Here is a 60,948-nt window from a genome sequence, read left to right as displayed (position 1 = left end):
TATTAGTTGTTGGGTTTCCAAGGTAGAAAAGGCTTTCCTCCCTGTGTCTGATCTAAAATATATCCTGATAGGAGATGTCCTTGTTTGGGATTTTAGAAAGAGATGTCTCCAGGCAAGAGATAAGAAAAAGCAAGATGATACACAGGGAATAGACAGAAGTAGCCATTTGGAGTAGCCCTTTGTGGAATGCCCTTTGATAGATGATTAGGTCTCCTAGTGGGTATTTGGATAGGATAGGGGCTGGTTTGGATGAGCATCTGGATGCACTGGGCTGGGTCCTGATGCAAACAGAATTCCCTGTGGGAAAGTCTGTAGTGGTGTAATTGAAATTGACAGAACTAACGGCCTGAACCTGGCCAGAACACAGATTGGGACTTGAACCCAACCAAAACCCAGACTGGGACTTGAACCCAGTCAAAACTCAGACTGGGACTTAAACCCACGGGTTTTAAATTAGAATCACTCACCCTGTGTCTGGACTCACTGAGGTTCAGGTTCTTTACGCCTCTGCACAGAAGGAATTCAATGAGAGACAAAGTGATAGGCAAGAAACAGATTTATTAGGAGAGGATGCTTGTGAGAGATGCAAGTGGACAGCCAAGGAAGCTCTGCCTTAAGGATCTGGAGGGCTATAGTTTTATCATCCAAGGGGAGTGGTGGTTGTAAAGGCCCACCTCTTCCTTCCCAGGAGTAATAGCTCCTCCTTGGTATCTGGTAAGGCCTCTATTCAACCTCAAACTCTTGCCCCAGGTCTGAATCTGAAGGCAGGCCTCATCCACCCTCCACCTAATGACCTGAGGCAATTCTCACACCTCCACTAGTCAAGCAAGCCTGCCTTGTTCTGATGGCTTTCTTGAACTTACAGTGGTCTCCCAACATCCCCCAGGTTTCCCTCTTTATCTATGATCCCCTACTGGGACTTCTACAACCATCTGTGCCTGCTCCATCCCTATCATAATGACACCATCCCTTCCTTCTGGTGGAACCTGCCTCTGCCCCGTTGGTGGGGCCACAGTCTCACTCCTGTGATCCAGTAGTCTGTTCCCCAGGCTCTGGGAGGCCCTGGGCAGAGCACAGACTACCAGGCACTGGCTACAAACAGATACCCTTTGGGCTGAGAGCCAGATCCATGCAGGAGCAGCTCTGAGAGGCTCAAGGGGAGGGGGTCTGCGTGTACTCCCAGAGCTGCTGGTTTATATGTTCTGACCAGGAGGCCCACACATATGTGTTCAGCCTGTGCATCGCTAGCCTGCTCAAACATTAGAGGACTCACTGGGCCTGCTTGTTGACTTCATACTGAAATAAGGCCCCAAACCTCTCTCATTTGGGGCATCTCTCTTCAAACTTCAAAAGAGTCCATCCCTCTAAAGACCTCAGTGCTCCATGATTAATGGCTCTGAATGGTGGAAAGTTCTCCTGCACCTTCTTACCCTTTGGTTCTGCCCTGAGGTGTCCCTAATTATGGCAAATTCCTCTTCCACAGGTGGACTCTCACATATGTAAGCCCAGGTGCCCCAGACTTCTTTCTCCCTGCCAAGCTCCCTAAATCACCCACTGGCCAGTTTTCCAGATCCTTGAGCTGGTCCTGGACACCATCTTCAGGCCTAGGCACAGGAGGCCTTACTTAACATGTACTCTGCCAGCAAAGGCGGCCTGCACGGTGCTGTTACTCCTGCTACCCTGCCCACGAGATCTGGCATTTAGTCTTCGGTCTTCAAGAGCTGGGGGTTGAGGTTCCCCTCCAGTTGCCCCCAAGCTCATCTGGGCAGTGGTTCAGCCAGCCCTGTCCTTGAGATGCCTGCTGCACAGGGTGGTCCCTTCAAGCTCCCCAAGCCCCCAAACTGAGTATAGGTGAGGACTGGGTCCTGCTGCCTTTGTCCTTGGTCCTTCATATGCCAGGAAGCCCACACTGTAGGGCCTGGTCCAGAGGCAGAAAAGGCTGTGCTGTCAGACTTCTGCTCCTGCTGTTTGTCCATCGCCCACGATTGGAGCCTAGAGTCGTGACAGGCTTTGTGCAGCTCTGCAAAGGCGGGTTGTATTTCCTGGGCCATGGGAGGGATGGGGGATGTGGAAAAGGGTTGTGTGGGTTGTGCCAGGAGCCACAGGGAAGTCAAGTGCTTTCTGTGCCTCCAACTCAGGCACCTTCCACCCTCCAGGGCTGAGAAAAGAGCCTGGAGGTGGAAGAGGCCTGGGAGAGATGGGGGCTTCAATTTTTAGCTGGAAACAGGCTGCAGCTGCAATTGGCCCCATTTTCCTGGGAATCATGGGGGGATAGGGTTTACGGGGGGGGGGTTGTTATCAGAGGCTCTTATAGGAGCTGTAATCTGCATTTCATTTAATGGATTTATATGGCTTTGTTTACTTCCCTTTCTTTGTTTCCCCAGAGTTGCTTTTGGTATAAATGTTTCTTTTGAATATTTTTCAATAACACAAAAGAGAGAAGGCGGCATCCCCCCACTTCTGCTCTATTCTGATGACTCCTAAAGTGGGGAGACAGGCAGCCACAGCTCCCCGCAAGCAGAGGGTGGGGGCCAGGGAGGGCTGCAGGCGGAGGCGAGGGGAAGACGGGACAGTTGAGCCCCTTTAAGTGCCAGGCGCTCCCAGTGTGTAATTAGATTTCATTCTCCCCACAGCCCTGCAGGTAAACTTAATTACTCCCATTTGTTTTTCTCAGATGAAGAAACTCAGAAGCTCAGAGGAGTCACTTGGATCACCCCCAGATCACCCCCAGCTGGTAAGTGGCAGAGTTGGGATTGGAACTTTGGTCTGCCCCTCTCTCACCTCCATGGAGTCTCTGGGCTCAGGGGAGAGGCAGGACCAAGGCTCCATCTCTGGTCCATAGTTGACTCCCCCAGGGCCCCCTTTCTTCTCCCCTTGGAGGGTGTGTTTTGTATCTCTGGGCTCATCCCCTCCTACGTGCATGAGGAGGAAACCAGATGCCACAGTCTGGAGGACCTGACCCATCTGGACATTTGCGCCCCTTGGCCAGGCTCTGTTCTCGGGGCCTCTGGGAACTGCATACACACTGGGAAGTTGTGTAGCCTGGGATCATCCGACCCGGCCAGGGACTCATCTCCAGGTTCATCTGCAGGAGACAGTATTGCCCAAGGAGCCCTGAGCAGGTGGATTTGGGAGAGGCTATGCCCCGAGGCCCTCTGCGTGTGTCCGTCACAAGGGTCTGGCCCAAGCTGGGATGTCAGAACTGGGGGGTCCTCTAGGGTTATCCCACCCTCCCTCCCCACTGAACAACACACTTTGCTATACAGCAGAAGTTGACGGAACACTGTCAATCATCCATAACAGAAAAAATAAAAATCTTAAAAAGACCAGAAAAAAAAAAACCAACACCACACGGGGTAGTGAAATCACACAGCTGGTTCTCAGTCAGTTCCAGATTCCCCGTCTCCCCATGGCCAGCCCAGTGTTCTGTCCCCTCCTCAGTGGCTTTCACCAGCCTTTGTCACTGAGCCAGGGTCAAGTTGCCCAAGCTCAGCAACTAAGCACTGAAAGGCCAAGGTCTGTCGAAGAACTGGGCTCTGGGCCTGGCCCTGACACTGTGGAAGCCTGGAGAAGTAAGGCGGCCAAGCAAGGAGGCGGGAGGAAAAGTCGCAAATCCGTCTCCTGAAGGCAAGGAGCGGGGTATTTATGAGGTTAGGAATAAAGCAGCAGCAAAGTCTTAGGTGTTGGGGGATGGGGCCAGCACCCAGAAAGGTAATAGGAAAAAGGTGTGGAATCAAGGTTCTATGCAGGCGTAACTAGGTTATAGTTCTGAGGGTGGAGATTTCAGCTCTCTGAGGTCAAAAGGTCACCGAATGGACCCTTGCACATGCTCAGTTGGAGGGGCGGTGGTCCTATCCAGCTGGTGGTCTTAACCAGCTCTGCTCAAACTAGACACACACAATTGACCCTCTTCTCAGCTGAACTGAACACAGCTGACTCCAAGTTCCTAAAAAATAACTTGGGCAAACATCTAATGGTTTAGGCTACCTACTGCTCAGAGGACATGCAAGTCTTGGAAGGACCTTGATTAGTGAAAGTGAGTGAAAATGATTTGACTAATTATTACCCACAGATTCACCTGGGTATCAGCCGCTGCAGAATCATTGGTTCTGGTGTTCCCGTTGTTGCTCAGTGGTTAGCGAACCCGATGAACATCCAAGAGGACACGGGTTCAATTCCTGGCCTCACTCAGTGGGTTAAGGATTTGGCATTGCTCTGAGCTGTGCAGGTCACAGATGCAGCTCAGATCCCGTGTTGCTGTGGCTCTAGTGTAGACTGGCAGCTATAAGCTCCGATTGGACCCCTAGCCTGGGAACTCCCATATGCCTCGAGTGCGGCAATAAAAAGGCCAAAAAAAAAAAAAAAAAGGAAAAAAAAAAAGAATCATTGGTTCCTGCTCAGCATCTCAGCATCTCACTCGGACACCCCCCTAGGTGATTCTTCTGCACATTAAACTGAGCCCTTTGGCTAGATCTCATAAGTGAGGTTAAGCAAACAAAGCGTTTTTATTTTGCTTTGTTTTGTTTTTTGCTTTTTGGGTTACACCTGCAGCAAATGGAAGTTCCCAGGTTAGGGGTCAAATCGGAGATACAGCTACCAGCCAATGCCACAGCCATAGCAAGGCAGGATCGGAGCCTCGTCTGTGACCTACACCACAGCTCACGGCAACACGGGATCTTTAACCCACTGACACTGACTAAGGCCAGGGATGGAACCAGCATCCTCATGGATACTAGTCAGATTTGTTTCCACAATGGAAACTCCTCAATGATTAGGGTTTTAAGCAAGCATAGCTAAGGGATGGACTTGGCTTGACTTTATCCTCTGGCCCATCTGCAGAGTTATATCTTGGGGGGAGGGTCCTGCCTGGTGGATAAGGAATCTGGATGAGGTAGTAAAGGTTGAGACCCCTTTAGAGGGATCCCAATTCAGCCCACTTCTCTCCTTTATGCCACCGGCATGGAAACCTCAAGTTTGCCCCTTCCCGATTGAATGGCAAATACCTAGTCAAAGAGTTAGAAGAACTGGGCTCCAGGCCTGGCTCTGACACTAACTGCGGAGAAATAAGACACATCCCCACATAATGAAAGGTTGCACCCCATGGTCTTGGGCCCTTTCTCACTTAAATGCTGGAGCCCTGTGACCCATTGATGGTAAACACATCTTAATCAGCTGGTGTTCATCACACTCACATAGGACCTAGAATGTGGTACATGCTGAGTAGAGGTTTATTTTCAGATGAAATTAATTGGGAGGCTTAAGCAGGACTTGTGGAGTGTGTTTTAGTTAGAGATTGATCCAAGGGCTGTTGACATGTAGGAAAGAAACAATGTTCTCCTGGGAGATCTGTTGCATGAGCAGCTTTTATTCATTTATTTATTTATTTTAGGGCCACACCCATGGCATATGTAAGTACCCAGGCTAGGAGTCGAATCAGAGGTACAGCTGCTGGCCTACATCACAGCCACAGCAACGCCAGATCTGAGCCGGGTCTGCGACCTACACCACAGCTCATGGCAACACCGGATCCTTAACCCGCTGAGCGAAGCCAGGATAGAACCTGCATCCTCGTGATACAATCAGGTTCATTACTGCTGAGCCACAATGGGAACTCTCACCTGAGCAGCTTATTTAAAGCAAGGTCTCAGAACTTGTTTTATGTGATGCATGGCCCTATACGAATATGTGCTGAATTGGCCGACCTGAAACAAGCTGTTGGAGGGAGTCCAGGGAGTGTGGGGACACATACCAGGTGGACATGTGAGCTGGGAGGGAGGCAGAGGCCTTCCAGACACAGACCTGGACATGGTGAGCTGGCTTGGAGACATGTACTGAGGCCATTCTTGTTTAAAAAGAGCCATTGGCTTTGGGGGTATATTGTGTGTGACAACATGGCAGGAATTAATTACAGCTCCTTGTGGGTGGGTAGAGGTGTGTTTGTGGAAGGTTATGCTTGACTTAAGGCAATGTTGAAAGGAATTCAGAGATTTATCTGGCTGCTGGGACAGTTCTGTAGTTTTCTAAGTGAAGGTAATTATTGTCTCCAGGAATGGGGGCTATTGTTCCAGAGCTCAGAGCAGACCCTGGCACGTGATGGGTGCTACTGGGTGTTCCTGGGCTAACCTGAGTCCATGGACTTTGTAGCTGGCTCCACAGGGGAAAGAACTCACGATGAGTTTCACCTAACCCTGAACCATGTCCCTCGCTTGGAAACTGCTTTATACCACATAACATTAATATTTACGTTCTTCTTTATTCTTTTGTGTCTTGTCCAAATTCTCTACTTTGAAAGTCATTTTGAATTTTAAAAACTTATTTTCAAATGAGAGAGACCCAACCAGGTCCATAAGGTGGTTTACCATTCATTAGATCATGGACAATGTCAAGAAAACTACCCTGTTTTCCTCCTTGCTCAGACAGCCATGCTCCTTGCTCCTGATACTAACTGAAAACTTGACACTGAGAAGTTTTCTACTGTCAAAATGTGTCCAGGTCTCAGCATAGAGATCCTGCTTTCACCCCAGGCCCATGCTGTGGGCTGGGCCTGAATGTGTTCCGGCGATACTTGCTGCCTCTAGAAGGCAAGATAAAGACCTCACTGTGCACTGAGATTGGTGGCTCCCATCCAGAGCCCTGGGAGTCAGTGAAAGCAAAGTGCAATCCCCTGGAACTTACACGTCTCTGAACCAAAGTCCTTGCCAAAGCAGAGCTGCTGGAGATGTCCTCGCAGAGATGACACAGGAAAACTCCCAGGGCTGTGCCAGCAATAACCCATAAAGTCACCAATCCTCACTCCAAGCTAACTAGTAACAACAAGGACCCAATATCCACGATGCCTATTTCATGAATGGTTACCTTGTGGGTCAAAGCCTTTAGAGTCACAGAGTCAGCCATGCCCATGGTTAACACATTGTACACTTCCTTACTGATTGATAAGTAGCCTCTGCCCAGTGCCCCTAAAAATCTCCCACAGCCTACAGGCCCAGCTGCCTTGGGACCCCTTCCTCAGTCCAGGTGAGGTCCTCCACACCCCAGGTCCCGTGCTAATGCTAAGGCTCATGCTCATTGCTGGTGTGGGTCAGTTTCCCTGAAGTCCTTTGGCTTTCCGAGGTATCCAGAGGACCAGTCTATGTCTTGCTTACACCTGGCCCCAGGGAACTCCAGGGAGGTACCTCATGGGAGTTCCTTTGGCATTCACCAAACTCTTGGTCCATAAGCTAGCCTGCCACAGCTCTTATCCCTGTATCTCTTCTGGCGAAAGTGGGTCCAACCCTGTTTCTGGTGCCCATCTGCTCCCTGAGGTTGCAATTGCCCATCACCAGCCAGTGTTCCCTGGAGTCCTCTGTAGATAACAGCCCACTGTGCAAACTGCAGCCTCTGAGAGACTTGGGCTCTGAGAAAGCTGGGAAGAGAAAGGGAGAGTTTTCATTATTACCCTTGTATGTACGGGATTTCTGCTACCAAAAGGAACACAGACCTATTCACACTAGTTTTAGTAAAGAGGATTTATTATAAGGCTCTGTGTAAAAGATTAAAGGGAGCCTCAAGGAAATCTGGGCACAGGAACCATATCGAGGTTTAATCTGCATAATTCTGCAGGCTCTGGATTCAAAGCAACTCTGGTTTCTGAGAAGCAATTGCCTAAGGACCTGTCCTCTAATTCAGGGGTTGTAAGGAGCAGTGCCTGCATGTGCCAGGCAGGTAACATAAGCATGAGGCAGGCCAGAGAGAGCAGAGCAGCATGAGATGGGGGCTGGTTGGGAAAATACATGGCCCGTGTAGAGAGACAGCAGCCCAGCTCCAGCGGATTACAGCCATGCTCTGTTTTATAGAGTTTCTGGCTGGATTTTAATGTGAAATCTTCCAAAATTTAAAGATCAGTGACAATTTCACAAAAACATAGATCCATATGTGATCATACCCCATGACAGTCGTATTCCAGGACTCCCAGTTACGTTCCTTTTCAAAGTGCTCCATCATTGACTTGACTTGTCCTCCACCAGTCGGTGAATTCTTTCTTTAGTTCCTATTCAGGCTCCTAAGACAAGAAAATGAACTGGCCTGGATCTCCCTTTTGGATCAGATCAGGCCAGGCCATGACTGGTTGCCTTTAGGTGAGCTGCCAGCTCCTGTCTAGTGCAATCAGCTGTGGCCAGCAGGCGCCAGGGGATATGGAGGCAAAAATGGGCTCTCTTAGTCAGCAGGGCTGCATCTGGGTGGGCCCAGCAAACATATCTACATGTATATTATCTCAATCTCCAAAACAGCCTATATCTGTCAGGATTCTCCAGAAAGCTGGAACACACATAAGCAGAATATACACATATCTATACAGGCATATCACAGAGATAGTAGAATTTTGGTTTGAGACCACTGCAGCAAAGTATATTGCAATAAAGTGAGTCACACGAACTTTTTAGTTTCCTAGTAGATATAAAAGTCTTGTTTACTGTTAACCCTATACTGTAGTCTAGCAACTGTTTAATAGCATTATGTCTAAAACCAACAATGTGCCTACCTTAATCTAAGAAGACTTTATCGCTAAGAAATGCTAACTATCATCTGAACCTGAAGAGAGTCATAATATTTTTTGCTGTAGTAACATGAAAGATCACTGATCACAGATCACCATTACAAATATAATGATGATGAAAAAGTTTGAAATATCGCAAGCATTACCAAAATGTGATGTAGAGATATGAAGTAAGCAAACGCTGTTAGAAAAATGGCACCAGGAGACTTGCTTGACACGGAGTTGCCATTAAACTTCAATTTGTAAAAAACACAATATCTGTGAGGCACAATAGAGCAAAGTGTCATAAAACAAGGTATGCCTGTATATTCATATTGTATACATATGTATGTATTCATAGTATATATACATTCATATTACATAAGTATACATGTGTGTATACATGAACACACACACACACACACACATACACACACAGATTTATCTAAGGAATTGGCTTATGCAACTGTGGGGGCTGGCAAACCCAAAATCCATAAGGTAGGCTAGCAGACTGAAAGCTGAGACAGGAGTTAGTGTTGCCATCCTAGTCTGAAATCCACAGAGCAGGCTGGCAACTCAAGCAGGAGTCAATGCTGCAGTTTTGAGGGAGAATTTCTTCTCCTGGAAACCTCAGGTTTTATTATCAAGGCTTTCAACTGACTGGATGAGGCCCATGCATGTATTGACAGTAACCTATTTGACTTAATGTCAACTGATTATAGATGCTAACCATACCTACATGTTACCTTCACTGAGACACTTACATTAGTTTTTGATTCGATAAATGGATCCTATAATCTAGCTAAGTTGACACAGAAAACTAATAACCATTACAAAATCCCTATGAAGTGGATATTGCTTCTCCCATTTTACAGATGCAAAAACCAAGACTTAGAGGTGGGAAGGGTGTTGTATTGCATTTGGCCCTGATGACTCCAAAGGTTCCCCTTCCCCCCGACCCCGCCTCTCATAGCTCTCAGTTAGGTCAGAGGTCTGAATAAGTCTGAGCTGGCTGTGTGAACTTTCTGCTTTCCAAGAAGTGCTTTGGGGAAGAGGTATTTCAGCTTCCCCCTTCCCTCCCTTTTTCTGCAATTTGCATTTCTCCTCGCCTCCATACCAAACTGGTAGAACAACATCCTTGCCTACTAGTAAAATGATAAAGATGCTTTCTTCCTCTCTTGAAAAAGCTTTCTCCGCATAAGTTAGAAGCAGGAGGAAGAACAAAAGTAAACAGGTCAGCCTTTCTAGCTTCTCAGAGAAGGCCCCAGTGATGGGCATGAAATGTGCTGAAGAGATTTCCTCCAGGAGAAAAGCCGCTGCTTCCCAGAGGGGCTCATTTATCTATTTAATCAGCTTGCTGGAGCACCATCTCCAGGGAAAGGCTTTGCAATAGAGTGGCCCTGAGATGGCCGTCTATTTTCGTGACTTCTACCCTAATAATGAGGTTGATAATGATGATGCTTCCATGTGTGTGCCGGTTGCATTTTCTGATTTAAGAGGCACTGACTCATGCAGTGTGGGTGTGCTACTCCTCCTCCAGCACTTCTATCCCAAGGTCCTGTGTGAGTTCCCAAGCTCGCCAAGAGGGATCTCCAGTGCCTTTGGGAGCTGGAGGATGGTATATTCCTGATTCATAAAAATTCTTAAAACGAGCTACCCAACTCTCTTATTTTACAGCTGAGGCTCTGACATGTGACAACCAGTACATGGAACCTCAGGGAAGGCTGGCCTCTCTTTCCTGCAACACTCTCTCATCAGAGGCTGTGGGCTGACAGAGAAGAACGTGCACCCAGTCTCCAGGGGGCAGGCAGAAAGTTCTATAAAAAGGACAATTTGTCTGTCGATTCTGATTCCTGTTATCTTTGGCATGGCTTTGCATGCCAGCCCTTAACCTTTTGTGGTGTTCCACAGCGGATCAGGAAAAGGGTAAGGCCAGCCTTGAAAGAGCAGGGACTGGGAAAATTCCCAAGAGAGTAGTGTACAGAAGGAGATGAGCTTGAGACCAAGGAGAAGGAGTCAGAGGGAGAACTAGGAGGTGAAAGTCTTTTAGGCCTCCCCGCCCCCACCAGCTGAACAGCACTTTTGACAGACTTTCCTTATTTGTCTATGAAAGGGATTTCAGATCCTTCACGATGGGCTCATGTGTTGCCAGGGCAACAGTGTTCCTGTCGTCACTGCCATGGAAACTCTCTCTGTGGCATAATATAAATATTTTCCTTTAAGAATGAGACGGGGAGTCAAGTGGGTGACAAGCTATTTTCTAATGCTCACGGGCTGTGACCAGAGCCTGCGATGGAGGGGAGGGGAGAGGGGACCAAATTAGCTCAGATTCTATACAGTTCACAGAACAGGCTGTTTTTCCTTGTTTGTTTTTAGATATAAGAGCCAAAAAAAATTGGGGAGAAGGGCAAAGATGTCAACGAAAATAGTCCATAGTTCTGAAGTGGAGAGAGGTAAGAACTTGCTGTTTCTCTTGTTTTTTCTCAGGGATGGTCTGTGAGCAGAGGAAGTACTGAAAGCATCCTCAAGAGTTTCTAAAACCTCCTCTTCCTCCTCAAACTGCCTCCAGTGGAGGAGGAAGTTTTAAGAAAGTATAAGAACACCAGAGATTTCAGGGATGAGACAGTTCAGGTAGCTAAGCAGGAGAGGCAGTTTTTGGCCTCAGATACTGTTTCAGAAACGAGAGCCACAACAATGCTTCTCAGGTTTGCTATCTTGGGAATGTCCCACAGTCTCGAGGCACTGTGGCCATCCCTGGCTGCACTCAGCTTCCTTAGAAGAAACACCTGTCTCCTAGGAGGGGAGACAGGACCAGGGGACCTCCCGGTACCTTCCAGGGTAAGATTCTAAGGTTCCTGGGTTCCTGCTCGCGACAGTTTGATTCTAAGTGTCAACGGGTCTACATCCAAAGATGCCCTGATTTTAGTATTCTAAGAGCCTGTTATCTTAATTGAGTGCAAAGTGAACCCAAGGGCAGCAGCTGTGGCCGGCTGGAGGCACTGGTCACTGCTTGGCTGCTGTGCTAGTCTCTCTATCATCCTTCCCAGGGCCCGGAACTCTGATGTCAAGGCCTCTGCCTGGCACTCCTCCAGCTGGTCTCTGTTGTGGGAGTTTTGCTGGCTTAAATAACTTTTTTAGGAACTTATGATGAAACAGGCTCACGGGAAGCATAGCCAGGCAGCAGCGGTTGACTGGGCCCTCAAAGCAGCCAACATCATCACTCTAGAAAGTTTGCTGACGGGCTTGCGCTGACTTTCCATGGGCTGGTGGAGGGAAAATAATAGCGGTTCTGTGATCAGAGAGCATCCATGGAGGGGCCTGGCCCTGCAACCACTCCACTCCACTCCAGAGGGGGCGGAGGGGGTGGGGGGTTTTGCATGGATACTTAAGCAGCAGCAGGATGAAGAAGTTGATCTGGGAGACTGAGAATGTTCAGGATTGTCATTCTAGCTTATCTCCAGCTCCTGGGGGCTATGTCAATGCTCTCAATTGCGTGATGCCATGCAGGGGCTTTAATCCCCTCAACTCTTGTGTCGTGTTCTGCAGAAGGGGGATAGCACAATTGATGAAACAGACAATAACCAAACCTAGGACATAATCCCAGGGTTAGAAATGGGGCATGTATCCTCATGTAACAATTCTCAAAATGCCAAGGATTCCTTCAGAGCAAGAGGGAGCATTTGAATACATAAAGGAAATACCACCGCCTTCATCACATGGCAAGGTAAATGCTCCAGGATAGGGCTGGTTACCATTTTATTTTAAAGAAATCATCAGGTAAATTCACTGGCGATGGATACTTGGCAAATTATTTTTGGTTTTGTTGGTTTCTCATTGTGAAAACAGCTTTATTGCTGTTTTGGTTTATATAATTAGGATATGCTCTTTGGAATAATTTAAACAATGTTTAAAAGCGGAAGAAAGGATTTAAAAAAAAAATCCTTGGAGTTCCCATCGTGGTGCAGCGGAAACGAATCCGACAAGGAACCATGAGGTTTCAGGTTCGATCCCTGGCCTCGCTCAGTGGGTTAAGGATCCGGTATTGCTATGAGCTGTGGTGTAGGTCACAGATGTGGCTCAGATCTGGCATTGCTGTGGCTCTGGAGTAGGCTGGCAGCTGTAGCTCAGATTAGACCCTTAGCCTGGGAACCTCCACATGCCGCGGGTGCGGCACTGAAAAGACAAAAAAAAAAAAAAAAATCCTTAAAATCTCACCACCCTGAAATGATCCCATTAACTATTTGTTGACAGTATTTTGGATATATATATAAATGTACATATACATGTGTCATTTGACATAAATGAGTCTCTTTCAGACATGCTGTTTTTATTTTGGGAGATTATTTTTTTAGCTGTGGCCTTTTGCCCCCTGACCTCGCTGCTTCCCTTCTGCCTGTCTCTCCCTCACCTTTCTCCCACCCCATCATGCATCAAATCCCCTCCCCCTGCCATTTCTCATTCCAGGTGACCCACCATAACCACCTTGTGGCTGAGGCCCTGGGCCAGAGACTAAGAGACATCCCAAGTCTTCTTATACAAATCTAACTCTTCCTTTTATTGGCTTAGTCTCTGGTGTTTTGTGGGGGTTTTTTGTTTGTTTATTTTCTTTTTTTTTTTTTTGGATTTTAATATTGGTTTCGGTGGGCCACTTGGAAAAATTCATTAAAATATGGTCATAATATCCCCATAGATTGCAAAAAGAGGGACAATTAGGTATAAGAGCATATGGATTATTATATTTTATTTATTTATGTATTCTCTCTCTCTTTTTTTTTTTTTTTTCTTTTTAGGGCTGCACCCATGGCATATGGAGGTTCCCAGGCTAGGGGTCCAATTGGAGCTACAGCTGCCGGCCTACACCACAGCCACAGCAACACCAGATCTGAGCCGAATCTGCGAACTACACCACAGCTCACTGCAATGCCGGATCCTCAAACCACTGATGGAGGCCAGGGATTGAACCGGAAAACTCATGGTTACTAGCTGGATTTATTTTCACTGTGCCACAATGGGAATGCCTGGATTTTTTTATTTTAAAGGTAAAACAAAGCTGATCTCCAAAAAGGTTGCCATTACTTTTCTACTTATAAAAGACAGCATTTAGGGGGATTCTCTCCCCCAATATTATAAGTAGTCATTGGTTTTCTTTTCTTCAACTTTTTGCCATACTGGTGGGGCTCCTGTAACACCTCATGAACTTTAAATGTTGCATCTGATTTTTAGGGGTGCTGGGGTCCCTATGCTTATTGACCACTTTGCCTTTCTGTAAATTGTCTATTCCTAGCTTTTGCTTTTTCTTCTCTACAAGTTTTTTTTTTAACTTTTAATTTGAAATAATTTTAAATTTACAGAAAATAGTCACCTGATATCAGGGGGATATTAGCCTTGATTATTTGCTGAGGTGGTGTCTACGAGGCTTTCTCCACTGCAAGAGAAATTATTTTCCACCAAGTTATGCCTTTCTCTTGATTTCGGAGGAGCTACAATACCCAGCTCTCAAGACAAATCTAAGTATTGCAGCTGACACCAGAGAAATCCCTCCCAGTTATAGGCAAAGGCCAGGCATGGACCGGAATGATTTTGCAAAGTCTGTCGACTTCTCTACACACTGTTATAATAATAATAATAATAACTGCTGATACTTTTTGAGTATTTACTGTATGCCATAGGGAGCCTATGATGCTTTGTCGTTACCGCTTTTCATTGATTTCAAGCAAATCTGTCTCAATCCTTAGCAGTGTTCTTTTTATCAATAATTAAATTTTTTTATTTTATGATTATTTTTTCCATTATAGTTGATTTACCATGTTCCATCAATTTCTACTGTACAGCAAAGTGACCCAGTCACACACATATATATTTTTAAATCAAAGTAACATATGTTCATGACTTGAAAGTCAAATGGTACTTAAAGGCCTATATTGAAAACACCAGTCCCTTATCCATTCTTTGCAACCCTCCTATCCTCTAACCTTGCTCTCTAGAGGCTACTACCCACAACCCTTTTAGCTAGTTTTTCCGCCTCCAATTCTTCTCTAATTTCTAATCAATTTTAGCCATTTCCTATCAACTTCCTACCCATTTTTCCTGTTCTATCTCCCAAACATAGCTATATCACAGTATTTGGTTAAACTGACACCAATTTAACCAAACATCATTAAATATTTGATTAAATATTAACCATAAATATGGTTATATTTCATTATTTTGGTTATGCAAGTATTTTTCCGAGTATTGAGCCAAGTAATGAGTTAGATTATGCTTCTAATTTTGTGTGGCCCTTGTATTTCCTGGAGTTATAATTATTTTGTTTTACATTTGCCTGCTTTTCTACAATCTATTATTTTTCCCCCAAATGTTCCATCATTTGTGACTCCAATTAATTAAATTTTCCATATGTTTGATTATATCAATTCCACTGACTTTTTTCCCCTAGGGACTCCCTTGTTCTATGATTGGTCCTTTCTCATACTGTTCTTTTTTCTTTTCTTTTTCTTTTTGGCTGTACTTGTGGCACATGAAAGTTCCTGGGCGAGGGATTGAACCCATGCCTTAGCAGTGACCCAAGCCACTGCAGAGACACGCCAGATTCTTAACCCTCTGCACCATAGCAGGAACTCGACCTCGTTCTTATTTTGTAATGCAGTATCATCATTTTTTTTATAATACTTTTTTTTTTTGATTGCACCTGCAGCATGTGGAAGTTCCCAGGCCAGAGATCAAACTTGAGCCACAGCAGTAACGCAAGCCATAGTAATGACAAGGCCAATTCCTTAGTGGTTAGGCCACCAGGGAACTGTGCAATAATATTTCTTATGCTCTCTATATTGTCTGTTTTCTTCTATTGTATCTGATTTTGTCTCTTTCAGTTGTAGGCACTCTTCAACATGTCAGATCTTTGGCTATCTCTATTCACTTTAAGACTGAAGCACCGAAAACTACCAGGAAGCTCCAGAGCATGTGGATATGGGTATGTGGACAGAGCCATCAACTGACTGGCTTTTCTTTAGGATTTTCAACACTGAGCCAAAATTTTTGGAGGGATAGATGCAAATATCAATTCTCTGGTTATCTGGGATGGGGAAGAGATCTGGTTCCCTACACACTATATGCAGACTTTCACACAGTGGCTCTTGCTTTCTGATCAGAGTCTCATGCCTTTTTCTCAGTGGAGTCTCCAAATCCTAAATCTCTCAAGAGTCTGTGGTTCTACTCAATGCCAGAGTTTTCTATGACAGACCCTTAAGTTATAGTCTGCTCCTTCCTGCAAAGCTGGTGACCACTATTTCATCTGCTTTCCATCCTCCAAAAGCTCATTTAAATGTCATGTCTGTTGTTGCCCTCCTGTTCTCTATGTTCTTGGGTCCATTTTTACTCCTTTATTGTCATTTTGGCAAAATTTTGGTAGAGCCACACCTGTGGCCAATCAACACTTTAAGACTAAAACTCATCACATGAGAACTGAAAACACTGATCCTCAAGAAAGAAAGCAATTAGGGACTTGATTTCTTTCTCTCAGAAAGCTTCTTGCCACCTACACAAATGTGTCTACTTAACTTTCTCAGAGAAATAATTTCTCTAGGCCAAAAGCTCTGAGTGGGTAGACATTAACAACTAAAAGACATATCCTGTTATACTGACAAGTGGAGGGGCTTAGGAGGGGAGAGAGGGAGAAAATGAAATGTGGCAAGCATTGAAAGAAAGGGAGCCGAGGAGGCAATGAGAGATTGCATAGCCTAGAGGAGATGAGAGGAACAAAGAATTCCATGCCACTTTATGCAGCAAAGCTCTGCTACTTTCCATTCTTAATAACACATCTTAACTTACATTTATATTATTTTACACCTGGACTGTTACAAGTGTCTCCCAACAGATAGTCCTCCTGTTCCTCTTGGCTCCCATAAATCCATCACCATATGGTTACGTCACACTCTTGTTTAAAATCCTTTACTGGCTCTCATTGACCTCAGCATGAGGGCCTAGTCACGTCTGACACACAAAGTCTTCTGTTACCTGGCCTCTGTTTGCCTCTCCAGCCTCATCTTTCTCTACTTCCTGCCATGTAGTTTTTCCCTTCAATCTTCTTGTGTTCTCCCTTCAACCTGCAATTCCCCTTGCTTGCTTAGTGCCTGGTCATTCTCTAAGATGCTCAGACATTGCTCACTGACCTCAGAAAGTCCCACCACCACCTCTTCCTCTGTGTTAGGTGTTCCTCACTGGGCTTTCATAAAAACCTATGCTTCTACATCCACATTTGTTTGTGTATGTGTGTGAGTGCATAGGTGTGCACATGTGTTTAAATAGTTATCTGTTTACTATGTGCTCCCTAGTCTAACATTCTCAAGGGAAAAAAAACCCAAAAACCTGCATCTTTGATCTCTGAAACTCTATCACATAATACCTTGCACATAATAGGCACAGTACTGAATGAATTAATGAATGATTGAGCAAATGAATGAATTAATTTCAGAAGGAGTCATCTGGATGGGGTAACTTAAAAAGCTTTCAGAGTTCCCACTGTGGTTTAGTGGTAATGAACCTGACTAGTATCCATGAGGACATGAGTTCAATCCCTAGCCCCCCTCAGTGGATTGAAGATTTGGCATTGCCATGAGCTGCAGTGTAGGTCACAGACACAGCTCAGATCTGGTATTGGAATAGCTGTGGCACAGGTAGCTGCAGCTCCAATTCAACCCCTAACCTGGGAACCTCCATATGCCACAGTGCAGCCCTAAAAAGACCAAAAAAAAAGTTTCAATCAGGGGGCTGTTCTAGAGGTAGAGTTAAGCCTCAATCTGGGTCATTGCCTGCAGAGTCAATTCTGAAGGACCTCACTGAATAAATAAAAAAATATGTTGTCATACCTCCCTCCAAAATAAATTTCTGATGGATCAAAGACTTAATTTTGAAAGAGAGAAAGAGCCATGACAATACCAGAAGAAAGCCTGTGAGAATGTTATATTTTAGAGTGGAGAATGTTTTTCTAATGAGAAAATTTAAAGAACTGCGGTTTCAACTACATATTTCTTTAACTACATGAAAAAAACATCCCATGAACCAAGTCAAATGACTAGCTGCAAAGACTATTTATAACATGTATAAGAAAGGGCTAATTTCCTTATTAAATATAAAGGGTCACTATAATGAGAAGACTTATAATCCAATAGAGAAATGAGCAAAGGCCAAGAACAGAGAGCCCACATATAAGGAAATACAAAGGAAATTTAGATGATTTTAAAGGTGCCCAATTTTATTTACAGTAAGAAAAATAGACTAAATATTTGGGGATTCCATCCTCACTTGGATCAGCAAAGATTAATCTGGTTTGCAAGGATGGGATGAAACAGGCATTCTTACACATTGTTGGTAGGGGATGTAAATTGATACAAATTTTGAAAAGGACACTTTGCCAGTATGTATTAAAAGTGAAAACGCACATGCTTTTGATCTGGCATTTGTACTTCTAGGTGTACCTTACATCTAGGAGTATAAATTTAGATGTACTGGGCTATCTATTGCATTAATTAACAAATATTAAGTGCATGTTATGTGTAAAACTTTGTCTAAGGGTTAGAGGTTATAATGGTGAGCAAAACAGAGAAAGATCAAGATGGCAGGAGAGTAAGACATCACACTCACCTTCTCCCACAAACACATAAAAAAAAAACCATATTTACATGTAAAATCATAAACACAGAACATCTACTGAATGCTGGTAGAACTTAAACCTCCAAAAAGGGCAAGAAACCCTCCACATAACCGGGTAGAACAAAAGAAAAAGAGAGAGAGAAGAATCAGGACGGGACTAGCACTCTGAGAGGGAGCTGTTAAAGAGGAAAAGAACCCACAACCTGGGAAGCCACCTTATTGACAGGGAGATCAGCTGAGATGGAAGGACTTCAAAGTCACTGAGAAAAGCACAGCAGCTGGACTGAGGAGGACAAAGCAGAGTGAGAGCTGCACAGATCATCTGCACCACTGCCCCGGATATTACAGCCTGAGACGCTCGGGGGTGGGGGCTGGATGTGGAGACTCAGGCTCTGGAGGTCAGTTCCAGGGAAAGGACTATGGTTGGCTGTGTGGAGACAGCCTGAGGGTCTAGGGAGTGGTGTGCCATGGGTTAGCAAATGGAACACCACAGCCAAGGGAACCTGGGAGATGGGCTGGGCCTGTAGGAGAAGCAAGCTGCCATTGTTGGGGAGGGTGAGAGGAGGAGGGGAGGACCGCCATAGGAATCTCTTTCCCTGTGCATGTGCAGGCTCTCAGAGGGCAGGGTGCCTCTGGTGAGGCTAAGGGTGGCAAAAGGGCACTTGCTTGGGCTGCAGGAGACCTGGCACCTCTTCTTTGGGGTATGGGTGGCTGGGTACCTCTTATGTGGGCTAAGGGCAGTTGGGGAGTAAGTGTGACATGGTGCCTTTTGTGTGATCTACAGGTGGTGGGAATAAACCATAGCAGTCATCTCAGAAACTGGAGGGGGGCATGGCCTGCCACCACTAGGGGTCTGTGAACAGGCTCCACCTGCCACCCTAGTCACTTTAGAGGATGGCAAAAAGGGCACTGCAACAGAGCACCACCCAATGTTGCTCTCACTCCCCTGGGAACATACCTGCCCTGCTGCTGCCACCACCAAAAGTTCCAGGCAGTGCCCACACATGCCTGATCACTGTAACTTCCCAGGACCCTGCAACTAGGAGCAGGCTATGCAGCACCTCCTGCATGGGCTAAGTGGGACAGAGTGATTCTTCCATGGTTTCCATGGTGGTGAGGGCAAACCGCTACAGCTTTCTCTGAGTCCAGAGGTGGGCATGACCTGCCACCACTAGGGGTCCGTGAACAGGTACCACTTGTGGCCCCGGTTACCTCAGAGGGCAACAGAGATGAGGACATTGCAACCAGACACCACCCATTATTGCTCTCCCTCCCCTGGGAACTCACACACCCTTCTGCTACCACTGCCAAATGCTCTGGGCATCACCTAAATCTGCCTGAGTCTCATTACCACTTCCCAGGGCCCTGCAACTAGGAGTAGTCTGCACCACCCTACCCATTGCCTCCTTCTTCTTGGAAACACACTCAGCACCCTGGGGCCGACAGCCTGCTCACACAAAAGAAAGAGACAGCAAATATCCAAACTCCCATGCCAAAAATTAATAATAACCCCCTGCAGAATACAAAGGGCTGCTCTTGCATAGAAATAGCCCTCCAAGACTACAGTAGTTGCTTTCAGTAAACTCACAGAATAAGAAAAATATAAGCAAATGAAGAAGCTCAGGAACCATTCTCAGTTAAAAGAACAGGAGTATTCACCTGAAGCAGCAAATAATGACACAGACCTCTGCAGTCTAACAGACACTGAATTCAAAAAGGAGATAATGAAAATACTGAAGGAATTAAGGGTGCATATGAAGGAATTAGGAGCAGATGTAAACAGTAATGCAGATTACTTTAGACAGGAACTAGAAAATATAAGGAGGAGCCAAGAAAAATTGGAAAATTCATTTGCAGAGATGCAAACTGAGCTAAAGGCACCAAAGAGCAGAATGAATAATGCAGAGGAAAGAACAAGTGACTTGGAAGATAGAATAATGGAAATCACCCAATCAGGAAAGCAGACAGAAAACCAAATGAAAAAACATGAAAGGAATATAAGAGGTCTATGGGATAATATAAAGTGGTAATAAGGATTCCAGAAGGAGTAGAAAAACAAAAGGGGATTGAAAATACATTTGAGGGGAGTTCCTGTCATGGCTCAGTGTTTAACAAATCCAACTAGGAACCATGAGGTTTGGGGTTCGATCCCTGTCCTCGCTCAGTGGGTTAAGGATCTGGCGTTGCCTTGAGCTGTGGCGTAGGTTGCAGATGCGGCTCAGATCCTGTGTTGCTGTGGCTCTGGCGAAAGCCGGTGGCCTTCTGATTAGACCCCTAGCCCGGGAACCTGCATATGCCACGGAAGCGGCCCTGGAAAAGGCAAAAAAAAACCAAAACCAAAAACAAAATATATTTGAGGAAATTATGGCTGAAAACTTTCCAAATCTAAGGAAACAGATATCAAGATACAGGAAGCACAGAGGGCCCCAAACAAGTTGAACCCAAATAGGCCCACACCGAGACATATTATAATACAAATGGCAAAAGTTAAAGATAAAGAGAGGATTGTAAAGGCAGCAAGAGAAAAAGCGTTAATTATAAGGGAACCCCCATAAGGCTATCAGCTGATTTCTCTACATTAACACTATAGGGTAGAAGCGGCAAGATATATTCAAAGTTCTAAAAGGGAAAAATTTGCAGCCTAGAATAGTCTCCCAGCAAGAATATCATTTAAAATAGAAGGAGAAATAAAGAGTTTATCCAACAAACAAAAACTAAAAGAGTACAGCAATACTAAACCCATTCTAAAAGAAATACTGAAAGGGCTTTTCTAAATAAAAAAAAAGAATAGGATGGAGGAAATGACAATTGGAAAGCAATCATTTAAATAAGCCAGGATACAGATCTAAAAGGAAAAAAAAAAACCTATTGTAAAAGTGACAATAAACACAAGGAACAGTAAAAGGACATACATGAAGATGTCAAAAAAGGACTTCAAAATCATAAAATGTAGAGAAGGAAAAGTAAGAAAATCTAGACTCTTTTAGAATGTGTTTGAGCCTATATGACGATCAGGCTAAAGCAAGCAGATATAGGAAGGGGTTAACATACTTGAAAAACAGGGCAACTACAAATCAAACCAAACATTACATTCACAAAAACTAAAAACAAAAGGGCACAAGCATAAAACAAAAGGAAATCATCCAACCAAAAAAAAAGAAAGGAACAAAGGAGAAACATAGAATCACTGGAAAAATAGGTTTAAAATGGCAACAAAGACATATTTATGAGTAATTACCTTAAATGTCAATGGACTGAATGCTCCAATCAAAAGACATAGAGTGGCAGATTGGATTAAAAAAGCAAGAGCCTACATGCTGTTTACAAAAGACTCACCTTAGGGCAAAGATACATATAAATTGAAAGTGAGAGGATGGGAAAAGATACTTCATGGCAATGGAAAAGACAGGAAAGCAGGAGTTGCAATACTCATATCAGGCAAAATAGACTTTAAAACAAAGGCCATAAAAAATACAAAGAAGAACACTATTTAATTATAAAAGGATCCAGTCAAGAAAGGGGGTATTACAATTGTCAATATATATGCCCTCATATGGGAGCACCCAGATACATACAGCAAATACCAGCAGACATAAAAGAAGAAATTAATGTGAATACAATAATAGTAGGAGACTCTAACACTTCACTCACATTTACTGACAGATCCTCTAGACAGAAAATCAATAAGGCAACAGAGATCCTAAAGGACACAATAGAAAAGTTAGACTTAGTTGACATTTTCAGGACGTTATATCTAAAAAAATCAGAATATACTTTCTTTTCAAGTGCATATGGAATATTCTCGAGAATTGACCACATACTGGGGCATAAACTAATCTTTTTTTTTTTTTTTTTTTTTTTTTTTGTCTTGTCTTGTCTTTTCTAGGGCCGCACCTGCATCATATGGAGGTTCCCAGGCTAGGGGTCTAATCAGAGCTGTAGCCTCCAGCCTATGCCAGAGCCACAGCAATGCCAGATCCAAGCCAGGTCTGTGACCTACACCACAGCTCACAGCAATGCCAGATCCTTACCCCACTGAGCAAGACCAGGGACCGAACCCCAAACCTCATGGTTTAGTCGGATTCGTTAACCACTGAGCCATGACGGCAACTCCCACAAAAGTAATCTTAACAAATTTAAAAGTATAGATATTATTTCAAGTAACCACAATGGCATGAAAGTAGAAATCAACTACGGGAAAAGAAATGAGAAAAAACTGACTACATGGAGACCAAACAACATGCTACTAAAAAACCAATGAATCAATGAGGAAGTCAAAAAGGAAATTAAAAAATACCTTGAGATAAATGATAATGAAAACACAACCATTCAAAATCTATGGGATGCCACAAAAAGCAGTGCCTAGAGGGAAAGTTCATTTCAAGACAGGCCTTCCTCAAAAAAGAATAAAAATCTCAAATCGACAACTTAACACACCACCTAGAATTAGAAAAAGAAGAAAAAAAAAAAAACCCTAAAGTCAGCAAAAGAAAGGAAATCATAAAGATCAGAGAGGAAATTAATAAAATAGAGATTCAAAAAAACAATAGAAAAAAATCAATAAAACCAAGAGCTGGCTCTTTGAAAGGGTAAACAAAACTGACAAACCTCTGGCCAGACTCACCAAGAAGAGGAGAGAAAGAACCCAAATAAACAAAATAAGAAATGAAAAAAGGAGAAACCTTAATGTATACTACAGAAATACAAAACACTGGAGTTCCTGTTATGGCACAATTGTTACTGAATCCGACTAGGAACCATGAGGTTGTGGGTTCTATCCCTGGCCTTGCTCAGTGGGGTAATGATCTGGCATTGCCACGAGCTGTGGTGTAGGTCGCAGATTTGGCTCAGATCTGGCATTGCTGTGGCTGTGGCATAGGCCGGTGGCTACAGCTCCGATTAGACCCCTAGCCTGGGAACTCTATATGCTGCAGGAGTGGCCCTATAAAAGGCAAAAAGACAAAAAGAAAAAAAAAAAGAAATACAAAACACCATAAGGGAATACCTTGAACAATTATATACTAACACATTTGACAACTTAGAAGAAACGGACAACTTTCTAGAGACTTACAGCCTGCCAAAACTGAATCAATAAGAAATAGATCATCTGAACAGATGGATCACTAGAAATGAAATTGACTATGTAATAAAAACATTCTCTACAAACCAAAGTCCAGGACCAGATGGCTTCTAACAAACATGCAATGGAGAACTTATACCCATTCCTCTTCAACTATTCCAAAAGTTTGAAGAAGGAACACTTCCAAAGACATCCTATGAAGCCACCATTACCCTAATACCAAAACAAGAGAAAGATACTACCAAAAAAGAAAATTATGGGCCAATATATTTGATGAATATAGATGCAAAAATTCTGAACAAAATTTTAGCCAACCAAATCCAACAACATATAAAAAAGATCATACACCATGACCAAATGGGATCCATCCCAGGTTCACAAGGATGGTTCAACATATGCAAATCAGTCAACATCATACACCACATTAACAAAAGAAAAGTCAAAAACCATATGATCATCTCAATAGATGCAGAAAAAGCACTTGACAAAGTCCAACATCCATTCATGATGAAAACTCTTACCAAAGTGGGTGTAGAGGGAACATACCTTAACATAATCAAAGCCATTTATGACAAACCCACAGCAAATATAATACTCAATGAAGAAAAGCTGAAAGTCTTCCCACTAAAATCTGGAACAAGACAAGGATGCCCACTCTCACCACTTTTATTCAATATAGTATTGGAAGTCCTAGCTACAGCAATAAGACAAACAAAAGAAATAAAAAGAATCCAAATTGAAAGAGAACAGGTAAAACTATCACTGTATGCAGATGACATGATACTATATATGGAAAACCCTAAAGACTCAACCCAGAAACTACTCAAACTGATCAACAAATTCAGCAAAGTAATAGGATACAAGACTAACATTTAGAAATAAGTTGCATTCCTGTATACTAACAATGAAATATTAGAAAAGGAATATAAAAATACAATAACTTTTAAAATTGCACCACAAAAAATTAAGTACCTAGGAATAAATCTGACCAAGGAGGTGAAAGATTTATACGCTGAAAACTATAAAGCATTAATCAAGAGAATTAAAGAGAATTCAAAGAAATGGAAAGATATCCCAGGCTCTTGGATTGGAAGAATTAATATCATAAAAATGGCCATACTACCCACAGCAATCTACTGATTCAATGCAATCCCTATCAAATTACCCATGACATTTTTCACAGAACTAGAACAAACAATACAAAAATTCATATGGAACCACGAAAGACCCAGAATTGCAAATCTGAGGAAAAAAAACCAAGCAGGAGGCATAACTCTCCCAGACTTCAGGCAATTTTACAAAGCTGCAGTAATTAAGACAGTGTGGTACTGGTATCAAGACAGATATACAGACCAATGAAACAGAATAGAGAACCCAGAAATAAACCCAGACACCTACAGTCAGTTAGTCCTCAGCCAAGGAGACAAGAATATAAAATGGGAAAAAGACAGTCTTTTCAGCAAGTAGTGCTGGGAAAACTGGACAGCTGCATGTAAATCCATGAAACTGGAACACACCCTTACACCATACACAAAATAAACTCAAAATGGCTTAAAGACTTAAACTTAAGACAAGACACCATCAAACTCCCAGGAGAGAACATAGGCAAAACATTCTCTGACATCAATCATACAAATGTTTTCTTAGGTCTCCCAAGGCAACAGAAATGAAAGCAAAAATAAACCAATGGGACCTAATCAAATTGGGAAGCTTTTGCACAGCAAAGCAAACCATAAAAAAAACCAAAAAGACTGTCTCAGAATGGGAGAAAATAATTTCAAAAGATGCAACTAATGAAGGCTTAATCTCTAAAATATACAAACTTATAAAGCTCAACAACAAAAAAATGGGAAAAGACCTGAAGAGACATTTCTCCAAGAAGATATACAGATGGCCAACAAGCACATGAAAAAATGCTCAACATCACTAATTATTAGAGAACTGCAAATAAAAACTACAATTAGGTACCACCTCACACCAGTCAGAATGGATATCATTAACAAGTCAACAAATAACAAATGCTGGAGAGGGTGTGGAAAAAAAGGGTACCCTCCAGCACTGTTGGTGGGAATGTAAATTGGTGCAACCACTGTGGAAAATAGTATGGAGATACCTTAGAAAACTAAATATAGACTACCACATGACCCAGAAATCCCACTCTTGGGCACATACGCAGACAAAACTTTCCTTGAAAAAGATACATGCACCCGTATGTTCACTGCAGCATTATTCACAATAGCCAAGACATGGAAACAATCTAAATGTCCATCAACAGATGAATGGATTAAGAACATGTGGAACAGATACACAGCCATAAAAAAATAATGCCATTTGCAGCAACATGGATGGAACTACAGACTCTCATACTAAATGAAGTAAGTCAGAAAGAGAAAGACAAATATCATATGATATCACTTATATCTGGAATCTAATATATGGCACAAATGAACATTTCCACAGAAAAGAAACTCATGGACTTGGAGAACAGACTTGTGGTTGCCAAGGGGGAGGAGGAAGGAGTGGGATGGACTGGGAGTTTTGGGTTAATAGATGCAAACTATTGCCTTTGGAATGGATAAGCAATGGGATCCTGCTGTATAGCACTGGAAACTATATCTAGTCACTTCTGATGGAACATGATGGAGGATAATGTGAGAAAAAGAATATATATATATATATATATAGTTACATATATATACATACATGTGTATGACTGGGTCACTTTGCTGTACAGCAGAAATTGATAGACACTGTAAATCAACTGTGATGAAAAAAATAAAAATCGTATAAAAAATAACGGTGAGCAAAACAAACAAGGCTTCTGCTCTCAGGAAACATGCAACCTTTGCCGACACACAGACACTAGATAATTAGTTGTGTTACTTAGGTGAGAGCTATGAGAGCCTACGAGAATATACCTAAAAGGAAACTGACAGGAATCCTGGAAGGCTTCTTTATATGAGATATTGTGAACTGCATTCAGAGGGTTAAAACTTAGGGGAGACAAAGCAAACAACCACAACCAAATTGTCAACTGTGGTGGTTTGACATAACACAAGGGTTTTAAGTAACATGCATTCTTATTGTCTATCCTTTTCTACCTTGTCAAAAATCAATGCAATTTATGGAAGTTTCCTGATGGCCTAGTAGGTTAAAGATCCGGCATTGTCACTATTGTGGCTCCAGTTACTTCTGTGGCGCAAGTTTGATCCCTGGCCTGAGAACTTCTGCACACCATGGGCACAGCCCCCCCCAACCCCCCCAAAAAAATCAATGCAATTTTAAGAAGGAAAGAGGCACTTAACTTCTTTATGCATCAATGTCATTCTCTGTAAAATAGGAATAATAGCACACTGGTAGGATTGTTGTGAGGGTTGAATAAAATAATGAATGGGTTCCTACCAAGGAGGAGCAGTGCAAAAAGACTGACCTGTTCATTCATGTCATTTGAGGCAAAATAACTGATTAAGAACCAAGAACTCAGCAGAGTTCCCCTCGTGGCTCAGTGTAAATGAATCTGACTAGCATCCATAAGGATGTAGGTTTGGTCCCTGGCCTTGCTCAATAGGTTAAGGATCCTGCATTGCTGTGGCTGTGGTGTAGGCCAGCAGCTACAGCTCCGATTCAACCCCTAGCCTGGGAACCTCTATATGCCTCAAGTGCAGCCCCCCCTCCCCCCAAAAAAAACCCTAAGAACTCCTCCTGCCCATAGACAAAACCACATTTAACCTATTCCACACAGGGGATATCTTTTCTTTAAGATCTCAAGAAGAAAACATAACATTTTTTTTTCAGTAAACCCATCCAGGGTTAAGCAGTAAATGAATAATTCTCAGTGTGTTCAAATAATAAGAGCTTAGAGCTAAAAGCCTAGGAAATAATCAGGCGCAGGAAGCAAGTCCAGGGATGTGCCCGTGGTGCACCCACTGGTGTACGGCAGCATTCTTTCTCCATTACTGTTCATCCTCATAGTTAGCTGAGATCCTCTGGCTGAGATTTTTCTCCTTTGTGCAGAATATCTAAGGGATCCCATTGTGGCTCAGTGGTTAAGAACACAGACTTAGTGACATGAGGATGTGGGTTCAATCCCTGGCCTTGCTCAATGTGTTAAGGATCTGGTTTTTCTGTGTGCTGCAGTGTAGGTCACAGATGCAGCTCTGATCTGGTGTTGCTGTGGCTGTGGTGTAGGCCAGCAGCTGCAGCTCCAATTCGACCCCTGGCCTAGGAACTTCCATACGCCTCAGATGTGGCCAAAAAAAGAGAGTATCTAGTCATTGTTCCCATGTCCGTAATGCCTAGGCTTTGGAGGGGGCTGGATGCTAGAATAAGATCAATATTATACATGTACCCTGTCCTCAAAGGCTTTAAAACTACACACACACATACCCACAAACCTATAATGTAAAAGAATCTGAAAAAGAATATGTATGTATAACAGAATCACTTTTCCGTACACCTGAAACTAACACAACATTATAAATCAACTATATGTGAATAAAAAAATCAAAATAAAAAAATGAAATTAATGGGTACAAGATGTAGACAAAGGGCAATTAGGAATCAGTTCAGCACAGTGGGTAATAAAGTACTTTCTTATGTGGCACGGAAAATCTTCAAACAAATGTCGTCCTTTGGCGTTCTCTCTAGACAGAAAGGCAATACTTCATTGTAATTTCAGGTGTTACTTGGCTTCTGACATCAAGGTCAGACTCTTTTTCTGAAACATCCTCAGACAAATTTCTCAAATATCAGGCCATATCACAGAATACCTCAGGGAAGCTCTGGGCGTTTTTAGGGCAAAATATAAAATACAAGGTCGAGAACGCAGCAAATTCTTTTTCTTTTTTTTCTTTTTTTTTTTTCAGCCATGGGGTGGTGAGGGATCTTAGTTCCAAGACCAGGGATCGAACCCAGGCCACCGTGGTGAAAGCGCCAAGTCCTAACCACTAGACCACCCAGCAACTCCCCTGAACATAGTAAGTCCTTGATCAGTGTTTTATGATTTGTGATTGGATGAATTTAATGCCTTTTATAATTTGCTGGAGTTCCCGTTGTGGCTCAGTGGTCAGCGGTAATGAACCCGCCTAGTATCCATTGAGGATTTGGGTTCCATCCCTGGCCTCAATTGGTGGGTTAAGGATCTGGTGTTGTCATGAGCTGTGACATAGGTCGAAGATACAGCTAGAATCCCACACTGCTGTGGCTGTGGTGTAAGCCGGCAGATGTAGCTTCCATTCAGCCCCTAGCCTGAGAACTTCCATATGCCACAAGGGTTGCCCTAAAAATGAAATAAAATTAATTATAAAAAAAAGAATTTGCCTTCTTCGGGGGAACCAAGGTCTATTTTGTATTTATAATTTGGTTCCTAAGTATTTCCCAGTCAAAATCACACTACAGCCCGGGAAGCTCCCAATTCACGATCCCATTCTTGGATGACAGGAGAGGAGGATAGGAAGGAAGTGGGGGTGGGAGAGCTGCCCTGGGACTGTAGGTTAGAGGCCAGGTCCTTGGGAGTCACCCATCTCCTTGGTTCAATCCTGCTTTATGTAACGCATGGGAATCACCTGGGAAATCTTTTTAAAATGTTGATTCCTGGGTCTGCACCCAAATCCATTAAATCAAAATCTCCCACATAAGACCCAGGCAACAGTATTTTTTTAAAGTTCCCCAAGTAATTGTAATGTGCAGCCTGGGTTGAAAACCACTGGCTTTGTCCTTCACTTTCCATTCATTTATACAGCAAATATTTATTGAGTGTCTACTACATGCCAGGCATTTTTTTTTTTTTAGGTGCTGGGGACTGAGTGCTGAACTAAGCAGACAAAGACCCCAGCCTTCATGAAACTCGCTGTCTTCATGTTTCACCCACAGATGCTTGGGGTGCATCAGAGTCTTTAGAAACAAGAGGATCCCATTCTAATGCAGGTCCCAGCAAAGTGCAGGAGGGAGAAGGAGAAAACAAATGTAATAAATGCCTCCTTCCTGCCAACTGGTCAATTTTGGAAATTTGCACCTCAAAGTAGATGGTTTCACATGCCGTGCCCACCCCCCCTTCTTGCCCCCCACTGGAGCAGCAGGTGAGAACCATGGGAGTAGATCCAGGGAAAGGCAAATGGTGCAGATCTTTGATGAGGCTGGAGAGGGGTGGAGGGAGGGTGAAAAGCCCCAGGAGAACTCCAACTCCCACAGGGAGGCTTTAAAAGGCATCTTTCTCTTGAAGATCAAAAAATCATGAAGCTTGGGAGGAATCTTAGAGCTCATATCTCCCAACCCTCTGTGACAAGGACACATCGGGCTGGAGGGGAGAGGGGACCTCTCAGGTCCAGCGGCCAGCTAGTACAAAATTGGGGAACAAGGAGTCCCAGGGCTCGATGCTCTTCCTCCTCAGGGAGCCACGGACCTGGAGGAAAACGTGATGCTCCCAAAGCAGGCACAGCCCCTGACCCACCTTCACCTGATCTTACCCCCTGACTTACTGTGGCCCCTCCTGCAAGGGATGGAACATTGCAGGAGGGCCAGGCCCACCCAGTGAGCAACCTCATTCCAGGGACCTGTGGCCTTGGGCTCTCCAGGTGCCCTGGGGCAGGCACTGCTCCTCTAGCCTAAACTGGGAAAATGGAAACGTCCCCCAGTTGTTCAGAGGTGGCCCTTAGCCTGGTGTTAGGAGGCTGCCTCACTCAGACCCTCTTCTCAGCAACGAGTCTTCCTCTTTCCCACTTTGAAGATGACAACAGCATCATCTGGGTCCTTCCTATACATACTCCAGGAGGCCGTGAGACTCAGAAGGTAACTTGGTAATGGGGCCTGCATCTCACCTGTCTACCCACAGAAAGCCTGTCAGCAAAGGGGGAATCCCTCCCTCTGCTCCATTCATTTCATTCCATCCTGCGAACATTTGCTGTGACAGGTGCTGGTGGAAGAGGAAAATGAGAGACCGTCCCTATTCTCAAGAATCATAATTTAACCAGCAGGGCATACACACAGACTTCACAGAGAGTGGTTTTCCCTTCCATCCTCCAGTCCATCATCTAGTTCTCCCCTTCTCGAGCAGCAGCCCCTCCCTGCCCTGCAATTCTGTAGAGATCCCAGTCATGATATCCTGGTGTTCTGCCCTGGGGTCCATGTGGAAGCTGGAGAATGTTGGGCTCAGTGTCACCAATAGACCTGTTGTGTTTGATCCATGTGGGGTTTTATTTTTATTTTTGTTTTTGTTTTTTGGTCTTTTTGGGGCCACCCCCGAGGCATATGGAGATTCCCAGGTTAGAGATGGAATCAGAGCTGTAGCCACTGGCCTACACCACAGCCACAGCAATGTCAGATCCGAGCTCTGTCTGTGACCTACACTGCAGCTCACGGCAATGACAGATCCTTAACCCACTGAGTGAGGCCAGGAATCGAACCTGTGTCCTCATGGATGCTAGTCAGATTCCTTTCCACTGAGCCACGACGGGAACTCCCCCCCCCTTTTTTATTTGTTTATTTTTTAATTCAAGCCAACTTTTAAACATTTGGAAGTTTCATATAAAAATAATGATCACAAGTTTGTCTTAAAAATAGGGAACCCTGGCAACATTGGGCCTTTGCTGAACTGGAGCTGAAAGCATCTGCCCCCTTAATGAAGAAATCAGTTCATCCACAAAACTACAGGATTGCATGTCAAGAGGGCAAGAAAGGAAATGAGGCTCATCCAGCTGATGCGTCCTTTCCTTAACATCTGATGGGATGGACCTTGTGGCCCTTTCCAAATCTATTTTATGATTAACTATTTCATGCTCTTATAAAGTATGCCAGCTTTTGATTCCAAGGCTGTGCTTGGCTTTGCCAGCCTGAGTGTCGGGACACCCTCCCTGCTCTGATGATCACCAGGTGATTCTTGGCAGGGTCATGATTTGCCTTTGTTTATAAAATAAAACTTGTGATTTTGTTCTTTTAGGGAAATGGGGTATAGTGAGTGTCCAGCTACTGGATACATCCCCCATCTGTCCTGCAATCATACTCCTATTACACAATAAAGACTTATTTTGAATTATAAATCTTATATTCCATACTCCCCTTTAGACAAACATAGACGTTTTAGTTTGACACAATCCCTGCTAGTATTTATTGCCTCCTTAATGCTGGGGTTGACTTTTGGTTGCCTTTTATTATCATCCTCCTATTGTTAAACAATTGTGCTTTTTTTTATGATAGTGAAATATTTTTCTTTACGCATATTCTCATGTCTCCCTAAAGGTGGTAAGGCTGAAAGCTAGACAGAGGAAGCCATGTACCTAAAAAAACTAGAAGGTATTTCTTTGTGGAATAAAAGCTTTTTATATGCTTTATATGCTAAGTGGATCCAAGTCAATTTCTAAAATCTTGATTAATTAATTCATTTGCATAATCTGGCCGACCCTTACAGAAGCTTACACTTACACTTGTAGCTAATAGCATTTTACCGACCAGGCACAAGATCTGCAATTTCCTTCTTCCTCTCTGTGAGGTGGGGAGGGAGCAGGTATGACTAATAACTACCATTTCACAAAGCTCTGCTGAAGCCAGAGAGAGCAGGGGCGTTCCCGCAGGGAATCCTGGGAATAGCCCGGGATTTGAACCCGTCTTCCTTGGCTTGAATCCTCGTTCCACAATGTACTTTGGGCTTTTAAGCAGTTCTGTCTGAGCCTCAGTTTGCTCATCTGCAAATTACGGAAGATACCACCCATGTTGTTGGGTCACTGTGCAGACTAGACACAATAGAATAAAAATAGAATGAGGAGGCATTTGATGGGCAAATAGAAGTTCCCTGCTGAATCGGCAGCAGTGGCTCAGATCCAGGCTAGTCCCCCTATGTGTCCTCTTTGCAGAGGGTTTTGAATACTGTGGGGAACACTCCCTACATGTTTAAGTGAGAAGAGAGATATTAACTTTAGGAGTTCCCACTGTGGCTCAGCGGAAACGAACCCCACTAGCATCCATGAGGATGCAGGTTCTATCCCTGGCCTCTCTCAGTAGGTTAAGGATCCAGCCTTGCTATGAGCTGTGGTGTAGGTCACAGATGTGGCTCAGACAAAAACCTTTAAAGTGTTTTTGTGGGGAAAAAAAGATTTAATTCAGGTTAAAGAAATTAATAGGAAACCTACTCCTTCTCCTACTCACATTTCTAATATTTAATGTTCAGGCACAGGGGACGTGAGTGGGTTACGGACTTGTAGATTCTCTCTGCAATAGTTTTTGGTGGTGCCACAAGGGTAGGGAGAACACGCTGGGATGTAGAGCCTTCAAGTTTCACAGCTGCAAACACCTGGCTGCAGTGGTTCTCAAACCCTAGTGCACACTGAGATGGTGGGGGGCATGTGTTAAATATGCAAACACTGGAGCCACACCCAGACCTACCAAATTAGAATTTCTGGGAGGACCAGGAACCTGCATTTCAATATCTTCCCCACAAGGTGTATCTGATGCAGGTGGTCCTCCAGCAGCACTTTGAAAAATACTCCCTCCACTTCCCCCATTCCTACCCCCTCCTTACATCCTCTACACAAGGTTTTGGACCCAGAGTCACACAACCTCAGTTGGAACTGATTCAGGGCAGACCACGCCTACTCTGGACAGCTGTGACAATTAGAATGATCCTTCCTCAAGCTCAGTTAAAGTGTGTCTCCCCACAGTTTACACACTGATGTGCTTTGCAGAGCTAGTTTCTCCCCCCGCACCCCCCCGGCCCCGATTTGATGATCCTTCAAATACTCAAAACCAAGATCCCATCTGTAGCCAGTTTCCCCAGGTCTCAGCAGCTGATGGTTACAGAGTCCAGTAATGATCCAACCCAACTGTACTGGTCTTAGACCATTTAGGGTAGGACCCACTCACACAGCATCCGTCCTCCATCCCCTAGGGCTCCCGCAGGTCTCTCTTCTCCTGCCTGGGCCCTTCAGCCAAAGCAGGAAGCCCTTTGAGGTCAGTACAGCCCCATAATTACTGCCTTACTGCTGCTGGTGACTGCAATGAAGAGCTGGACCTGGTGGCCCCCGAGCTGCAGCCCCAGGGGCCAGAGCAGCTAGGTCTTCCTGGAGAAACGCAGGGCCCAGCAACTAGCTGATTCCCCTTCAGAGCTCTGGGGGGTTCTGTGCCATGCAGGCCCCTGAGCAGCTCCGTGGGCTTCTCCATAGCTCACAGAGTCCCTGAGAAAAATGCTTCCTTCAGCTCTGCCAGCAACCTCCCTCGGCAAAGGACTCAGTTGAATGCATGTCCCTAGGGCTGGGCCAGGGTCCAGGAACCGATCCTTCTTGTTCTCCCAGGCCCCTCCCTTTGAGGCACAAGCTTCTTTGTGCATTTTACACAGGAAGAACCAAACCAGTCGGGATGCAGGGCCCAATAACCACCAGTTCTGCATGGCCAGCCAGGGTTAGGTCCAGCATGGGACCCCCATCACATGCCTGACCCTCTCGCACAAGCAGGTGTGCCACCTGTGCAATCACACAGGGCTCTCCTCACAAAGGGCTCTGCACTGACTTTATGGTTCTGCCATTGCTGTCATGAATTTTTAATCATTTCATCTGAGAACTCATGCTTTGTAAATGAAATCAGATGGGACAGTGGAGCATGAGTGTGAGCAAAGAAGACATCCCAGGGTGTGGTGTGATATGCACGGTCCCATGTCTGCTGCCACAGTGGGCAGTGGGCAGCATGGGTGCCCAGCAGTTGGCAGAGCAGCTGGGCCAAGACTGGTAGCGATGACAGAGCCCGGAGCAGCAGGAGCAGCGATGGTGGCCCTGGGAAAAAGGAGGGACTCTGCATGAAAGCAGCAGCAGGACCACTGGTGGGAAGCCAGCTTGCCTGTCTGTCCCTAGAACCTACCCCTGCCGCATCTGCACAAAGAATAACCCTCTGACCTGAATGCCAAGATAGGAGCAACAAAGACTCAGACAGCTGTCAGTAAAACTTTGTCAGTAAATTATTACAAAACAAAGGATGCACATGGCAATAAAGCATTTCAGGAAGTTATAGAATTTTTCAGAGTTTGGACTGCAAAATTGCAAAGCAAATAGACACAGCCTTTGAGTAGAAATTTAAATTTAGAAACTATTACATTCAATGGAAAAAGCATACTCTTTTACGCAAAGCTTTAGATAAACCAGTTTTAAGTGAGGAAGACAACTGTAAAATTAATTTTCTTTGTAATTGAAGATACAGTGATAGAGTACATAAACAGATGTGCTGAATTATATAAAATCACAAGGCCACTTTCAATCTCATTTTATGACTTTCACAAGTTACAGGAAATACAAGAGGAAACTTTAAAATACCATTATATAAAATTTCTTTAAAATTAGACTACAAGAAACTGGTTTGTATGAAGAGAAATCTTTTTTAGAAAAATTGCTTCATGAGAATCATCGGCTCTAGCAATACATTTCAAAATTTATCAGAAATTTATCACAATGTTGTTACAGTCTATTAAGCACTCTTAATAGCTCAGTAACACTTGCATCAGCAGAAAGATTATTTTCACAATGAAAAAGATCAGTTGGCCTGCATTTACCAAGAGCGACTCATGCTGCCTTTAATTGTATTGACTGAAAATGAAATGGCTAAAAGTAAAAGTGAATTTGCAGAAAAATCTTATGATCAGTCAATATATCACATCCAAGAGGTATTATTTATTGTCTTTGATAAAATTATGGCACCAAGATGCTCTTCTTTGGCAACTTGTAAATTTTTGTTGCTACTCGTACATTGCTATTTATTACCCTTATGTTTTAGAAGTAAAAAAAAAATTTTTTAAGGAAAAAGCTTTATATTTTAGTATCTATAAGACCACTTTTTTGCCTTTTTTATTTTAGGGCACTGAGTGAAATGTATTATCTAGACCACCCTGCTCTGCCCACAGCCTTCTCTCTCCCAGGTCCTTCGGTTTTCTTTCTTTCTTTCTTTCTTTCTTTCTTTCTTTCTTTCTTTCTTTCTTTCTTTCTTTCTTTCTTTCTTTCTTCTTTCTTTCTCTCTCTCTCTCTCTCTTTCTTCCTTTCTTTCTTTTCTTTCTTTCTTTTCTTTCTTTCTTTCCGTCTCTTTGCCTTTTCTAGGGCTGTACCTGTGGCATATGGAGGTTCACAGGCTAGGGGTCCAATCGGAGCCATAGCCACCAGCCTACACCGCAGCTCACGGCAACGCCGGATCCTTAAGCCAATGAGCAAGGCCAGGGATCAAACCCGCAACCTCATGGTTCCTTGTCAGATTCGTTAACCACTGAACCATGACGGGAACTCCTCTTTTATGAGGTATAGTTTTGAATCCTGCTACAACTTTCATGCTGGCTCTCTGTCTTTTGTGCAAGTCTTCCTGACAAAACTGCTTGCAGACCCCTAGGTGTTCTGGCCAGCATGGAGAGGATGCGGTCTCCTAACTCAGGACCAAGGGAGTGGCACTTCCACTGAGGCACTGGGAGGCTGCATTAAGATGTTGGCAGCCTTCTCTCACTGCTGGCCCTGGCTCATTTGCAGTCAACTGAAAAGTCCAAATGATTTCCACCCTCCCTGCTTGCTGTCAAGCTATGCCTCACCCCTTCAGTATGTGTGAATGTGCTTCCTGGACCCCAGTGAAGATCTTATCTGCTCAAATTCCAAATTTTCTGATCTTGTTGAGATGATGTGAGACTCAAATTCTGTTCCCTAAGGCTTTAGCTTTCTGTTATAGCTCCATGGTCATTGTGCCTCCTCTGTTTTTATCTTGGCCACTGATAAACCTGGACTTGCTGGAGGGTGCTACCTAATACAGAAGAAGACAGTACCTGCCAGGCTCTAACGTGACTGAGGCCCTTGGCCTCTCTCTACTCTTTTCTCTGTCTCTTGCTCCTGCCATTAACCCAAATATGTGTGATGCCCCCAGAAGCCTAATCGTTCATTATCTTCCTCCCATTTAGGCATTCTTTTCAGGACACTTGCCCTCAGGAATAGCTCTTGGCAAAAACAGTCTGTGCGTGGATCTCTCTCTCTTCCTGCTTCCTTTGTTTTCACCCCCACCCCCAAATCATAGGGCAGGCAGAAGACATGGCTCCCCTCTGCTATTCCTCTTTGCTGGAGGCAACCTGGGTCTTCTCCAAGCCTAGGTACCACTTAACTAAGTATGTAGCTTTGCGGCAGCAGGAAGAAAAAAGGCAAGTCAAATGCTGAGGTCCTCAGGATTTAATTTCCCTCCCGCAAGAACTTTCTTCAGTCCTTTAATGTTGTGCAGAAGACATGGCTTTGAGAAGATCATCTTATCTCTCTATTTATCTCTAACAAGTTGGGTGTGTATGTCACTCAGGTAACAAAAATTATAAAAGATGAGAGCTTAGGACTGTAGAGAGGCAAGGAGGCAGCAGAGAGTAAGACTTAATTTCCTGTTTCTTTGGACACCATACCATCACCTCTTCTACATATAAACCATTACATGTGAGTCCTTGTTTCCAGCTTGACCTTGGGTCTACCTTCCAGACAAGTGATCTCATACCTCTGAGTTCAGGTTCACCTATCCCATACCTTCAGGGGCAGGGATTCCTTGGCTGGAGCTGAGGACCCCTCCAATCTTCTCATTACCTGTAACTCAGGTTTCTGAACCTTTGCCTGGCTGAAGCCTCAGAACCCAGGAACCCCCTAGTTCCTCAATCTGAGCATCAGCTTTGCTTTATTCTTTGGCATCCACAGACGCTCTGGCTCTTACTTGCCTGATTCCTGATCTCCATTCTGTCCATGCTCTGCTGATTCCTGGCCCATGCACGTCCTCTCTCCAGGCTTAAGCCTCATCTCCACTGCAACACAAGCCTGCCTCCATTGTCCTGCTTCATTCCCAGCATCTTCTGTCATCTTTGATGCTGGTATAACAAAACAGCTCTGGTTCCTTCCTCATCATTTTACTTACAAGCTGCACAACTTCCTCAGCTGTCCTGGCTATAGTCCTGAATTACGGGGACCATCTTTTCAAAACTAGGCTCTCCTGAAAATCCTAGGAAAGGTGCTTCCTTGCGTCAACTGAACATCGCCCTTGCTGCTCGCACATGAACAGTAGATCCTCCTTTCTTCTGTAGCCAAACCAACTGTTTTGCTTTTACAAACACTGCGTGTTGTGAACAAATGGGCTTTTTATAAATCAGACTATATTGTGAGTGATCCAGAATGACTCTTTATCACCAGGAATCCTGAGAAAAATCTTGCACAATAAAATAACCTACCTTCATTAATGTAACTGCTTCCCACAGCTGAATTTTCATGTATGGGTGTCCTTTTAGTGGTGCTTGGGTTCTCTGCCACCTGACTGGTCCATTGGCTGCTCTGCAAGGCTCTTGGCAGTGTGTCCATGACTCATGGATCTCATCCAAGCTGCATGCGTATCTACCTCATTTATGTATTTATGGAAAACCAGCGCTCTGGATGTTGTGTTTAAAGATTCAAGGCCCTTTCTGAAATGCAGCTTTAAAAAATGTTCAAATTAACTGTGGTTTCTGATGACGACTTTACTGTAGTTGCTTAGCACCAGCAAAATAGAAGTTACGAGTTACAGGTGAAATCTTTATGGAGAAAATGCAGTGGCTGTTCTGCTTTCAACAACAGTCCTCTTGGGGTTGGTACTAGGTACTTTTTGAAGAACAAATCCAAGTCTCAATCATGCCTGGAGGCTGCCTATTTTACAAGCCACAACTCCATTCTGTCCACGCTCTGCTGTTTGTACCTGAAGGCGGGTTGCATGGGGAGGAAGGGCCTGGCTCTGACCGAGCTGCCTCCATCTGTTTAGCTCTGACTATCTCAGGCCCTGCCCTCTTTGGGGGCCTCAGACTTAGAAGGGCCCTGGAGGCTACCCTAGGGTCAAGTCTAGCCATGAAGGCCAGTTAGAGCCTAGCCTTTGCCTCTGGCTGCAAAGGCTGATTTCTCCAGCAACTTTCTATCCAATTCAACAAGACCTCTCTGAGGCTGGCCCTTCCCCTTCCTTCTCCCTCAGTTCTGAGGCTCCCCCCGGGTGAATGTGTGGGGGGCAGGAATTCACTTGCTCCAGAGATAAAGCTTTCAACACAGAGATTCCAGTGCTGATATTCCTCTTTTGGGGTATTTATACTTGAGCTTCAGGGCAAGCAGGGACCTTTGGAGCCAATCTGGGGGCAAAGAGAGGCAGGGAGGCCACTCATTTGCATAGAATCTTGCTCACACACACACACACACACACACACACACACACACACACACACACCCTACCTCTTTCCTCCTTCCAGCACAGACAATGTGACCAGTTAAAGGAGAGGACTGGTCTACACTGATGTTGGGAAGTGGTGCTATTCTCTCTCTAAGGGGGAAAGATGAGGTTCCAGAGAAATCTAAGCCAGCAGCTGCTTCCCAGTGGGGCAGGACAGATCTGGGCTCAGTATGCACTGGCTGTGTGATCTTGGGCAAGTTACTAAACAGCAAAGGAGGGAATAATAATGGCCAGGTATTTCTCTCTTACTGTGAATTAATATACAGACTAAACAGCTTTCTGAAATTATCCCATTTAATCCTCACAATAATCCAGTGAAGAAGATATCATATCTCTTACTTTTAATGTGGAAAAGCTGAGAAATAAAAATATTTTTTCAGGAACAAAATGTATATTGATGGCTGTCTCCAAATATTACCCCACCACACATAAGAGAAGCACAAATTGTATTAATGGTCAGCAATGACAGGCCCCCATCCATCCATCCATCAAGTAATCTATCCATCTAGGACCCCACAAGCCTCATGCTACTGTCCTGCAATGTTCACCCCACCAATTAATGCTGCTCAACTCTAGAATTTCAGGTTAATGGAGAGTACTGAATGATCCAGAAATAAACCAATGGACAGGAAAATTTATGAGAACAGAAGTTCTAGGAGAGGACCAAGGAGAGGGCTAGAATGGCCATCACTTCCAGAAATCTCACCTATCATCTGCCATGGGAATGTTCCACAGCTGGGGAAGGTTACTCCTCCTGCCCTCACAATGCTAGAAGAGCTGCCTACTGAAGTCCTGGCCTCCAAATGTGTGATGAGCAGATTTAAAAATTCTTCTCTTCTTCATCTTCCCTATTCTATTCCCTAAAACTCTGATGGGAATAGAACTGTGGTAGGTTTTAGATAACAACCTCACAGCCTTAATTTTATTTATCTGACAAGTTTGACTCTAGAGACACCAGCTGTAAGCTTATGCAAAACAGCATGGAAATTATTAACTTTCCAGCCAAAGTTTCTACTACCCTCATAACAGGACTGCAGGGCTGATTTTAACAAGGCTGTCACTTTTGGGGAAAAACAAAGCAAAACAACTCTGTGCAAGCTCTGCACAAGAGGCAGCAAAAGGGACAACTGAACTTGAAATCAAATTTCCCAGGGAAGTTTTCTCCCCTGGCTTTGCAGTCTTGTTCCTGCTCCCCAAATAGTCACAGGCCATGAGGGAGTTCAGGAACAAACACTTATGGTTGTCAGGGGCATACTTGCTTCCCTATTTATCAGACTATCTATTCTGGGGATGGCAGGCTTGGAGCAAGAGAAGCAACAGAAGACTAAAGAAAGACAATAGGAGTTCCCTGCGTGGCTAGTGGAAACAAATCTATCATCCACGAGGATGCAGGTTCAATCCCTGGCCTTGCTCAGTGGGTTAAGGGTCCTGTGTTGCCATGAGCTGTGGTGTAGGTCACAGACACAGCTCGAATTCCGAGTTGCTATGGCTGTGGCTGTGACCCCTGGCTACAGCTCTAATTTGACCCCCAGCCTGGGAACCTCCATATGCCATGGGTGCAGCCCTAAAAAGACAGACAGACAGAAAGAAAGAAACATGAAAAATCTATATAAGAGGAGGAAGGGACAAAAACAGAAATAAGCACAAGACCCTCTTTCCCAGGTGGCTTGAAGTATCTGGACCTAAAGATTAATGAGCCTGTGTAGCTGGATGTTAAAGGAGCTTGGGCTTGAGGGACTCTGAGATGAACTGGGCAAGGAAGGGTTAACCACCAAGGGAAGGAAGGTGGGTCAGGCACGCTGGGGGGAGGGGATGAGGGAGAGCATCCAGGATGGGGGAACCAGAGAGCCCAAGAATGTGGGACCTGACAAGGGAAGAAGGCAGTGAATTTGAAACCTTGGGAGGACTTGATAAGAGGCAGTGAGGAGGAAGAAGAGAGTCCCACAGTAGGTACTCTCAGAGGAGGCAGGGGGACGGGTCAGTATTAGGACAGGAAAGGGAACAGACAAAAATCAAGGCAGGTCCAGGGTTATAGACACCAGGCAGACTGGCAGACAAGAGAGACTACAACACAGTAGATAATCCAACAATGAAAGTAGAATCGGATTTGTCAGAGCCAAGACCACAAGGTCAGCATGGGACTGATAGGAATGGAGCAGGATAGTTACACAGGTAGTTGTAGAAGTCCCAGTAGGGGACCAGAGCTAGAGAGGGAAACCTAGGGAACTTTGGGAGACCCTTGTAAGATAATAATCACTCAAGAAAGCCATCAGAACATTGTGGGATGAAGCAGGCTTGCTTAACTATAAAACCATAAATAGAAATTCCTATTGTGGCTCAGTGGCGACAACCTGACTAGTATCCATGAGGATGTGAGTTCGATTCCTGGCCTCACTCAGTGATTAAGGATCTGGCATTGCTGTTGCTGTGGTATAGGCCAGCAGCTGCAGCTCCAATTCAACCCAGAGCCTGGGAACCATATGCCGCGGGTGCAGCCCTAAAAATACAAATATAAAAATTAAAAAAAAAAAAAACCATAAATAAAAGCATGAGATATACCTCTGGTCATTAAGTGAAAGATAAAATGAGGCCTGCATTCAAGTTCAGCATGATAACGATTCTTAGGACCACGGACAGGAATTTAAGGAAAAGATGACATTCCAAAGTAGGAGATCCTCATTATATGGAAACCTGAGATGATTCAACACATTTTAGCCTATGTTACCACCCTTCTGCTGCCTTGAAGAAGCACCATGACAGTCCTAGTTTGATCTCATGGTTCAAATACTCTCTTACCCGATATGAAGGAGGAGCTAGTGACGCTAGCCTGACGTCTACCTGAAGAATGAGGAAGAAGGTGGTCTTTTCCTACTCCCCCACTTTCCTTGGGTTATGAAAATGTAACCCACCTCATCCTCTGGGCAGAGCCTCCTTGCTTGTATCTCTTACAATTGTCCTATCTTAATAAGTCTATTACTTGCCTATCACTTTGTCTCTCACTAAATTCCTTCTGTGCTGAGACAAAAAGAACCTGAACCTCAGTAAGTCCAGATACTAGGTGATTCTAATTTAAAAACAAAACAAAACAAAAAAAAACAAAAAAAAAAACCCATAGGTTCAAGTTCCAAGCTGGGTTCTGGCTGGGTTCAATTCCCAGCATGTGCGTTCAAGTCCAAATCTGGGTTTCAAGTCTGGGGTGTTTCAATTTCAGGACCAGCAGCCTAGGTGTGGATGCTGGCCCATCACAGCTGCCATAGAGCTCCTCAATCCAACTTTTCAGACTAAGGTCATTGGCCCAGAGCCTGGGACCCAGTGTTGAATTTGCAGGGGAGTGGTAGGATGGGACAGGTTATTGGGATTGGGTGGAGGGGCTTCAGTCCTGACATCCTGCATAATTTGAAGTGCAAAATTGTCACTGCTTAGAGCAGTAGTTCTCAGATCTCATCCCATATTAGAATCACCTGGGAGCTTTAAAAGACACTGAGACCAGGCCAAGCCCTCTCCCCCAACCCAACGGACCCGGCACCAATGAAATGAGAATCCATGATTCTCCAGGCGTGTCCTATACCAGCCAAGGTTGAAAACCACTGATGTACCAGGCAAGTGTGGCACTACTGACAACCACTAAAGGTGTCAACCTGTGACTATCGAGCATTTGAAATGAGACTAGTTTGAATTGAGATGTGCTCTAAGCCTAAAACACAGGCTTATTTGGAAAACAGCCTCAGAAAAAAGACTACAAAGTACTTTGTTAATAGCAAGATACTTGTTGAAGAGATACTTGGGATATCTTGGGTTAAATAACATTGACTATCCCGTCGTGGTGCAGTGGTTAACGAATCCGACTAGAAACCATGAGGTTGCAAGTTCGATCCCTGGCCTTGCTCAGTGGATTAAGGATCCAGCATTGCCGTGAGCTGTGGTGTAGGTTGCAGACGTGGTTCGGATCCCGTGTTGCTGTGGCTCTGGTGTAGGCTGGCGACTGCAGCTCCGATTCAACCCCCAACCTGGGAACCTCCATATGCCACTGGAGCAGCCCAAGAAAAGGCAGAAAGACACACACCAAAAAACCAACAACAACAACAAAAAATAGATTATTATTAAAATCAGCTCCACCTGTTGTGCCCGACTGTGGCTGCTAGAAAATTTACACTCAGGCGTTTAGTTTGCATTACATTTCTTTTGAGAAGTGCTGTGCTAGAACTTCTCTGTTCCAATTCACAAAGCACACAAACAAAACTGCTTTTCCAATATTGCTGCTGCAGATGGCAATGGGCTGGGAAAAGAAGCTCTTATCACAGTTTGTAATTCTGTATTTATTTGTGTGTCTACTCATTTAGTGCCTGATTTCGTCAAGGGACCCTCCATCTTGTTTACCTCTCTATTTCAGCACCTAGCTGAGTATCTGGGACAAAGTAACAGCTCAGTAAATACTTGTTAAGTGAATGGATGGAGGAATGAATGAAAGGATGAACCAACCCAGATCTTTTTCTTATTGCTGCATTCCCTAGACACAGGGGTTCCTCAGTAAGAGTCTCCTGCTAGGGCTTGTAAGGCAAAAAAAGGGGCCGTTTTTGCATAGAAGGGAAGGGCTGAAGCTGAGGTGAAGTGCAAAGATCTTTGGCAGCAGGTGTAGCTGCGGTCAAATCCAGGTTCGACCAAGGCAGTTCACTTAGCCTCTCGAACTCTGTGATCTGTCTTACCTACAACATGGCCATAAGATTATCTCACAGGGTTATTGTGTTATGAAGGTTTCGCAGGGCCTAGCACATTGTAAGGCAGGCATTGATTTAAGAGGGAAAATGAGGGGAACAGAATTAGTCTCTGGGAAGTGATAGGTTCTCCACAGGAGGTTGCAGCCCAGCTTTGCCTCCTGGGGAGCAAACGTGCTACCCTCGCCTGAACTGAGGACACTGAGTTCTTCAAAGCTGGGCTCTCTGTGCCTTTGGGCAGTTTATGACAATGCAGGAACTTGTGGAAGAAATGAAATTTCTAAAGTCTTTGTGTTACATAAAAAGATGTTTGCTTGGCTAATAGCACAGCCTTTCCCAGCTGAGCACTCCTTAGGCAGAACTTTGGGAGGAGGCTCAGATTCGGATCAGGACCCCAGGAGATGGGCAGGAGTCGTTTGCACACCTATCTTGTCTGGCACAGATAGGGTTTCCTCCTTATCTAGCTCACAAAGGCCATGACATGACTATGGGGAAAAAAGAGGAGCTGTTAGGAAACAAGAGGCTAACCAGTATGTCCAAAATGTTCTAGTTTGGCCAAACAGTATATACGAAGAGCCCTATTTATCCGGATCACAACTGAAGGGGAAAACTGGGGGTGATTGTCAAAGACATAAAGAAAGAAAGCTTATTCTTTCCTTTGGGGCTATTCATAGTTAATATTCAAGCTAAATGTATCCAGATAAAGAAAAAGCTATCTGCGTGGATATGTTTTAGTAATTTATGGTCTCTTCAAGATGGATAGATACACACGTGTGTGCCCAGCCTGACACAGTGGTGATCAGCAAAAGATTCTACACAACCTCATTCCCAGGCTTGAAATCCTCTACAGCCAGAGGGACATATGTGTAACAGGTCAGCTCTTACAGTTGTAAAGCCTGCAGAATCATTAATGCTATCAAAGCCCACATTGTTTGCCACCAACAGAGGGAGTAAAACGTCAAAATAGGATGGAAAATAATAAACTGGCCAAGATGTGTGCAGAAAATGGATAGAACAGGCCAGATGCACTGCCTATGGCCCTTAGGTTGTTAGGTCTACAGCACACAGATTCCTGAGAATCTACTCTCATGAAATATTAATGAGTGAGACTCTGGTTTCCTCCTCAGTAGTTAGACCAACAGAATATTCCTGAGCCAGATAACATTGTTATATTGCAGGGCATTAACAAGGGTGTCGAGGAACCACTTACAGGCTCCAGAAACCCTACCACCCACCTGGACCGACAGGGCCGTGGCATAAAGCCTCATGCCTGGTCAAGTTTCATCAGCAGAAACCATTGCTTAAGCCTCCTTGGAAAGGGCTTTAACAAGTTCTATTGTCTGTGAATGTACTGTCCAGTGCCAAGGCCTTTGTCTTGGAGCCATGCCTCCCACAGAACGAAGATACGGAACACAAGTCTGAAGTATTCATCTTCATGTTTCTCATAGATACATGCATCAAATCACTTCCACATTGAGTCCAGACTCCACTGGATTACCCACAGAAGCTCTTGGCAGTGACCTGAAACCACACGGACAGCTGGCCAACCAACTCTAACCATGACCTGCTGACTAGTAATTCATCCTCATGTTCCAGACTTGTCCAGCAACCACTGCAAGCCAACTCTAAGTGCATTCCATCCTGCAACTCTCAGCCAGACTCAGGAAAAGCTCCAGTAAGATGGCACTTAGCCTTTTTGACTCCATTTCTCTCTCTCTCTCTCTCTCTCTCTCTCGATTCTAATTTGGCACAGATAAGCTCAGACCTGCAACTGTCTCAATAAATTAAGGTTTGGCCTTGGCCACCTTTAATCACCTCTGGGACCCAACCAAACCTATAACATTTTAAAGGCAGAATTAGTCTATCGATTCTGTATTGATGGATTCAATTATACCGTGGTAACAAATAACCATCAAATCTCTGTGACTTAAAACAAGGCTTTTTACCTCTTGTTTGCTTGTATGTCCATATAAAGACAGCGGGAGCTCTGCTTCACATCATCCTCCCTCATCTACAGTAGTTGGGACCATTTGGTGCAGAGATAAACACTCCTACTCATGTCAAGAGCATGGAGAAGATTTTGGAGTCTTGAGTCAGGTTTCTGAGAAACAGACAGGCATTTGTGTGCAGGATGGCAGTTCCTCGGAACAACACCTGTAAGGGAGTGAGGAAGCAGGAATGAGCACAGGAGATGCTGACTTGTAACACGGTTACAGCAGTGGCCTCAGCCAATTCTATGGGGAGCTCTGGCACTGGGATGGTCCTTCTGAACTGTGCCAAATTGAGGCAAGAGAGCCTCAGCTTGCTCTTCCTATAGCTCCCTTTAGCGGAGGGCAGTTCTTAAAGAGGCTCAGGTGGGAACAGTCAGTAGCCAACACTCATGTCAGTTTAGGGGATGGAAGCCTTGGCCCAGGATGGAAGGACATGAGCATCCACTTCAGTCCACTGCTGGCACTGGTCAAGACCCCTGGATTTGTATAGTCAGTTCAATCCATTTGGGAACAGCTCTTTTGGGATTCTGGTTGGTCCCCTCTGACACGTACCAGAGGAAGATTAGAGGGATGATCTATAAGCCAAGAGGCTGCTATTGGCCTCAAGGTCACAATTACCCATTCTTCTCAGTGCTGATTTTGTTTTTCAAGCTGTCTAACTTGATGGGATGATCCAAACCATCACCCCTGAGCTGATGGTCTGTATCCTGTTGTCCCCTGTTCATGTCTGGTGCACTTGTCAATTTACCATTAGAAGAGGCAGGAGAGTACCAAGAAAAGCCCTAGTACATCACCTGGTATCAACCTTATTCTTCCCTGTCCTCTCTGTGTAACTGCAGTCCTACATCCTCCTGATGATCAGGGTCAATTACCCCTGCTAATATAGGGGCTCTTTTTCTGGCCTCCTTATTTTGGCACAAGGAGCTTAAGGTGACTAGGCAGCAGCCGAGGCTTAAAGTTTAATGGGGCACTTATTATGTTCCCTGGTGCAAATGGTTCCCTCTGAGGATTGGGCCCCCAGACATACAGAGTCTAATGTTGCAGCAATGAGAAGCACGAATAATTCAGGTGGACACTGGGAATGCTGGTAGGCAGGGCCTTTCCTACTTGTACCCCTTCATTCCTAGATCCATGTTCTCTATCTGTTGGGGACACCAAATCATACATTATCTTTAATATAGGGTAACGGCATCATAGAGGATAGCACCTCACCTACATAGAGTTTAGAGCTCCCTCTATGGCAGATGCTTGCCACGGGGCCTTAATTAGCAATACGAAGGTCTTCCCTCTACATGCTCACTCCCTCCCATAGGTCCGCCTACATGCTCTTCTCAGACCCCAGACTGTAATCTTCCTCCTTTCAGGCCCTCTGGCCAACAGGCTTGGTCATTTTCCATAACCACGAGTTGTATATTCCTCCTTCAATTCCTACTCCAAAGTCAGTGACCATGTGTTCTACCCAATGAGGGGATTTTCCCTTAACATTGATTTTCAGACCAGCCATGAGTGGGACTGCAGTGCCATGGCAGTCGATTTGGGGCTAGCATCTCTAAATCAAGCCAACAGACCCTTGAACCAATCTCAGCCTTTTTCTTTCTTCATCAGCTTGGCTGTCAGGCATCCCTCATGTGGTCATACATTTTATCTGAAGGTGAGACATTGGTACCACAGTGGTGGATGACATGGGGATCTGGGTCATCTAACATAGCTTACACTTGCCCTCTGGCCTTGCTCATGCCCATTCCCAGATGTACACTTCCATCATGCACAGATTGCTGTTGGGCCTGCTGACTTGATGACCTGATAGGCTGGACACCACCCAGTTCATGATGGGTAGCTCTGGCCACACGGTCACCTATCAGATGCTCCATCTCTATCAGGGCCAGTGGCATGCCAGGAGCTATTTTTCAAATAGTGTATAGTTCTCCTCTGCAGATGACACGACCTTGCTCCAGGACCCCAGGGGTCTGCATTGTGATTCTCCAACTGGAGCATCTCATTACCTTCACATGGTGTTTTTCCACCACAAATAACTTTAATATCAACAGGACCCACTCCTGATATCATTTGACTCAAGCAATACGGCTCTTGCATTGCATCCTAGACTCGCTGTCATTCAAAGCTGATAGTGTTCCATGCTACCTGGTAAATGAGTCAGAGCAATATCACTAAGGGGCCTCCAGATCTTGAAGAGGCCTACCAAGCACTGGCTTCTTCCTTAGTGGTAAAGAGTTCGCTGATGTGATAGTGATGTTATGTTCTTCTCAGGCATTATATCAGGTGGGACAGGATGTTGATGTGTCTCATTACTGGTGATGTTACTTTGGCCACTTGTTAAGATGGTGCTGTCAGGTTTCTCTTCTGTAAAGTTTGATTATACACACCCCCCTCCCCACCCCCACCCCTTGGTAATTCGTGCGTTATGAGACACTTTGATACTATGTTAATATTCTATTTATCCTCATACTTTCTCACTCATGATTTTACCATCCATTAATGGTTCTTGCCTGCAACCATTACTACTGTGGTACTTGCCAAATGGTGATTTTCTATTTCCATATTCCCTTCTACTTTTATTAATCAGAAACCTTCTATAAGGGAGCTATCCTTTCTCCCTCATTTCTTTAATCAATTATTTATTTATATCACTATGAACTCATAAATAATAACTTTTTCTATAGGTTACAATCCATTACTAGCATGATTTATTTTGTTGCTCAAGTCATCCCAGATTTGGCCATTGAGATTCTTTCAAGTTAAGCAATTTCTTAAAAGTAAGCACTTTTTTTTTTTTTTTTTTTTTTTTTTTTAAGGCCACACCAGTTACATATGGAAATTCCCAGGCTAGGGGGTGAATCAGAGTTGCCTATGCCACAGCCACAGCAACTGCAAGGTCTGAGCTGTGTCTGCAACATATACCACAGCTCACAGCCAGATCCTTAATGCAGTGGGCGGGGCCAGGGATCAAACCCACATCCTCATGGATACTAGTTAGGTTCAATACCACTGAGCCACCATGAGAACTCCAAAAGTAAGCACTTTTTATCAAAATTGGTTGAAACCATTGTCTCTTTCCAGTGCAACTTCATGAGAAGAACATCATGTACTCCCTCATCCCAGGTAGTGTTATGGGCATTTTGAATATTTTGCTAAGGAGAAGCAGCATTGGGACATATTTAATTCAGTTATTCCATTTAATGGAGTATAATTATGTGGTTTGAAATTACTATCATTTCCATGTATAGTTGGGTTATTATTAGCTATCAGGTATAGGAATGGCTTCCAAGAATATTTCTACTGTCCAAAATGTGCAGGACCAGAGGTTTTATTTCCATGTGAATGTGTCCTGCAGTACACAACACTGGAATTATGTTCCTAATGACTGGTCTGCCATTATAAATTTATTCAAGGCTCACTACATGGAAACAACATTTAAGACTCTAAAATATATTTCTGAAGACTCAGAAGAGAAACTCAAAAACAAATGAGAAGCAAGGTGTTTACCTAAGAGTTCATAAAGCTCAATATGTCATTTTAGTTCAATTTGGAAAGACTTTGGAACATTTCAATAAAATAAATAAGAGATATAGACTCCCAGTGTTGGTATATGTGAAGGTTATATTCTTTTGCCATCTTTAAATGCATTTATTCAAGAATTGAGAGAAATTTCCGGAAAAAAAGTCAATAAAAAAAGAAAAGTCATGAATTAAATGGAAATAATTCTGACATCAAAGTTAGAAGTACAACCACAAAAATGTTTAATCATATCAAAAGCAATAATTCAGTAAGTGGAGGAGATAACTTTCCAGTAGAATAATAATGAATAGACTCTTGGATTGTTTAATAATCCAGTTAATGAAGAGAAGTGACTCATGTGAACACTTTGGAGAAAGATTTACATTCCTTGCTGAAAAACTGACTCCTAAGAGGCTAACATAAAATCATGATATGCCTCTATAATGAGGACATGGATGACCAACTGATTAATGAATCAATGAATAATTCTCAGGGCAAGAAGTATTTGAGATGAGTCACTGCTAAAGAAAACTTGAAGAAACTTAAAGAAAACTTAAAGAAAACTCTGAAATCTTACAATCATATAGGAAAGAAATTTTGTTGGAAATTTTTCCCAGATTGACAACAGTCCTAAACATTTGCATGGCATCTCCAATAATGAGTTGTGAAGCTGAAAGAATTTTTTCAAAACAATAAAAAAAAACTTTTGAGCAAACATGCTAGAGATATGACTGACTTGTCTCCTCTCTGCAGAACTATTATTCAACGGTTGCCATTTGAAGAAGTGATCTAAAGAATATGTGGCTCAAAAAAGTTAGGAAACAATTTTTAGTCACATGTCAAGCCTATTTAATAAAACATCATTTCTCTGGATTTTGTGATGTTTACAGTATTGGTCAGCATTTGTGTGTTTGCTTGTTTGTTTTTGGTTTTGGCAGCACCCACGGCATGTGGAAGTTCCTAGTCCAGGAATCAAACCCACACCACAGCAGCGACCAGAGCCACAGCAGTGACAATGCCAGATCCTTAACCTGTTGTGCCACAAGGGAACCCTGGTCAGCATTTTTAAGCTTTGAAATTTGTTATGATCTCTTTCCTCATTCTAAATAAATAATAACTTTCAAACCTCACTTTATATCCGTAATTTGTTTTTCTTTGGCTTAAAGAGGGCCCCAGGTGGTATAAATTTCAAGCCTCACAAAATCCAAATCTGCCTCTTCCCTGAGCTCTTGAAAAGGGTGAGTTTTAAAAGCATACCCCATCCCTTGAGGGGGGCTTTTCCCTGACCTGGGTACCAGAGTCCAGACTTAGTCCCAGTGCATTTAGGCACTTTACTTGCAGGAAGTGGGGGTGGGTCGCATCTTGTCCATTGCTGCCAGGCCCAGGGGAGAGGGATCCAAGCAGAAGCTGCTCTCAGGTCTCCTGCTGAGCAGCCAGACACCTTCACCTCTCATTCATTAGCTGTGAAATGGTTGCTGTGAGTGTTTGCATGTGTTTACCCAACAGGTCTGCAAGAGGTGTGAAGCTCTGTTTGCTGCCAGTTTTAGTCTCCAAATAGAAACTGGTGGTGGGGGGTGATGACAAGAAATTGTACCAGGCAGAAGGGTTTATTAATATCAGTATTTCTCACCGGTGATAAATGAGTGTCCTGGGGGATCTGAGGATCTGACAGTTTTCATTTGCTTGTAGATGAAGCGAAGGCCTCACAGGACCTTAGCCTTTACAGCCTGATGTGGGTTTGCTGCAATCACAAACAAATGGCAGCCTCAAGACCCCAGCCCTTATAAAACCACCTGGTAGACATGGAATTAGGCTAAAAACACCTCCAGTACATGCCCATCATTCCATCTCATTGTTTCATCTGCAGGTAAAACATAACTTCCTTATCTTCACCTTAGTTCTTGTGCTGCCTCTCCCCCTAGAATGTTCTCCCACCCCCATCTTCCACAATGGTGTCATTCTTCAAAAACTAGCTCAAATGTTGCCTACAAAAGAAGCCTGCTCAAGTCCCATCCATACCCCCACCTCCCTGTCTGTGTGTCATTGTTCTAGCTAGAGCATTTATTAACTGCCACCTGAAAGTATAATTATTTATTCATCCAGGACTGAAAAATTCTTGAGTAGGACCCAAACTTAAATCACTGCTATGATCCCAGATGGGCCAGGAAAGTGGCAGCACATGATAAATAAATGTTTAACAAACCATTCCATTGACTGTGAGCTTGAATTTTTCTCGTGCATGCAAAGCACTCAGCCCAGGCCCTGACACATAACAGATGCTCAATAAATGATAACTATTATTTTTGTTTCCATACAGCTTTCAAAGCAGCTCTGAAATGAGCTAAACATGGCAGGGAAGGCAGTACTGAGTCATGATTACAATATAACGGCTATAAATACTGTTCTGCCATGTACTAGCTGTGGGACCTTGGGCAAGTTGTAACCACCGTAGTTTCCTCATCTGTGAAAAGGAACAATAAGCTGTTGTGAGTATTAAATGACTTAGCACACATAAAACACATAGAATAGAACCTTCCACACAGTATGTGCTATGCTAGTGTTAATAATTATTACTAGTGTTACTGCTGTAATTATTACCTAGTGATTTAGGATAGGTGGCAGCCATTTCCCAAGGCCTCTTAGAATCCAGTCCTTCTTGGGTTGGCACCTGAAAGACTGTGGTCTATTTCCAGATAATGTCTCTTTTCCCAAGCCCCTCAAAATATTACTGCTTCCCCTCCTGATTCCTTTAGCCAGTGAAGAGGACATGGGGCAGGGGAAGGGTGGTAAGATGTAACGACTGACTTCACATATCTGAAGGGGATTCACCTTGGCTTCAAAGGGCACACCTTGAACCAGAGATGGACGTTTTAAGGAAGCCAAAACCTGTCCAGAAAGAGCAACCCAGGTAACATTCAGAATGGTCAGCCATGCATTGGGCTGTCTGGGAGGAAGCAAGCTCTCTGTCAATGTGAGCGTTCAAACTGAGCCTAGATCACCTGTTGTCATGGTTACCATGGAAAAGAGTATGAGCCCTGTATTAGTTATTTATTGCTATGCAGCAAAATACCTCACAACCTAATGGCTTAAACAATATATTTTCATTACCTTGCCATGTTTGTGGGTCAGGAGTTCAGAGGCAGCTCAGCTAGGTGGCTCTGAAGGGCAGTCATGAAAAAGAGAGAAGGATTCAGGATCTCCCATGGGGCTGCAGCCTAGAGGTCACATGGTCATCTGTTGGCCTGGAGGATCTGTTCCCCACATGGCTTTCTCACATGGCTGTGGGAGAGAAGACTCTGTTTCTCTCTATATGAGCTTCTCTGTAGGGCTGCTTGAGTGTCCTGACATGGCAGCTGGCTTCCTGCAGCGTACACGATCCCAAAGAAAGAGCAAAAGAGAAGTGCATGTCTTTTACAACCTACCCTGAGAAGGCATATTCTATCATTTCTGCTACATTCTACTGATTAAAAGTAAAGATTCCCAGAGTTCCTGCTGTGGTGCAACAGGATCAGTGGCGTCCCTGCCGTGCCAAGATGCAAGTTCAATCCCAATCTGATACATTGGGTTAATGGATCCAGCACTGCTGCAGCTGTGGCATAGGTCACAACTATGGCTCAGATCTGATCCCTGGCCCAGGAATTCCATATGCTGGGGAGTGGCCAAAAAAGAAAAATAAAATAAAAATTTAAAAAGTAAAGATTCCACACTCAAGAGAGAAATTAGGCTGCTTTGAAGGGAGAAGATTTAAAGAGTTTTGAGGATTTATTTTAGACCACCACAAGTTCTTAAATGCTGAATTACTACACAATTGCTTTATGTTATTACCAGAAGTTTTTAATTAGCAGAGATGCCAAGCTCCTTTGTTAAAGTTACTCCAAAACACAGGAGGAGTCATTGCCTTACTCCATCCCCAGTGAGTAGCTTAAGTAAGTTTACCTTGTCTAGGGCAATACAGACTCATCAGTCACTCTTTCTGTCTCTAGGGTCTGGATGATCCCCCTCCAAATCACCATCTTAGCTTCACCTTCTCTCATAACATCAGGAGAGCCCATCCTCTTCAGGAAGCTGAGGTAGGTGCAGTGTGTGTATGTGTGCGTGTGCATGAGTGCAAGTGTTTGGGGGCAGGGGAGTAGTTAATGCATTCTCTAACAAAAGTGTCAGCAAACGCTAGTAGAAATACCATGTCTTTCTACACAGTATCTCTAAAATTAATGTTTATTAACAACTGAAGAAATGAGTATTATTTTCAATTTACAATGATGAAACTCTGGAGGTTTAAAATAAACAAACTACATTGCAGGTAATTATCAAGTAAAAAAAGTGGAGACAGCCTCCTGTTTACAAACACTTAACTTAGACATTGTCCATCCTGCCAGTAAATTCCTCATTTTTACAGCAGTGAGGGTTGAAAACCTTAGAGCTTTCAAAGATCTGGAAGGTAGCAGCACAACACAGTCAAAAAGCAGGCCCTGATTAGCCAAGAGGCCTCTAGTTTCCTGCTTGTTCTGTCACCTACAGTGTGATCTAGAGCATGATGATATCCCTCCCTGAACCCCTGATTCCTCTCCTGTAATAGAAGGGTATGGGTAAGGGGGTGCTGGGGGCTCTATAAATTCACAAAAATGCCCACCTACCTGGGCCTGCCCTTTGAATCAGAATCCCTGGGGTGGGTGAAGGAGGGGGTGCCTGTTCTGTCGAGCCCACTCTCCAAGGGTTGTGGTCACATAGTGCGCAGCATAAGCCAGTTTGGGAACCATAGAGCTGATGATCTCTAAGTTCCCTCCAAGCTCCAGCATTATGCCATTTTAGGATAGGGAAGAAGGAAGAAGCTCTGAGAAGTTGGAACAGATTGGGATGTCCTGATCAGTAAAGGCTACTCTGTTCACCATCACCCTCTGGCATGCTGCCTAAACTTTCCTCTTCATTTGCTCTTAAGACTCTAATGTACTATTTGGAGACATATTTCAATGTAAAATTGACCTCATTTAAAAATTAAATGATCCAGCCAGCTTGACGCAGTTCTCTTCAGTCAAATCTGAGCTAATTTGGGGCATCAAAATAATGATACAAACTTATTACAGCCTATTAAATGTGATAGGAATTCACAAGTCCATGTTTAAATAAATAGATAAATGGAAGAGAAGGAAAATCTCTCCCTTATGGTAGAAGCCAATTAATAGGTGTAGAAAAAAATGATAAAATTAGAAAACTGTGGAGTTCCTTGGTGACCTAGCAGTTAAGGACTCAGTTTTGTCACTACCGTGGCTCAGGTTCAATCCCTGTTCTGGGAATTTCTGCATGATGAAATCTGGCGAAGGAAGGAAGGAAGCAAAGCAAAGCAAAGCAAAGCAAAAGAAAATCACCATTTGGTGATCACAGTGATGGTGAATTAAGGCCAGAATCATAATGGATGCCAGACAAATGGGTGAAAGTTTGCTGAGGAACTAGACACGTGTATGGTCTCATGGTATTTTCCTACAAAATTCTTCCTAATTACTAACAACACACTTATTAACTTTACTGAGGAATCACAGAAACCAGCCGAACCAAATGGTAGAAGTTAACAGCACGATGGATGGGTGGAGTGGACACTGCATGGCACCTGATAGGATACACAGAGAATGCAGCATCACTTCAGGGGCATTCCTACCAGAGATGTGTACCTGAATCTAATTGTAAGGAAGGCATCAGACAAGCCCCACATGAAAGACAGCCTGCAAAGCGGTCATCCTAAGCTCTTCGGACATATCAAGATGGTGGAAATCAAGGGAAGACTGTGGAAATGTCCCAGGTTGGATGCAACTAGAGGCATAAAGACTGAATGCAATGCACAATCGAGTGTCGCATCTTGGACCAGAAAGGAAAGGGGGTAGAGATGTTGTTGTTGTGTTTCTATATTATTGAGATAATCAGTAAAGTTGAGCCTGTAGATTAGATGATAGATTGTATATCAACATTAAGGTACTAATTTTGGCCAGTGTACTATGGATGTAGGAGAATGTCTGTTCTTAGGAGATGTACACTGAAGCATTTGCAGATAAGCTTGAAATTTACTCCAGAATGGTTCAGAAAATTAAAACGTGTGTGTGTGTGTGTGTGTGTGTGTGTGTGTGTAAAGAAAGAATAATACAAAGGAATTTCAAAAGAGAGTATATAGAAAATCTTTTATTTTTTCTTGTAACTTTTCTGAGTGTAAAATTATGTTTCTAGAAGGTTAGAAATAAATTTAAAAATCAAATACCCTTAGGGGGCTGATCAGGTCATCAGTCACTCCCATTTCAGTGTGAATTAGTCTGACTGGCTTGCAGTCCTTTTAATACCTATTTGATATCAGCTGCTCTGAGGAAATGGAAGCTTACTGAGTCGTGGGAGAAGATAGGCAGTTTGAGCACCTGAAGCACTTTGGGGACCAGAATAGTCAAACAAAAACAGGGCTACTTCCAAGAGGACCTTAAAAGTAATATAAACACAGAGAACTGAGGGACAAGGACCCAAGGAGGTAGAACAGAAATTCAGAAAATGAGGCGAGAAGGGGCAATAGTCACATGTTGCCTAGATGCCCCTTCTCACCTTGACACTCTATTCTCTGTGTCATGGTGTTTTTCTCAGCCTGGGTACATACATCCACTTCTGAATAATTAAATCAGAACCTCTCGGGGGTGGGGAGGCGAGGCTGGGCACCAGGTCTAAGAAGCCCCCCAAGTGTTTCCAGCATGCAGCCCAGGTGGGGCGCCCCTGAGCTGCGCTGTGGGGCAAGCAAGATGCTTGTTGGTCTCAGAAACCTGCCTCTTGGCCATCCCACCTCTAACCTCTCCCCTTCAGACCTGACCTTCACACAATCACCCAGCTGATCTTCTAAAGCACAGAGGTAACCATACCGACCCACTTGGAAAACTTCCCTGGATTTCTCCTGTCCTGACTGACATACGAGGCTTCCCATTGTCTAGCTCCAACCAGGCTTCTCTCTCCCACATTCTCCCTGATGCATAATCCTACCCCATTCTCTTCTTTAAAGTTAAATATTCATTATTTTATTTTGATAGTTTTCAGTGACGGTATTGTTCTCATCTCCCCAGGGCCAACAGGTACTGCCCACCCCTCACCCCCCAACCCCAAACCAACACTTGCCTTGCTCACTTCACTGACCACCCTCACTCCTTCTGGCTTCGAATCTTAGACCATTAAAATCCTCTCATTCTTCAACACTCATGTCAAATGGCACATCCTTTGTGAAGTCCCTTGATCATTCCATTTGGACTTAATGACCTTTCTTGGCACTCTTTGTGCCTCTATCATAGCGCACAATCACAGCCTGTTTTATTGCTATTTGTTTACAGACTGTTTTATCCACTGAATTGTACAGTTACCCAAGTGTGAGGGTAGAGCCTAGAATGATGGAATGGCCAGGGCTTTGGAAGTCCTCGGGATGGATTTCAAAATGTGTCCACAAATTCTTCGATACTCCTTCCTTCAAGAAGTAGAGCTTTATTCTCCTCCCCTTGAGTGTGGGCTGGACTTAGTGACTCACTTTTAGCAAATAGAATAAGGCAGAAGTGACAGTGTGACTCTGAGACTAGGTCATAAAAAGCATTGGGACTTCCTCCTCATTCCCCCACTGGCCCCCCGAACCTTCCTGATGACAAGGCCGGTCAGTTTCCAGGTCATGAGGAGAGTCATCTGGAGAGGCCCATGTGGCATGGTCTCCAGCCAATAGCCAGGAAGGAGCTCCCAGTACACCTAAGTGAGCTTTGGCCTCAGGTTGAGACCCAGTGAACCAGATACCAGGCCAGTTATCCTGGGAAGACTTTAGGAGCACTGGCCTCCTAAGTTCCATCAAATAGGTACCATTCTCAAATATGACATTGCAGGAGTTCCCATCATGGCTCAGCGGTAATGAATCTGACTAGTATCCATGAGGATTCAGGTTTGACCCCTGGCCTCGCTCAGTGGGTTAAAGATCCAGTATTGCCATGAGCTGTGGTGTAGGTTGCAGACCCAGCTCAGATCTGGTGTTGCTGTGGCTGTGGCTGTGGCTGGCAGCTGTGGCTCTGATTAGAGCCCAAGCCTGGGAACCTCCATGTGTCGTGGGCAGAGCCCTAAAAAAAAAAAAAAAAAAAAAAAATTCTCATGAGTTCATTCAGTCCTGTGTAATTCATTCCTGTTCTGCTGGATCTTGAGTTAGCAGTCTTATGAGCCTATATGCTTTTTAATGAAAAAGAGGTCTAGAAATCATAACCCAATCTGGTATGGCCTGAAAGTTGTCCAAATGATGTATCAGAAGTGTGCATCCAAGAGTCTACTCTTTGAAGTGTCAACAGTTTGCAGTACCTGATAGTCCTTTTCCATGGAGCTCTGAGATTGTCCATCTTTGTTGAAGACACAAACTCAGGTCTATAGCTGACAGCAGAGCCTTTAGGCAAGCATCAGAGATAATAAAAACCATCTTAAATCACAGAGAAATGGGAGTTCCTGTCATGGCTCAGCAGTAACAAACCCAACTAGGATCCACGAGGACGCAAGTTCGATCCCTGGCCTTGCTCAGTGGATTAAGGATCCGGTATTGCCATGAGCTTGGTGTAGGTCACAGACACAGCTCAGATCCTGCATTGCTATGGCTGTGGTGTAGGCTAGAAGCTACAACTCCAATTTGAACCCTAATCTGGGAATTTCCATATGCCATGGGTGTGGCTCTAAAAAGACAAAAAAAATAAAATAAAATAAATCATAGAAAAAATGGCTGTGGTTTAATTTATTACTGATACTTTTCAGATGTAGAGGTCTAATGAGAGTTTGTAATAAGAATAATGTAACTGCCAAGAAAATGTGATTGCTTCTGTAGCATGCATAACAAGATGATAAAGCAATTGCAAAACAAGTTTTAGACAATATGTCTCTAAGAATAATGAGGAAGCCTATTTTCAGAGAAGTCAGAGAATGTTTGATCTACAAAAATGGATAAACATAACTTTATAGAGCAAAAACCTTGAGATATAGCACAATAATCTTGAGACATAATATACCAAGAATATACCAGGAGTAAAAATATACCAGAAATACGAAGAGATTCAGTAAATCTGGCATAGGTCCTAGATTGTTGTATTTTTATAAAACTCTATAGGGAAGTCTGATGTGCATCTCCAACTGAAAACCAAAGTCACAGAAGATAATAGATTCAAATTTAAAAGACCATGACAGAGTTCCCGCTGTGGTGCAATAGGATCAGCGGCATCTTAGGAGTCCTGGGATGCAGGTTCAATCCCCAGCCTGGTATGGTGGGTGGGTTAAGCATCTGGTGTTCCACGGCTACGGCTTGGGTAACAATTGCAGCTAGGGTCACAACTGCAGCTAGGATCTGATCCCTGGCCTGGGGAACTCCATATGCCATGGGGCAGCTAAAAAATAAATCAATTTTTAAAAATTTTTTAAAAGACTGTGACAAACACATTAAACAATAACAGAAATTATGGATAATGCTGTATTATTCTTGCTGTCTAACATCAGGCAAAGCATCACTAGGATTCTGACAAATATAAGCAAATGAAACAGAGTCTACTCAATGTTTCCTCTGAAGTTAAAACCTATCATGGAAAGTGAGGACACTGACAAACATCCAGAGAATTCCCATGATTTATATAATTTCTGAAATCTTTATATTAATATTTTACCTATTTGAATTTAACCTAGGGAAGGCTGAGTGTCTCTTCTGATCTGACATTTTTTCCCCATGAAACTTTACAGTAGTAACATGTTGAAAAAAAAAAAAAAAAAAAAAAAAAAGCCCTAATTATTTCTAGCATCTCTCTCTCTCTTATTTTTTTTTTTTTTTTTTTTGCCATTTCTTGGGCCGCTCCCACGGCATATGGAGGTTCTCAGGCTAGAGGTCTAATTGGAGCTGTAGCCACTGGCCTACATCAGAGCCACAGCAACGCGGGATCTGAGCTGCGTCTGCAACCTACACCACAGCTCACGGCAACGCCAGATCCTTAACCCACTGAGCAAGGCCAGGGACTGAACCCACAACCTCATGGTTCCTAGTCAGATTCGTTAACCACTGAGCCAAGACGGGGACTCCTAGCATCTCTCTTTTTATAAGGTGACAGAACACAAATCTTTGAGATTTTTCCAGGGGGCCCTCTGAGAAATCTCAAAATAGATTTCAGTGTAAAAGATATCCCAAAATATTTCTTTCCTTCCTCTCTCTCTTTCTTTCTCTCTCTCTTTCTTTCTGTCCATATTTAGATCGATGTGGGGAAGGCAAAAATCAAAAAGTTGTTAGAGGAGATATGGACATTTGATTAAGATGGGATCATGGGTGCCTGAAATGATAGTTCTTTAATGAATCAAAACAAGAATACATTTTAAAAATATATATATACAAAGTAACATGATTGTAAAGTATATGTAATTTCTTTCATAACTGAGATTTTTTTCCTAAAAAATCAAGGATATAAAAAAGTTAACATAAAGAATTTTTGCTGTATAGGCAGATTACACAGAAAATGAAGAACACCTCTTCACATTGTTGGCAAAGGCATTAATCAGTAAATCAAGGATACAAGCCCTTTAAGTGGAACAAAGTTTACTGACGTTTTAACACATTCCATAGCTTCTTTTAAGACTCAAGGGCTCTAAGCCAAAGCAAGTAAAATTCACTTAACAAATTTTGTCTCTTATCATTCTCCTTCATAGTCAGGATGGATCTCAGGGTTCCACGAGGTAGAAAGTAAGTTCATAATAATTATGCAAAGATGTTATTTCCGTTAAAGTGTCATGTGTTCCTCACTGCTATCTTCACATGAAAAGGAGCATTTCAAAATGTTCTCCATTTTTAATTCTAATACAATATTAATAGTTATCATCCACGTGAACAAAAGCTCTGTGGGGGTCCTCAACAATTTTTAAGAGTAAAGGGGTCCTGAGACTAAAAGTTTGAAAGCTATAAACCAACTGCCATAACATGGTGCTGTGCACCCAGCAGGGAGAATTCATGTGTCCAGCAACCAAAGGGCAGGATTAGGAATTGCCCACTCATCATCACTCCTTGTGGAATTTGTGTTTCTCTGAACCTTGAGTTTAGGGGTTCTGGTTTTCAGAAAGAAAATGCTCCCAACAGGGAACCCAGTAAGTTTCCCATTAATTTTTTTGCTATGGCTTGCAGGGGGCCACATTTGATTCCTTGTGCTAAGAGAACATCCTGGCAGGTAATTGGCTCAATTATAAGGAGGAAGTAGGTCTGTTCTCGCCCAATGGACGCAAGACGAAAATGTTTGGCATCCAATTTTGATAATAAATAGAAGTGCAGCAGTCATGGCCATGAGGCTGGTCACCACATCGGGTAAGCCACCTAGATCAACAGAGTTGCCAGCTGTGAATGAGGGGAATCTACATGGTAGTGAAGGAAGGAGACGATGCCTATTGGTTGCAACCTCTACAGAAGCCTGCATTGTTCCTCCATTTCCTTTCTCTATAAGATTCCCCAAGGGAAAAAAAAAAAACCCAACCAGAATTCTGGAGGCACTGTTCCAAGAACTTGCTGTACAGAGCAGATGGATCCAGGCGGCACACGGTGGGCCGTTACGGACACCAGGGTGCTTCCCTCAGATGCCCTTTTTAGAAGTGAGGGGTTCAATCTTCCAGCTGTGATGCTCTCTCTAGGAGCTGGAAATTCCAGCTGCATCCTCCCCCATAATTATTCAGTGGAAGAGTGCCTTCTAACTCAAGATCACACCCCTGCCGTGGAGGCAGCCTGCTGATGAGGGGTAGGAATGCGGCCCCTTGCCTTGAGATGGGACAGCTCTGGGGACCATCACAGCTGCAGAGATGCCCTATAATGGTGAGGCCTGTGGGGTGACTACAACTCAGTTCAAGCTCTCCCACTGTCCAATGCCAGGTCTTAACTCCTTACAGGTGTTAATCCTGGGGACTTGACTCAGTGACCTTCCTACACACCAGTGCTTATCTCAGAGTTCAATTCCCGAGGACTTAATTTAAGGCAAGGCCTCCACACTATCCTGTTTCATATAAGTCTTAACACATTTTTAAAAATAACTCATTGATCTAAAATGTATATAGATCAATACACCCTAAAATTGGGATCTGGGGAAGCGTGAAGCAAAGCTTTTGATTAAAAGCTTTTATGTGTTCAAATAAATTTGGGAAATGCTTAGTTAATTACAATTAAAACATATTTCTTTATAATAAAATTTCTTGGGGCTTTGAATATGCTGACTGGAGAGTGAATCTCCAAGAGGGGGTCCCTGTAGTAAACAAAATCTTCCTAAAGTTTTGTGACCA

General features: G+C 43.8%; 1 long non-coding RNA gene across 1 annotated transcript; it reads left to right on the top strand.

Annotated features, from left to right (window-relative positions):
* Positions 10,468 to 31,278, top strand: LOC106507401. The gene is made up of 4 exons (XR_001303355.2): positions 10,468 to 10,965; positions 15,382 to 15,482; positions 28,106 to 28,216; positions 29,031 to 31,278. It is a non-coding gene; the product is annotated as an uncharacterized LOC106507401 (long non-coding RNA).

This window comes from Sus scrofa, chromosome 13, assembly GCF_000003025.6.
Source record: "Sus scrofa isolate TJ Tabasco breed Duroc chromosome 13, Sscrofa11.1, whole genome shotgun sequence".
In the NCBI taxonomy this organism is placed as follows: domain Eukaryota; kingdom Metazoa; phylum Chordata; class Mammalia; order Artiodactyla; family Suidae; genus Sus; species Sus scrofa.
Note: the sequence above shows the minus strand (reverse complement) of the source record. Positions and strands in the feature narration are given on the sequence as shown.